The 71,496-nt window shown below is 47.2% G+C and overlaps 2 protein-coding genes across 3 annotated transcripts; one reads left to right on the top strand and one right to left on the bottom strand.

The window, feature by feature from the left end:
- The first annotated feature begins 3,334 nt into the window (after positions 1–3,334).
- LOC140898222 (zinc finger protein RFP) lies at positions 3,335–21,157 on the top strand. 2 transcript variants are annotated; one of them, XM_073311749.1, is made up of 7 exons: positions 3,335–3,824; positions 6,061–6,156; positions 7,174–7,404; positions 7,721–7,743; positions 8,976–9,091; positions 19,198–19,257; positions 19,618–21,157. In XM_073311749.1, exons 1-7 carry the CDS (start codon positions 3,372–3,374, stop codon positions 20,133–20,135), a joined length of 1,497 nt encoding a protein of 498 aa, XP_073167850.1. In that variant the 5' UTR covers positions 3,335–3,371; the 3' UTR covers positions 20,136–21,157. The 2 variants fall into 2 exon arrangements, with proteins under 2 accessions (XP_073167850.1, XP_073167849.1); XM_073311748.1 differs by having other exon boundaries at positions 3,363–3,824; positions 6,064–6,156.
- Positions 21,158–34,371: 13,214 nt separating this feature from the next.
- LOC140898111 (E3 ubiquitin-protein ligase TRIM39-like) lies at positions 34,372–55,865 on the bottom strand. Its single transcript, XM_078848695.1, is given in 6 exon segments — positions 34,372–36,544; positions 36,547–36,663; positions 43,416–43,519; positions 43,608–43,630; positions 44,554–44,661; positions 55,440–55,865. Coding segments are annotated over 6 exon segments (1,218 nt in total). The 3' UTR covers positions 34,372–36,104.
- Between the last annotated feature and the right edge of the window lie 15,631 nt (positions 55,866–71,496).

Genomic DNA, 71,496 nt, shown 5'->3' with positions numbered 1-71,496 from the left:
CATGGGGAGGAGGTGGCCAGCCCTCTGTGAAGGAAGTAGTGGTTCGGGACTATTCAGAAAAACTGGACGTGCACAAGTCCATGGGGCTGGATGCGTTGCATCCGAGAGTGCTAAAGGAATTGGCGGATGTGATTGCAGATCCATTGGCCATTATCTTTGAAAAGTCATGGCGATTGCGGGAAGTCCCGGAAGACTGGAAAAAGGCTAATGTAGTGCCAATCTTTAAAAAAGGGAAGAAGGAGGATCCTGGGAACTACAGGCCGGTCAGCCTCACCTCAGTCCCCGGAAAAATCATGGAGCATGTCCTCAAGGAATCAATTCTGAAGCACTTAGAGGAGAGGAAAGTGATCAGGAACAGTCAGCATGGATTCACCAAGGGCAAGTCATGCCTGACTAATCTAATTGCCTTCTATGATGAGATAACTGGTTCTGTGGATGAAGGGAAAGCAGTGGATGTGTTATTCCTTGACTTTAGCAAAGCTTTTGACACGGTCTCCCACAGTATTCTTGTCAGCAAGTTAAAGAAGTATGGGCTGGATGGATGGACTACAAGGTGGGTAGAAAGTTGGCTAGATTGTCGGGCTCAATGGGTAGTGATCAATGGCTCCATATCTAGTTGGCAGCCGGTATCTAGCAGAGTGCCCCAAGGGTCGGTCCTGGGGCCGGTTTTGTTCAATATCTTCATTAATGATCTGGAGGATGGTGTGGATTGCACTCTCAGCAAGTTTGCGGATGACACTAAACTGGGAGGAGTGGTAGGTACGCTGGAGGATAGGGATAGGATACAGAGGGACCTAGACAAATTGGAGGATTGGGCCAAAAGAAATCTGATGAGGTTCAACAAGGACAAGTGCAGAGTCCTGCACTTAGGACGGAAGAATCCAATTCACCGCTACTGACTAGGGATCGAATGGCTCGGCAGCAGTTCTGCAGAGAAGGACCTAGGGGTGACAGTGGACGAGAAGCTGGATATGAGTCAACAGTGTGCCCTTGTTGCCAAGAAGGCCAATGGCATGTTGGGGTGTATAAGTAGGAGCATGGCCAGCAGACCGAGGGACGTGATCGTTCCCCTCTATTAGACATTGGTGAGGCCTCATCTGGAGTACTGTGTCCAGTTTTGGGCCCCACACTACAAGAAGGATGTGGAGAAATTGGAGAGAGTCCAGCGAAGGGCAACAAAAATGATTAGGGGTCTGGAACACATGACTTATGAGGAGAGGCTGAGGGAACTGGGATTGTTTAGTCTACGGAAGAGAATAATGAGGGGGGATTTGATAGCTTCTTTTAACTACCTGAAAGGTGGATCCAAAGAGGATGGATCTAGACTATTCTCAGTGATAGCAGATGACAGGACAAGGAGTAATGGTCTCAAGTTGCAGTGGGGGAGATTTAGGTTGGATATTAGGAAAAACTCTTTCACTAGGAGGGTGGTGAAATACTGGAATGCGTTACCTAGGGAGGTGGTGGAATCCCCTTTCTTGGAAGTTTTTAAGGTCAGGCTTGACAAAGCCCTGGCTGGGATGATTTAGTTGGAATTGGTCCTGCTCTGGGCAGGGGGTTGGACTAGATGGCCTCCAGAGGTCCCTTCCAACTCTGTTATTCTATGATTCTATGATTCTTGCCTCCACTCCACCCCTTCCTTCCCCCCGCCCCCTGAGCCTGTCATGCCCTCGCTCCTTCCCCAAGCCTCCTGCATGCTATAAAACAGCTGATTGGGAGGTGTGGGGAGGAAGGGGGAGGCGCTGATTGGCATGGCTGACGGTAGGTGGGAGGAGCTGGGATGGGGGGAAGATGATAGGGGGCTGCTTATGTATTACTGTGGCTCTTTGGCAATGTACTTTGGTAAATTCTGGCTCCTTCTCAGGCTCAGGTTGGCCACCTCTACCTTAGACAAACAAACCCTGGTCCTGCAAGCTCAGCATCCCGGCTGGGTACTGATGCTTGTGTGAAGCCCCAGTGACCACATCAGCTCAGGGGCTTGCAGATGTAAGCGGGGGAATGGTCCCGCTATTGTGGGGAACTTTCCTGGCTTATACACTACCCCGGTGACGTGGGCTAGCGAAAGGATCTGAGTCCTCACTCCCACTCCCTTTACCCAGAACCCTGACTGTCCTAGAGGACTCCCCTTCCACTCTTCTGTCTGGCAGAGTCCTTGTAACCCTAACAAGGCTGGGCCCAGGATTCCTGGGGGACTCAACCCCCAACCTTGTTGTGGTCACTTAGGGCAGGGTCTAGGGTGTCCCCACTCCGGGGTGCTCTCTCTGCACTGGATGCTTCCCTGACCCACTGATCATTACATACAGTCAAAGCAAATACAATTTATTAAACAGCAATCGATTTTAAAAAATAAGGGAAAAATGGGAAAGGTTAAAGGAAAACACATCACCCTGCTCTGTGGCAAGGGGACATCACAACGAGCATCTCTGGAAGGTAAGGGCAGTTCAGTCTGTTCTTCACAAGTCCCAGGCCTCCTGCCCAGGCCCTGGCTGTGCTGCAGGGATGCGGAGGGTCAGACACTTGCTCTGGCGGTGGCCACACGCTCTCAGGCTCCAGGTGACAGGATCCTTCTTCCCAGTGTCAGCCCCGCCCCATCAGGGTTACGATCCCCCCTCCAAGTCTGGCCTGCAAGGCCTCTTGGCTGGGGGTGTCTCCCTGCACTGGGCCCACTGCCCAGGGTCCCCCTCACTCTCCCCAGCTGCTCACCGCACCAGGCTCCGCAATGCTCCAGCCCCAGCTCCAGCTCCAGCTCCACTCTCCCTCAACACTGCTGCTGCTCTGCCTCCAGCTCCCTGGGCTGCTTCTCTGGCCCCCCTGGCTCTGGTTGCTGCAGCTCTCCCCCCAGCACAGGTCTGCTCTGGGGGCTGCTTCTGTGACTCTGCTCCCAGCTCTGACCTGCTTCCTGGGCTGCTTTTCTGGCCCCTCTGGATCTGGCACCGCTCTGCTCCCCAGCTCAGCCTGGGCCCTTGCTTTCTCCTTAGCTCAGCCCTACTCTGCCTGACCCAGGCAATTCCAGCTCACACGCAGGAGGGGACCCCCCTGACTCCCTGATTAGCCTGCCCGCCCTGTCAGTCAGGCTGACCTGGAGCATTGGCCTCTCCCCATTTCCCCTGGGGACTGTCAGTCTCAGGGTCCTGATTTCCCATCGACCCTTCCCCTTTCTTTTGGCACTGGGAGTAAGCCAACCAAAATACCCTCACTGAGTTTTAGTAAGGGGACAGTCAGAGCTTTATTGGCACATTTTCCACAAAGGCCTCCTGGGCTGTAATGTCATCAACTGGCTCCATCCAGCTCAGCAAACAGCAAAAGTCAGTGACAGGAAGAGAAACGCCCAGTTGCTGCTGTAGGCGGGGTGAGTCTCTGAGCTCAGGAAAATGAAACTTACCCAGTTACACTGTCCAGAGGGAGCCATGGCTGCAGAGAAATCCGTGGAAAGTCTCCAGGAAGAAGTGACTTGTCCCATCTGTCTGGAGTATTTCACAGAACCTGTCACTCTGGAGTGTGGGGACAATTTCTGCCGAGCCTGTGTCACCCAGTGCTGGCAGGGATCTGACACAGACTTCTCCTGCCCTCAGTGCAGAGAAACTGTGCAACAGAGAAACCTTAAGCTGAACAGGCAGCTGGCAAATGTCCTAGAAATAGTCAAACAGCTGAATTTACACAAAGCAAAAGGAGCAGGAAGGGATGGTGTGTGTGAGGAACACAAGGAGCCTCTCAAACTGTTCTGTGAAGAGGATCAAACCCTCATCTGTGTGGTGTGTGACAGATCCCAGGCTCACAGAGCTCACACTGTGGTTCTCATAGAGGAGGCTGCCCAGGAGTACAAGGTAGGGAATCATTGCCTCATGTGAATCATTCTAACTGAATTTTAATTACAGGTTAACTTAATCATAACTTGCTGGTTTTATTTGATTGCTCCCTCCTACAGCTACTGATGTACTGCAGCATTCACTGTATGAAAAATGATATAAAAGGAAATGCTTAGGGGAATGTGGAAAAAGGCAAAAATGAAGGCATGAAAGATAAATGGTGAGATAAGGGACCTCTCAACTCATCTGAAGCTGTTAAACGACCAGTGAGGTTTAAGTCACAAGAGCTGCAGGCCAGTCTATGTGCGAGTGCAGCCTTCAGACTGGAGAAGGGGATGTTACAAGCTGTTGTTATTACTGATTTATATCACAATATTTATTTTTATTATTATTTTCATCCCAAACTCACCTGGCAGCTCAGTGACAGGGCTGGGAGTAAAATTCACATCTCCCCAGTCTCAGGCCAGGGCACTAACCACTGGTCCATGCTGCCTCCCCAGCAGCGCTATGCAGTGATGAAGAGTGGCCATTATGTGGGAAAGACTCCTTTGTAAGGGTCCCAGGCCCAGCAGGGAGATGGGGTTTCTCACTGGGATTCGGAATTCCTGTGTTACTCCATGAGGAGTTAAACTCAGATGCCGGCCTGCACTAGACAAAGTCACTGAGCTAAACACTGTGTGGACCCCAAGCACTTTGAGGACTTCAGACAGCGCGGGTCAATGCCAAATACCATTGGGATTTGTCAGGGTTCCCTCCCCACTCTGAATTCTAGGGTACAGATGTGGCGACCCGCATGAAAGACCCCCTAAGCTTATTTCTACCAGCTTAGATTAAAGCTTCCCCAAGGCACAAATTCTTTGCCCTTGGAGGATACGCTGCCACCAAGTGATTTAACAAAGAATCAGGGAAAGGACCACTTGGAGTTCCTATTCCCCCAAAATATCCTCCCAAGTCCTTACACCCCCTTTCCTGGGGAGGCTTGAGAATAACATCCTAACCAATTGGTTACAACGTGATCACAGACCCAAACCGCTTGGGTCTTAGGACAATAGAGAAATTAGTCAGGTTCTTAAAAGAAGGATTTTATTTAAAAAAGAAGGTAAAAATCACCTCTGTAAAATCAGGATGGAAAATAACTTTACAGGGTAACAAAAGATTCAAAAACACAGCAGAACTTCCTCTAGGCTTAGTTTCAAAGTTACACAAAACAGGAATAAACCTCCCTCTAGCAAAGGGAAAATTCACAAGTTGAAAACAAAAGGTAATCTAACGCATCTTGCCTTATTTACTTACTCTTTTTGTAATATCAGAGACTTGTACAGGATGGTTTATAGGAGAAGGAGTTTTCTGACCTGACGCTTCTCTGCTTCCCAAGAGAACACACAAAACAAAGCCTTCCCCTCTCCCCAAGTTTTGGAAGTATCTTCTTTCCCCATTGGTCCTTTTGGCCAGGTGCCAACCAGGTTATTTGAGCTTCTTAATGCCTTACAGGTAAGGAGGAATTCTAGGCTACCCTTAGCTGTATGGTTATAACAGGATTAGACTGGATTGCAGCAAAACTAACCCCTGGGCAGTGCTGACCTGTGTCAGTCTGTTCTATTGTGTATGTGGGCAAGGACCAGCCAAAGTGGTTCCATTAGTCCCACAATGCAGCCTTTCCAAATATCCAACAATCCGCTGTTTCTGGGCTCTTTGCTAGGAACTAAGGGGTAGCTACCCAGAGGGCATTCCCACCAAAAGGGTTCAGGACAGCACTAAGGCAAAACTCAACCGTTCTTAACACAAATCAGCACCTCTAATGGGGTTTGCACTTGCCCTTAGACCAGTTCTGTCCAGTCAGCGCCATCCCCAGGAGTTCAGGGCTGAAGCTGAATGGGATTTGGGAATCCAGCCCATATTTCTGGCTCTGATAGCTTCTGGGATTTATATCACTTTGTTAGTGAAAACTCAAAAAATAGGTTATTTCACATGGTGAAAGAAAAATCCAAGGATGTGACCCCAGTTTCATGCTGGTTTAATTCAATAGAGAAACTGGGCCAAATTATTCCCAAAAGTACAAATATAAGCTACTCCCATGGTCTATTAAGGAGGTTTCATTTCCTTGGTATCTCTGATATCACAAACCTACTAGGTTCTCCAGTCATCAGTAGAGTGTTTTATTGTTTATTTATTCATTTATATTTGTTTGGCGGGGAAAGATCACCCCACTCTCACCTGTAAAATCAAACCAACCAAAACATTTCTGTTTCTTCAGAAGAAATTTCAGACCCATTTGAAGACTCTGAGGAAAGAGAGAGGAAAGCTCCTGAAACTGAATGTGATTGGAAAGAAGAGAATCCAGGAATATCTGGTAGGTTCCCATTGTTATTAACCTGCAGGGACATGTTCTGGGAGGTCTCCGTGGTTCTGGTGAATGTGGGATTTTGTGTGTTGTTCCATGATCACAGGATAGTATGTGTGGGTGGGTGTGCGCACACGCATTTAGACAGAGGATCTGAAAACTCTCCCTAGAGAAAGCCATCATCATCTTCTTCAGAATGGAAACTTTATTTCAATGAATGAATGAATTACTAGCCTTTGTGCCTTGGATGAAAAGCTTCCCAAGGTGAACTGAATGTGCCCAATTCAGTGCTATCTGTCTGAGCCTGCAGTTCCTTGTTGAATTATTTAATTGTTTGGCTCTTTTTTTTCTCCCCATCATCTCTGTCAATGTAGTTCTCAATACAGTTGTTTGAACAACAAATTTTTTCATTCACTGGACATTTAAGGAAAAGTAGCACTTTGGGGGATACCAAATACAATTTTTTTTTCTAAATTTTCAGTAAATCAAAGGCTATTTGTGTCAATGAAATGTTTCATTTCAACAAAATCCAAATGCTTTTTTTTGATTATATGCATTTTTAAAAAAATTGTTTAATTGTATTAAAAACAAGGAGATTTCACTTTCTTCTGAAAATGTGGAAATGAAATGTTCTGATTTTTTTCAGGTTTTTTAAATAAAAACATTTGGTGAAATTGGCATAATCCATGAATGTTTGTGTCACCAAATCTGCATTTGACCTAAAAAATTTTTAGTGTGAAAAATTTTGCCCAGGTACAGTGCTGAGTCCTGCCTCCTGCTGCCCTGGATCTGGATACTCAGAGAACAATGATAGCTCAATATCCTGACCTTGCCAAACAGAGAAATGGCCCTTTAAGAGAGATTGGGGCCAAATGGGAAGGTGTTAGAAAATCCTCTGCCTAGTAACTACAGGATATAGTCAAATGTCAGAAGTCTTAGAGATTGCAAAGACAGTCTCTCTCCTGCACACTCAGGACCTCAGACTCTCCATGTACCTGCCCTGCCTTTTATTTTTTTTTTAAACAGAAACAAACACAAACCAAGAGGCAGAAGATTGTGTCTGAATTTCAGCAACTGTGGCAGTTCCTGGAGGAACAAGAGCGACTCCTACTGGCCCAGCTAGAAAAGCTGGACAAGGAGGTTGTAAAGATACAGAATGAAAGTATCACCAAATGCTCTGAGGAGATTTCCCGTCTCAGTGAGTTGATCATTGAGGTGGAGGGGAAGTGTCAGAAGCAAGGGAGTGAATTCCTGCAGGTGAGACTGAGTTAAATATATCTCAGATCCCAATACTGGGACAGGACAGCTCTTGAATCATGGGTACTAGAGTCCAGCAATTAGAGATCTCAGTATAACTCAGTGCATGCAGTGCAGAAACGTCAGTATTTATTGCTCTTTGAAGAGTTACAGATTCAGATATAAGAGATGTAAAAGCCCCATTAGCGCAGCCAATGAATGGCTCTGAGGCCAGGGCAGGGGTCTCCTTTTCCCATGTTTACAAAATCCTATTCCTGGGATCCCCAGCATCTGCCATGTGGATCTAAGATTCTTTTTCTCGTTCTCTCCCCTCTAGGATGTCAGAAGCACCTTGAGCAGGTACTGCGGCTCCTTCTCACTTACCTTCACACTTCACAATGTTGGGAATGTGCTGGGAGACCATGTTAAAATGTCATCTTGACAGGGCTCCAGTGCAAAATGTGTGGGGCAGGTCACATTTTGGATACAAATCTCTCTGATTAATTTAATCCTGAGGTTCTCATCATTTAATAGATGAATCTGGCATTGTCCACTCTATGGAAAAGATAATTAACCTAAAATATTTCCTAGAGATGTCACCTCCCTGGAGGGCTGGCTATCTCTGGATTCTGGGGTGGAATCTGGGCCTTTCACCTCTAGAGCATTGGCAACAATCCTACCCAGGTCAGCAGTGATCAAGGGTCTTTCCTACCTGAAGGCCCCTGTGGCTTGTCATGTGCCATGAGATAGGGTGGGGGGAGTTGGTGAGTCCATCTAGTTTTCACTTGACAGATGTCTACAATACTACGCCTACCAGGCTGGATGCCAAGGAGTGAATTGGCCATGGAGATTTAACTCTCATAGATTCATAGATACTAAGGTCAGAAGGGACCATTATGATCATCTAGTCTGACCTTCTGCACAACGCAGGCCACAGAATTTCACCCACCCACTCCTGCGAAAAACCTCTCACCTATGTCTGAGCTACTGAAGTCCTGAAATCATGGTTTAAAGACTTCAAGGTGCAGAGAATCCTCCAGCAAGTGACCCATGTCCCATGCTGCAGAGGAAGGTGAAAAACCCCCAGAGCCTCTTCCAATCTGCCCTGGAGGAAAATTCCTTCCCGACCCCAAATATGGCGATCAGCTAAACCCTGAGCATATGGGCAAGATTCACCAGCCAGATACTACAGAAAATTCTTTCCTGGATAACTCAGATCCCACCCCATCTAACATCCCATCACAGGCCATTAGGCCTATTTACCATGAATAATTAAAGACCAAAATCATGTTATCCCATTATACCATCTCCTCCATAAACTTATCGAGTTTAATCTTAAAGCCAGATAGATCTTTTGCCCCCACTGCTTCTCTCCTTTTAACCCTAAAGCTGGTGTCTCCAGGCCAGAGTTGGACAACATTCATAGGACTTTTGGGGAGAAGGTTGCACTGCCATGGTCTATCCTGCACCTGCTCTGTGGCTGGCAGAAGTAGAGGAATTTTAATGCCAGGCCCATTAGAGCAGCATCTTTTACAAGCCAAAATTATAATAAGTTACTAAATGAAATAGAACAAGAGATTGTTTTTCTCCAGGTGTGAGAAGGGGAAGTTCCAGCAGCCAGTGGAGATTTCTCCTGAATTGGAAAAGAACCTGAGTGATTTCTCCCAGAAAACTATTGCTCTAATGGAGACGCTGAGGAAGTTCAAAGGTACTGAGATGAGATCAAGGAGAGGAAATCAGGATGAGTCTTTGAGCATGTGGGAAGAGATGTGCTCTGTCCGAATGGTTCATAATTAGTTTATGTAGCTATTTAATACATATTGGAAAGTAGACATATACTAGGAATTAATTTGTAAACACCTAGAGAATAATAGGTTATAAGGAATAGTCAGCATGGATTTGTCAAGAACAAACTATGCCAAACCAACCTAGTTTCCTTCTTTGACAGTATAGCCCAGTTCTTTAGTGGTAACTGCTTATATTTTCTATTAATTCTAATTTAAAGAGCTGGGGGATTGCAGTAGGATTCTAGTCCCAGAATCAGGCACAACAGAATTAAGGTTATTAAGTCTGATTGGGAACCCTGGTGTGCACAATGGAGACACTCACACTGAGGGCAAAGCAAAGCTTTAACTACTTCTATTAGCACAATTAGTGAAGACAAAAGAGATCTATACCACATACAAAGACAGCAAAATACAGAGATAAGATGAAATATTGTATGATTCCTCACACAAATGCTCATTTACTCACATACTCTCATCCGTGGGAATCTAGTGGTAAGGTTATAGGCCTCAAAGCCTCACGCTAACTTAGTTATGCCACATGCTAACTGCTTAAGCCAATATATTACAGGATACAGGCCTCTAGGTTCCCTGCATTACTGCAAAGTAAAAATAAAATGCTAAAGCTGGCCATGGGCTATAAGTCCTCCTTTTGATGGGGTGATTGCACATGAACCCTATCACATATATTATGATGTAGATGGTTGATTACCTGAGGGGGAGGTTCTGGTGCCAGTCTGTCTCCTGTTACTGAGGTTAAAGGACCTGAAGGATTGATTCTGGCTGTGTAGTTATAAATGCAGCATATGGATGCTCTGGTACCAGATATGTCCCTGTTGTAGGTCCCATGCTTACACTTTGGCTTGATTCATCCTCTTTAATCCCCCTAGGTTGTTGTTGGGTCACTTGACCCTTTGTACTTAATCTCCTGATTTTACACTGCATGCACCCGAATGCAATGAATATAATCCTATTGCAATGCCTCGGATGATAACCCATCCTTTTAACTCAATTTTTGTTTGTAATGGTGCTGCTAGGACTTCATCACCTCTATTAATCAAGTGGATAAAAGATTGCTCAGCCTCATTGACATTATTGATCATTTGTATGAGGTGTGTGTCTTTTTGATCCACTAAATGTTTCAAGTGTAAATTCAGTGGGGGAATATAAACAAGAAATGTTGGTGTGCTTTGGACTATTAGGTCTTGATAGGTTGGGTCAGATATAATAATAGTGGTGCTTTCAAGTGCAGGGACAGGAGAAATCACTATGTGCCCTATTAAAGTATGTTGTTTTTGGGTAAAACAGAAATTTGGCTCTGTGACCTGACACTCCAATTGAGATACTTTCGTTGGCTGGTTACTACACAATACTGGTCATTTCCATCATAGATCACCCTCTCCATCCATGTCTTCCATTTGGTCAGTCTGACCTGGCACAAAGATGTGATAGGTTCTATAGATGATCTTCTCCCTGCAGTCCACACAGGACAGTATCCACCTCAAACACATCCCATCTACAAATGTAGTGATGGCCCTTTTCTGAGCAACAGGCCATCTGTGGGATCTTCCAGGTTTGGCTTTCTGTGTGATTGCTCACCAAAGGAGGAATGTTGATGTGTTCCCTATAGATGTTGCTTTGAGATGTTGCCAGGATAGGCAGGGATGGTGTCCCTGGTTTCTGTTTGCCAGAAGCTGGGAATGGGCGACATGGGATGGTCACTTGATGATTGCCTGTTCTGTTCATTCTCTCTGAGGCACCTGCCATTAGCCACTGTCGGAAGACAGGATACTGGGCTAGATGGGCCTTTGGTCTGACCCAGTATGGCTGCTCTTATGTTCTCTTATGTTCTTATGAAATGACTTAAGGGATGGACAACAGCCAAATGGCTGTACACATCCTTATCTAGGTCGAGCACAGGCAAGGAGACTGTGAATGAGATGTACAAGGACTCTGCTATGGAACAATACTAGTTAAATAATGAGTGTCTTGACTGGTGTGTGGTGTCACAGATCCCATATGCCACATTGCTAAAGCTGGCTGTATGGGCTACAACAGTGTTACTGGTCCAGGGGCTGGGGGAAAGCTTTAGATATGTTGTATCATGCTTTTAGTCAGCTTTTTGACACAGTCCCACATTATGTTCTCATAAGCAAACTAGGGAAATGGGATCTAGATGAAATTACTATAAAATGGGTGCAAACCTGGTTTGAAATCCATAATCAACTAGTAGTTATTAGTGATTCACTGCCAAGCTGTAAGGGTGTGTCTAGTGGGGTACCACAGGGATCAGAACTGTGTGTGGTACTAATCAATATTTTCATTAATTATTTGGATAATGGAGTAGAGAGTATGTTGGGCTTAGGGATAAATGGTCATTTAGGGTTTGTCTACACTACACGGTTTTGTCAACCAATTTATGCCAACAATCAAAAACTGGTATAATTACATTGCTTCTGCATATTCACACAATGCTCCTTCTGTCAGCGGAGCGTATCCACACTTGGTGCTCTAGCATCAACAGTGGGAGCAGTGCACTGTGGGTAGCTCTCCCACTGTGCTACTCGCCACTTCCTGCAGCTAGATGTTGTGGGAAGGTGGAGTGGATCACAGTGCATCATGGGTGCAGGATCAACGTTCCATGACGTGGTTTTTTCCTTCCCATCATTCCATGGGATTCCGGCTGTGTTTCACTCCACTTTTTAGTGGCCCCTGTTTACTGTGTGCCTGCCATCTCTGTCGGAAAAGATGGATCCTGCCCTGCTGTGTATTGTTGCAGTCACTGTTATGGACATATCGCGGATGGTCATGCAGTATATCATGAACTCCCAATCTGAACAGGAATCAGAACTGCTTGACCTGCTGTGTGCCATGGAAGGAAACAACACCAGGTTACTTTTGGCATTCATGGAATAGCTGCACATGGTGGACCATCACATTTGAGCTTGGGAAACAAACACAGAGTGGTGGGGTTGCATCATTATGTAGGTCTGGGATGACGAGCAGCGGCTGCAGAACTTTCAGATGTGGAAAGCCACCTTCATGGAACTGTGTGTGGAGCTCACCCCGGTACTGCAGTGCAAGGACACCAAAATGAGAGTTGCCATCTTGGTGGAGAAGCGCATGGCGGTTGCTGTGTGGAAGCTGACAACTCCAGACTGCTACCGGTCAGTCACAAATCAGTTTGGAGCTGGGAAGTCCACCATTGGGGCTGCGTTAACGCAAGTGTGCAGGGCCATTAGTCACATCCTGGTTCAAAGGACTGTGACTGTAGGCAACGCGAGTGAAATAGTGAATGGCTTTGCGGCAATGGGATTCCCTAACTGTGGTGGGGTGATAGATGGCACACATATTCCAATTTTGGCACTGGACCAACTTGTGACAGAATACATCAATAGAATGGGGTATTTCTTTATAGTTTTGCATCCTTGTCTGGTGGAGGCACTCTGCTGGTGTGTAGGGGGTTTCCGTGAAGGCCACATCTTCAGGAGCACAACAAACAATAAACAGAAGCATGATTGTTTGTTCACACATAGCATTGAATCATTATAGTAAAGTACACCACTTTTTACATACAAATCACTTTCTCACTGTCCCCAGGCAAGCACACATCTATGTGAGCACCCTAATCATGGTGAGTTTGGCCAGAGGAGAGGTGCTCAAGATGGGGCAAAGGGTCTAGGTGACTTTTTAGGGGATCACTGCAGCTGACTAGGAAGAATATTGTAAATTCTGCCACCATTTTCCACAGGCAGGGGTCATTGAAACCGATATCTCATTCCTGAGGGTAAGGAAGGATGCAAGGGAGCATCTCCTGCATGCATGCAACTTCAGACTGGGTCCCTATGCTGCTCTCCTGTGTGCTGCTTTGGTTCCTGCACAAGTGATTGTCGATTGGCATGGGAAAGTTTCCTACAATGGGGGAAGGAATAAAGCAGCTCTGCCAAGGAACCTTGGGGAGAAGATTGGCAAGTACCTCCACGAGAGTTCCTAGAGATCTCTGTGGAGGATTCTCATGAAATCTCGATGTGCATAAACATAGTTCTGCTGCAGTGCTTAGCTGCACAGGGGAAAGTGGAGCACATGCAAACACAGCTAGTCTTGTACATTTCTATCCCTTCACCCACTTCTAGACTATACAGACCAAAGGACAGCTCTACCTCATATAACCGAGCAGTATCAACTCAAAAAGATCACTTACCAAAGCTCTCCTCTCCTGTATCATGCATGCCAGAGCCAGACTGCTGGGACTTGCTAGACCCCTCCTGAGTGGAAAAGAGGTCCTGACTCGCTGCACCACTGAACGACCCTGCTGTGTGCTCCACATTGTCTTCCAATTCAAACTCCTTGTCCACAACTTCGTCCTTGGGGTTGAGTCTACTGTCCGCTGCCTGCAGCCCCGCTAAAGTATCCACGAGGCTCTTGACGGTGGAGATGGGGTCACTGCCAAAGATGGCGGCCAGCTCCTTATAGAAGCAGCAGGTCTTTGGTGTAGCACCAGAGCAACGGTTTGCCTCCCGTGCCTTCTAGTACGCCTGCCTCAGCTCCTTTATCTTCACTCAGCACTGATGAGTGTCCTGTTCGTACCCCTTTTCCAGTAAGCCATGAGAAATCTGCCCATAGGTATTGAAGTTCCTACAGCTGGAGTGCAGCTGGGACTGCACAGCCTCCTCTCACCATAGTACCAGCAGATCCAACAACTGCGGGGTACTCTGCGTGGGAGAATGTTTGCTGCGTGGAGCCACCATGGTCAGCTGGGGAGATGATATGTGAGCTCTCCATGCCGAGGAAACCGGAAGTGGAATTTCAAAAATTCCCTGGCCTTTAAAGGGTGTGTACCTGGGTACAGGGCGGCGGAGTTCAAACTGCTGACCAGATCAGTCAGGATGGGCATTTTGGGACACCTCCTAGAGGCCATTTCCAGCAACATAACCAAGCGCGGTGTATACATTAACACTTTCTTGATATAACTTTGTTGCAGAAAGCTCTATGCCTTTTGTCGAGGTGGTTTTATTTTGTCGGCTAATCAGGAGAGTTTTGTTGGCAGAAAGAACATTGCAGTGTGTACACCTCCACTGTTTTGTCAATGAAACCTGACTTTTGCCGACAAAATTATGTAGTGTAGACAAGGCTTTACACTAAAAATCACAATATATTCAGGTTGCTTCTAGTCCCAAGAGATCAATCATTTCCCCCAGATCAGCTGGTACCCTTGATCTTACACCAAAGACAATTCCTGTAGCCAATCCTATAATAAACTATCTAAAGGTTTATTAACTACAAAAAAGAAATACGAGAGTTATTTACAGGTTAAAGCAAGCAAATATACACACAAATGAATTACCAGCTAAAATTCCTAAACATGACAGAGATGTAATAATCTGTCAATTCAAAATGTCTTTTAGGGCAGACGCAGGGGTAGCCCCTGGCCATCTCTGTCTTCATTTAATGTCTCTGGCCTGTGAGAGTCCAAAGAGCAAAGAGATGACAAATCTTCTTGTGACCCTGTTTTTTCTTTTACATTTGGCTTACCAGTCCATGAGAAGAGCTTCCTTGCATGGGGCATTTCCAAGGTGTGATAGGGCCATTCACCAATCCTTTGTATTGTGATGTTTCTTAATGTCAAATTTAATCTTGATAGGTCTCCTTAAAGGGGCGGGGGGAAGGGGGGAGGGGAGGGGGGAAGTTCCCATGCTTGGGTTTACAAGTTCAGAGCAAACATTTTCAAAGTTATAAAGCAAAACTGACATATTTCCTTATAGCATGGAATACAAGCATTACAAGGGAGATTAATGCATGCTGCAATTTATAAGCATTTCATAGAGTCTAAGTATTAAATAATTCATATAAGACTAATATGTATTTTGAACAAAACTAATGTACATGTGAGCTGGTTTGTTTCCAGCTATGAGTTTGTCAGTGCTTAGCTAATGCCTACAGCCTTGGTCAGAGCTGGCACTTGGTCTGCCAATGTCATAAAAGGTGGATGACCTTGTTAAAGATGTGTCTCTCATACTCTGCACCTTTGCAAAGATGAATAGGGGTGTAAACCAGGGACCTCTTGGTGCCAACTGGCAGATGGCACAGGGGGTGCAGAGGGTTTTGCAGAGATCCTCTGGGTCAGATATAGGAATTGTAGTTAACCGAAGGGTGGCATGTGAGGTCTCTACCAAGAGCCCATTGGTTGCCATAATCATTGCAAAATATATGTCCAGACACTAGTAGTTAAGTTAAGTAGTTATATGTCTCTTCTGAAAATTGTGTTCTTAAGGATTTGGGATTAGGGTGGGTCACTAGGAGGTGATTTAGCTCAAGAATATTCCTTTCAAACAAGAGGTTACAGATACTTATTTCTCTGTCTGGTCATGGGTGCTTTGGGTATTGTATGTTTCACAATGGAGCCTGTTTGCCTACTCTGCCAAATGATCATCAAAAGAAATCTTCAAGAGCAAAATTTTACAGAAAGGAATAAAGAGCAGGCAGGGGTCCTGTTTACAAGTAAAGACAATGAATTGTTGGGATATATCTGGGCGTGACCTACAATGGAAATGTTCCTTCCACTGGGGGAGTAACAGATACACATCTCTATCCAGATATTTGGGTATTCTATATTGTGTGCTCACACTATACGCCTATTTGCATAGTGAGCCAGATGTTTTTAAGAGATTTTGAAATCTACAAGAAAGGAAAATACAGAAAAAAACAACCAGTAGGAGGGTGTCTTCTTTAGGAAAAAGGACAATGGATTGTCCTAATATATCTGTGTGTGGAAGCAGACTGGCAGCATGTTTGCCTCAGGAATGAAGGATCACAGTCAGCCTGGCTGTAAATTGCTGCATGGATTTTTGGGTGAGCAATACTTAATTAGATAGGAGAGTACCTTGTTAATTGAGCCTGGGCTCTAGAGTGTGTGTTATGATTTTGTTTTAAATTAGGGCTCTCAATTGTAGTTAACTCAAGCAATTAATGCAAAACAAATTAACTAAATTAAAAAAATTAGTCACAATTAATGGCAGTTTTAATTGCACTGTTAAACAATAATAGAATACCAATTTAAATTTATCATAAATTGGATGTTTTCTATGTTTTAAAGTATATTGATTTAAATTACAACACAGAATTCAAAGTGTACCGTGCTCACTTTATATTATTTTTATTACAAATATTTGCACTGTAACAAAGATAAACAAAAGAAATAGTATTTTTCAATTCCTTTCAAGTACTGGAGTGCAATCTCTTTATTGTCAAAATGCAACTTATAAATGTAGAATATTTTGTTACATAACTGCACTCAAAAACAAAACAATGTAAAACTTTAGAGCCTACAAGTGCACTCAGTCCTACTTCTTGTTCAGCCAATTGCTGAATGCTGCCCACTTCTTATTTACAATGTCACCTGAAAGTGAGAACAGGCATTTTCATGGCACTGTTGTAGCGGGCATTGCAAGGTATTTTTGTGCCAGATATGTTAAATATTTGTATGCCCCTTCATGCTTCGACTTGTAGATTGCAAATTGTACAGTGCAAATATTGGTAATAAAAATAATAATTAGGGCTGCCTAATAATAACAGTTAATGCATGTGATTAACTCAAAAGAACTCAACACTTTTTTTAATGTGCATTAATTGCATACTAGGGTGCCGTGCTCAGGGGGTGCTGCTGCATGCCTCCAGGGCAGGGGTGCCCCTCCCCGCATCACCCTTCTCCACTGCTGCTCCTCCATCGCACCCATGGAGCCATGCCAGACCAAGCTACTCCAGACTAGGAACCTGGCCTCACTCTTCTTCACAGAGTGGAAGGGGTGGGGTGGGGGGCTGATGTCGGGGTTCCCCCTGCCCCCACCCATGTACCTGGTTACTGCTGAGCTGGGGTCAGGGAACAGGGGGAGCCTGTCTGCTGCTGCTGCCAGCTCAGGAATGAGTGCGGTCGACAGGAGCTGCTGTTGGCTGAAAAAGTGCTCAGGCTTCTGAGTGCTCTGCTTAAAGAGACAACGCTTCCCCAGCACGCACGCACACACACTCTTCCCCCAAAGAGCAAAACTATTTAAATAAATGGTAATGATTTAACTGGGAATTGGTCCTGCTTCGAGCAGGGGGTTGGAATAGATGACCTTCTGGGGTCCCTTCCAACCCTGATATTCTATGATTCTATGATTCTATTCTGTTATTGTTTAACAGTGCAATTAAAACTGCGATTAATCACAACTTTTTAAAATCTCGTGATTAATCACGATTAATGCTTTTTAGTCATTTGACAGCCCTATTTTAAATGTAACCATTTGTTTCCAATACTACTTGCTATGACTTGAATCTTGATTCTTTGTTAAATAAAAGTATACGGTGCTTGTTTTCAATATAAAAATAGCTAAGTGCCTTGTGTCAAGCAGCACAGTGACCTGAAGTGTAACGGCTAAACTGGTGTGCACTGTTTCTTTAGAAGCAGCGAATCCGTGAACACTACGAGTGTCCGGTGAACCAGGGGATGGACGCTCCAGGGAGATGCTTGCAGGGTTTGAGGGTTGGAATGAGACAATCAGTAACGTGAAGTGAGACTGCAGGGCCTGCGGGGCCTAGAGGGCAGTGCTTGTGTTGCCTATGGCCAATGGAGTTGGGAGCTGGCCCAAGGCAGGCGCAGATATGGCTTCTCATGGTAAGGCACGTGGCAGTGAAGTGCTCACAACCCTGGGTACACCTGGCAAATATCACAGGAGGCCAGTGGCACAAGGGTGCAACTGTGCCAGGACCTAGGACTTCTCTATCATGTGCCAGGCCTGTACTGGCCTCTGTAACCGTTGAATAGGGGCATTGCCAGCAGATCAAGGGACATGATTGTTCCCCTCTATTTGACATTGGTGAGGCCTCATCTGGAGTACTGTGTCCAGTTTTGGGCCCCACACTACAAGAAGGATGTGGAAAAATTGGAAAACATCCAGCGGAGGGCAAGAAAAATGATTAGGGGACTGGAACACATGACTTATGAGGAGACGCTGAGGGAACTGGGATTGTTTAGTTTGCGGAAGAGGAGAATGAGGGGGGATTTGATAGCAGCCTTCAACTACCTGAAAGGGGGTTCCAAAGAGGATGGCTTTAGACTGTTCTCAGTGATAGCAGATGACAGAACGAGGAGTAATGGTCTCAAGTTGCAGTGGGGGAGGTTTACGTTGGATATTAGGAAAAACTTTTTCACTAGGAGGGTGGTGAAACATTGGAATGCGTTACCTAGGGAGGTGGTGGAATCTCCTTCCTTAGAAGTTTTTAAGGTCAGGCTTGACAAAGCCCTGGCTGGGATGATTTAGTTGGGGATTGGTCCTGCTCTGGGCAGGGGGTTGGACTAGATGACCTCCTGAGGTCCCTTCCAACCCTGATATTCTATGATTCGATGATACTATGAATAGGGAGATCAAAAACTGCCCCCTTCTATCCCTTTGCCAGTGCAGGCATGAGTCTGGCCCATTGAGCCAAACCTCTTCCAGCCTTAATTTCCAAATCTATACAATGTTTTTGTTGTTGTTTGTATTTCAGTCAATGGACAACAAGGACCACATTGTTCTGAGCTCTGTACAGATGCTGAGCAAACAGACCCAAAGAGCTTACAGCTCAGGGCCCTGATCCTGCAAGCCCTTAACATTCTATTAATGGCAAAGGGCCCAAAGTAGAGAAAATTATAGTCACGCTAAAGTCCTTGCAGGATCTGGGTCTAGGTCATGACAAAATGCAATAGGAGAATGAGACAAATCAACCAAGGGTTGGAGAGGGAGGATGAGAGAACAGTAAACAACTCTTAGAGATTGTACCTCCTAGGATGGTTGAGAGACTTAATGGATATTGATTCCATTGCTGTGAGATGCCTGAATGAAAGAGAAAATGGAAGGTTTCAGACTCGTTTGTATTAAAGACCTGTGTGTGTCTCTGTCCCTCTCTGTCTGTTTCTCTGTCACAATTAAAACACAGTTATGTGAATTAAGAGTGGGGATGTTGTTATAAATATCACAACATAAAATCTCACTGATTTTATCTTTTTTCCCTGTAGACACTCTGCCAGTTGAACTGGAGGAAAAAAAAGAGAATACTCTAGGATCACACAGACAGGGTGAGATTTCAAGGTGGAGATTATTTTTCAGTTATGAGAAAATTCCCATGAAAATGTTTTCTTGAACTTGTAGCTAAGCCAATGCTGACCATGATACAACCAGTCCTAAAAATAAAAACATTACTAAGACGTGCCCAAGTTGAAGTCAGACAAACAATCCAACACCAACCTTAACGCTGAGTTCATGCCCACAGCAATGCCCAGAAACATTCTATCATCCAAACACCCTTAACTCTGACCCTGGGATTTTCATAGATATCCATACACATTATATATATTAAATTCATAGGAATGAGTGGACAGGCCACTCACCTCAGGGCTGATCTCTGGCTCTAATACTCTGCTTCCCTCTCTCCTCAGTGAATGTGACTCTGGATCCAGACACGGCTCATCCCCAACTCCTCCTCTCTGAGGGTCAGAAAAGTGTCAGACGGGGAGACAAATGGCACAGACTGCCCAACAATCCCAAGAGATTTGATACCCTGGAGTGCGTGCTGGGCTGTGAGGGATTCACATCTGGGAGATACTACTGGGAGGTGGAGGTGGGAGGTGAAATAATCTGGGCTGTGGGGGTTGCCAGAGAGTCTGTGAGGAGGAAGGGATTGTTCTGCTTTAACCCTGAGTGGGGGATCTGGGCTATGGAGCAGTGGTGGGGTGAGTTCCAGGCTCTCACCTCCCCTAAAACTCCTCTGCCCCTGAGCTGGGTCCCCAGGAGGATCCGGGTTTGTCTGGACTATGAACAGGGGCTGGTGACATTTCTGGATGCTGATAATGATGCCCCAATCTTCACTTTCCCACCGGCTTCCTTCAGTGGGGAGAGAATCCACCCCTGGCTTTGGGTTCAGAGTGAACAATCACAGCTCAGACTGTGTCCCTGACACTTGGGGAAAACATCCCTTCTAAAGACCCTGAAATCAACTTCTCTAGCCTCAGACACCCTAATTTCTATGACCCTGGAGAACGCTTGTCTTCCTGAAAGCCTTCTACCATACAATCAGTTTGTATGACCATAAGGCTTGATGGGGCCTCTGAATTGTTAAAGTATAAAGACCAAGATGCTACTGAAATGGAGAAACCAACCGCATTGCTCCAAGAATTGTGCAACCTGTTTGTCACTGGCCTGTGTGATCCTTGAGGAGTGTAGCTGACTGTAGGGATCAGAGACTGTCAGATAGGAGCTCAGAGAGTGGGAGAATGAAAGTGAAAGAAAGTGACAAGGAGAGACATGAGCCAGGGTGACAGAGGGACTGGGAGATGCTACTGAACGTGATGGTGTCATTCATTACGTAATCCATCTTATTTAATTCACTGGTTCATGAAAAGTGGAGCCATTTTAATGCCTTGGAAAAGTGATTTCTGCAAATGTTGCACTTTTTCTCTGTTCTGACCTTACATAATCACTCCCTAAGTGATTGAAGCCCTCATTTTTTTGTTAACTGAACCTTTTTAATAAATATAAAGCTTTTTTCTGCTTGGTGTTTTCCACTCTTTTGAGGGAGCGAGGAGGTGCAGAGGATTTGATTCGCCACTGACCAAAAGACAAGTTAAGAGTAAGGTGGGGTACACTCTATGGGGGGGCAAGTTGACTGGTTTAATCAAGGGGCTGTAGAGCTGCCACCCTCCATAAAATGACCTGCTTATGAACTTGGAAGTGCATTGAAACCCATGTGGATATATATCTTCCTTCTAAACATGGTACTCTTTAAAAGAGTCTGAAATAGAGCTTGTGAGGCTATTTTGGAGTTATTTGGTCAAGGGGTTCCCAAAACATACCCCCAAATACTCTGCTTTTATCATTTTCAGATTTTTATAACACTTTGTTTTAGAATTAGGAATAGCAGATTTAAATTAAAGCTCAGGAAAAACTTGCTAACTGTAAGAACAGTAGGACAATGGAACAGTGTCTAGGAAAGTTGTTTCAGAGTAACAGCCGTGTTAGTCTGTATTCGCAAAAAGAAAAGGAGGACTTGTGGCACCTTAGAGACTACAATGTGTATGAAAATCAAGGTGGGCCATTTCCAGCACAAATCCAGGTTTTCTCACCCACCGGGGTGTGTGTGTGTGTGTGTGTGTGTGAGAAAACCTGGATTTGTGCTGGAAATGGCCCACCTTGATTATCATGCACATTGTAGGGAGAGTGGTCACTTTGGATGAGCTATTACCAGCAGGAGAGTGAGTTTGTGTGTGTATGGGGGTGGGGGTGGGGGGTGAGAAAACCTGGATTTGTGCTGGAAATGGCCCACCTTGATTATCATACACATTGTAAGGAGAAAGAAAAGGAGTACTTGTGGCACCTTAGAGACTAACCAATTTATGCTTATGCTCTAATAAATTGGTTAGTCTCTAAGGTGCCACAAGTCCTCCTTTTCTTTTTGCGAATACAGACTAACACGGCTGTTACTCTGAAACCTGTCATTGTAAGGAGAGTGGTCACTTTGGATAAGCTATTACCAGCAGGAGAGTGAGTTTGTGGGGGGTGGGGGGGGAGGCTGAGAAAACCTGGATTTGTGCTGGAAATGGCCCAACTTGATTATCATACACATTGTAAGGAGAGTGATCACTTTAAATAAGCTATTACCAGCAGGAGAGTGGGGTGGGAGGAGGTATTGTTTCATGGTCTCTGTGTATATAATGCAAAAAGAAAAGGAGTACTTGTGGCACCTTAGAGACTAACCAATTTATTTGAGCATGAGCTTTCGTGAGCTACAGCTCACTTCATCAGATGTTTACCGTGGAAACTGCAGCAGACTTTATATACACACAGAAATCATGAAACAATACCTCCTCCCACCCCACTGTCCTGCTGGTAATAGCTTATCTAAAGTGATCAACAGGTGGGACATTTCCAGCACAAATCCAGGTTTTCTCACCCTCCACCCCCCCACACAAATTCACTCTCCTGCTGGTGCTAGCCCATCCAAAGTGACAACTCTTTACATAATCAAGTCGGGCTATTTCCTGCATAGATCAAGGTTTTCTCACATCCCCCCCACCCCCATACACACACAAACTCACTCTCCTGCTGGTAATAGCTCATCTAAACTGACCATTCTCCAGGTTTAAATCCAAGTTAAACCAGAACATCTGGGGGGGGGGGGTAGGAAAAAACAAGAGGAAACAGGCTACCTTGCATAATGACTTAGCCACTCCCAGTCTCTATTTAAGCCTAAATTAATAGTATCCAATTTGCAAATGAATTCCAATTCAGCAGTTTCTCGCTGGAGTCTGGATTTGAAGTTTTTTTGTTTTAAGATAGCGACCTTCATGTCTGTGATTGCGTGACCAGAGAGATTGAAGTGTTCTCCGACTGGTTTATGAATGTTATAATTCTTGACATCTGATTTGTGTCCATTTATTCTTTTACGTAGAGACTGTCCAGTTTGACCAATGTACATGGCAGAGGGGCATTGCTGGCACATGATGGCATAGATCACATTGGTGATCACATTGGTGTGATCTATGCCATCATGTGCCAGCAATGCCCCTCTGCCATGTACATTGGTCAAACTGGACAGTCTCTACGTAAAAGAATAAATGGACACAAATCAGATGTCAAGAATTATAACATTCATAAACCAGTCGGAGAACACTTCAATCTCTCTGGTCACGCAATCACAGACATGAAGGTCGCTATCTTAAAACAAAAAAACTTCAAATCCAGACTCCAGCGAGAAACTGCTGAATTGGAATTCATTTGCAAATTGGATACTATTAATTTAGGCTTAAATAGAGACTGGGAGTGGCTAAGTCATTATGCAAGGTAGCCTGTTTCCTCTTGTTTTTTCCTACCCCCCCCCCCAGATGTTCTGGTTTAACTTGGATTTAAACCTGGAGAATGGTCAGTTTAGATGAGCTATTACCAGCAGGAGAGTGAGTTTGTGTGTGTATGGGGGTGGGGGGGATGTGAGAAAACCTTGATCTATGCAGGAAATAGCCCGACTTGATTATGTAAAGAGTTGTCACTTTGGATGGGCTAGCACCAGCAGGAGAGTGAATTTGTGTGGGGGGGTGGAGGGTGAGAAAACCTGGATTTGTGCTGGAAATGTCCCACCTGTTGATCACTTTAGATAAGCTATTACCAGCAGGACAGTGGGGTGGGAGGAGGTATTGTTTCATGATTTCTGTGTGTATATAAAGTCTGCTGCAGTTTCCACGGTAAACATCTGATGAAGTGAGCTGTAGCTCACGAAAGCTCATGCTCAAATAAATTGGTTAGTCTCTAAGGTGCCACAAGTACTCCTTTTCTTTTTGCGAATACAGACTAACACGGCTGTTCCTCTGAAACCTGTGTATATAATGTCTTCTGCAGTTTCCACAGTATGCATCTGATGAAGTGAGCTGTAGCTCACGAAAGCTTATGCTCAAATAAATTGGTTAGTCTCTGAGGTGCCACAAGTCCTCCTTTTCTTTTTAGGAAAGTTGTGGAAGCTCCTTCACTAGAGGTTTTCAAAAGGAGGCTGGATAGCTGTCTGTTTTGGATGATTTAGACACAACAAATCCTGAATCTTGGCAGGGAGTTAGCGTGGATGACCCTTTTGGTCCCTCCTAACCCTGTGATTCCCTGAAACAAATCTAGGCTTCTGACCGTCCAAAAATGTGTCCCATTGGACTGCCCCTGAGATCAGCTTTTCAATGGCATGAAAGACCAGTTTAGGAATATCTCAGAACGTAGTGAGCTGCCAAAGTTTTAGTATCTATGTGAGCAAATGTTTCCTCAGAAACTCCTTTGTCAAGAACACCCATGGCACCATGTACTGATTTGAGGGAATAGGCAGTGTTCTTTGAGCTCAGGGACAAGGAGTTCATTCCTCTGCTCAGGTGATTTGCATGCTGTGCATATTGGCACTCTCAGGTTGCCTTTCTGCTTGGTGTGCGGGTGGTACAGATGACAGTGAGCCACCCCATAGGATAGCTGGGAGGGGAATCTGCTGCTCTGGCTTGTGGGGTATTTCACGGTTACAGAGCCTGAACAGAGTCCAGCCTGTACTCTAATCTCCTAGCACACTCTTGGGGTGAAGACCTATTGTCTAATACCTCCTCTTGAGAATGGGGACCCAGTGTCTGACTGCCTAGACTCTCTGGGTGCAGTGCTGACACCTCAGCCTGCCTCATGCTTAAACGCGCCCTTTCCCAGACCCCACCCAAAAGGTTTGAGGCTCCTGGGTTACAGTTTAACTCTCAGGGGCACACCGTAGTGGTGTTCCTGCAACAGATCAAGATTCCTGGGTCACCCAGTGGTGCCCTGCTCTCACTCTGGGCTGTGCAGTGCATACAGAGAAAGGCCAACAAATACTTTATTTATTTAATGGTTATGGGTAGACAGCTTAGAAAGATGAAGTCCGACAGAGGAGCAAGAAGGTCAGAGGTGCTGGGATCTTACAGAGAAATCGACAACAGCTAGGAAATGTTACACTGGACAATGCTTTCCTACCACATTACTCTGGGCAGCCTCCTCTATGGGAAATGTAATGTGAGCTCTGTGCTGCTTGGATTTGTCACAAATCTCACAGTTGGGATCTGATTCTTTTCACAGAGCAGTTTGAAATCTCGCCCTTGACTCACACACTCTCCCTTCTGGCTCTTCTTGCTTTTGTAAACATGAGTTCTTCCCTCAGGGCTCCTATTACTCCAGGCCCTGCCTGGAGCTGGTAGCAGGGGCATGGTCAGATAAAGGGCATGGCTCAGATGCCACACTGTGCCAGCTCCTGGTGCTGGTTTGGCCAGAAGTTCCTTTGCCCAGCAGTGTCATTGCAATGAGGATGGGAGAAGTCTCGTTCTGATTCCTCTCCCCAGGACTTGGTGATTCAGGCTCAGCTCAAATGGAGCTCACAGTCTGTAGACACCAGATCCTTGGAAGCAGCTTCCACTTGGAGATTTTTGACTGAGCTTAGAGACATCCTGGGATCTCTCTGCAGAGTGGAAAGAATTTCACTCTCCAGAGCCAGTAATGGAGCAGCAATTAGGCACGTCCCCTCCTGCCACAGGCTTGTTGTTACTCAGCTGGAATCCCCAGACAGCTGTCCTGAGAACCTGGTCCCTCTGGCATTGTGCAGGAGCAGATTTAAAGAGACAAATCCTGGGAGCCAAAGATCCAGGATGGTGCAGCCTGGACTTTGTGCAGTAACAGGATGGGAATCATAGAATATCAGGGTTGGAAGGGACCTCAGGAGGTCATCTAGTCCAACCCCCTGCTCAAAGCAGGACCTATCCCCAATTAAATCATCCCAGCCAGGGCTTTGTCAAGCCTGACCTTAAAAACTTCTAAGGAAGGAGATTCTACCACCTCCCTAGGCAACGCATTCCAGTGTTTCACCACCCTTCTAGTGAAAAAGTTTTTCCTAATATCCAACGTAAACCTCCCCCACTGCAACTTGAGACCATTACTCCTTGTCCTGTCATCTTCTACCACTGAGAATAGTCTAGAACCAGTATATAAAAACTGTAAAGTTTCTAACCTGAAGGTTTCTGCCTTTTCTTTTCTCCTTCCAGCTATTCCTTTTCTTTCCTCTCACTTGATTTCACCTTCACCCTTTGTCTTGCTTCTTTCTTTCTACTGTATCCCCTTCCCTTATTATTTCAAATCTTCCATTCTCCTCCTCTTTCCTCTCCCCAGCTGCCCCGCCTATCTTCCTCTTCTTGGAGCACAAGAAAAAAAGATTGCCTCCAGCTATAAGGAAACAAAGGACACCTCATCAACCAGCAGTGAGGAAAAACTGTCTCTGACCCTAAGAAAATGGAATGAGATGGCATTGCAGTACAGAGCTGAGCAATCAAAGCAAAAGTGGATGGGAATCTGGGAGGCAGTGACCATGAGTTGGTTGAGTTCAGGATCCTGACGCAGGGAAGAAAGGTAAGCAGCAGGATACGGACCCTGGACTTCAGGAAAGCAGACTTCAACTCCCTCAGGGAACGGATGGCCAGGATCCCCTGGGGGACTAACTTGAAGGGGAAAGGAGTCCAGGAGAGCTGGCTGTATTTCAAGGAATCCCTGTTGAGGTTACAGGGACAAACCATCCCGATGAGTCGAAAGAATAGTAAATATGGCAGGCGACAAGCTTGGCTTAATGGTGAAATCCTAGCGGATCTTAAACACAAAAAAGAAGCTTACAAGAAGTGGAAAGTTGGACATATGACCAGGGAAGAGTATAAAAATATTGCTCGGGCACGTAGGAATGATATCAGGAGGGCCAAATCGCACCTGGAGCTGCAGCTAGCAAGAGATGTCAAGAGTAACAAGAAGGGTTTCTTCAGGTATGTTGGCAACAAGAAGAAAGCCAAGGGAAGTGTGGGCCCCTTACTGAATGAGGGAGGCAACCTAGTAACAGAGGATGTGGAAAAAGCTAATGTACTCAATGCTTTTTTTGCCTCTGTCTTCACTAACAAGGTCAGCTCCCAGACTGCTGCGCTGGGCATCACAAAATGGGGAAGAGATGGCCAGCCCTCTGTGGAGATAGAGGTGGTTAGGGACTATTTAGAAAAGCTGGATGTGCACAAGTCCATGGGGCCGGACGAGTTGCATCCGAGAGTGCTGAAGGAATTGGCGGCTGTGATTGCAGAGCCATTGGCCATTATCTTTGAAAACTCGTGACGAACCGGGGAAGTCCTGGATGACTGGAAAAAGGCTAATGTAGTGCCAATCTTTAAAAAAGGGAAGAAGGAGGATCCTGGGAACTACAGGCCAGTCAGCCTCACCTCTGTCCCTGGAAAAATCATGGAGCAGGTCCTCAAAGAATCAATCCTGATGCACTTGCATGAGAGGAAAGTGATCAGGAACAGCCAGCATGGATTTACCAAGGGAAGGTCATGCCTGACTAATCTAATCGCCTTTTATGATGAGATTACTGGTTCTGTGGATGAAGGGAAAGCAGTGGATGTATTGTTTCTTGACTTTAGCAAAGCTTTTGACACGGTCTCCCACAGTATTCTTGTCAGCAAGTTAAGGAAGTATGGGCTGGATGAATGCACTATAAGGTGGGTAGAAAGCTGGCTAGATTGTCGGGCTCAACGGGTAGTGATCAATGGCTCCATGTCTAGTTGGCAGCCGGTATCAAGTGGAGTGCCCCAGGGGTCGGTCCTGGGGCCGGTTTTGTTCAATATCTTCATAAATGATCTGGAGGATGGTGTGGATTGCACTCTCAGCAAATTTGCGGATGATACTAAACTGGGAGGAGTGGTAGATACGCTGGAGGGGAGGGATAGGATACAGAAGGACCTAGACAAATTGGAGGATTGGGCCAAGAGAAATCTGATGAGGTTCAATAAGGATAAGTGCAGGGTCCTGCACTTAGGATGGAAGAATCCAATGCTCCAGACTAGGGACCGAATGGCTAGGCAGCAGTTCTGCGGAAAAGGACCTAGGGGTGACAGTGGACGAGAAGCTGGATATGAGTCAGCAGTGTGCCCTTGTTGCCAAGAAGGCCAATGGCATTTTGGGATGTATAAGTAGGGGCATAGCGAGCAGATCGAGGGACGTGATCGTTCCCCTCTATTCGACATTGGTGAGGCCTCATCTGGAGTACTGTGTCCAGTTTTGGGCCCCACACTTCAAGAAGGATGTGGATAAATTGAGAGAGTCCAGCGAAGGGCAACAAAAATGATTAGGGGTCTAGAACACATGACTTATGAGGAGAGGCTGAGGGAGCTGGGATTGTTTAGCCTGCAGAAGAGAAGAATGAGGGGGGATTTGATAGCTGCTTTCAACTACCTGAAAGGGGGTTCCAAAGAGGATGGCTCTAGACTGTTCTCAATGGTAGCAGATGACAGAATGAGGAGTAATGGTCTCAAGTTGCAGTGGGGGAGGTTTAGATTGGATATTAGGAAAAACTTTTTCACTAAGAGGGTGGTGAAACACTGGAATGCGTTACCTAGGGAGGTGGTAGAATCTCCTTCCTTAGAGGTTTTTAAGGTCAGGCTTGACAAAGCCCTGGCTGGGATGATTTAACTGGGAATTGGTCCTGCTTCGAGCAGGGGGTTGGACTAGATGACCTTCAGGGGTCCCTTCCAACCCTGAGATTCTATGATTCTATGATTCTATAATCAGCCGGTAGGTCAGGAACTGACAACAGTGACAAAGGAACACAAAGGATCAAATGCTAAACCCCTCTCAGTGGCTGAAAGTTCATCTGGTGGCAGGTCACGGGCCACTGTGGAAGGTGCTGGAATCTCAGCCTGGTCCCTAGTGGGGCAGGTGTCACCATCATACACAGATATAACTAGCAGGGCCTGCACTGACTGGTTCCCTTTGTCATCGGTCTCAGCAACAGAGGCCAACGACTCAATGGCTAGTGGAATCAGAACTTTCATCTCAGCTTTAGAGAGAGATTTTCCCCAGGTCGGGATTGAAGTCCAATGGCTGTGGGCAGCGTGCATGAGGGGAGCTGGTTACAGGGCTCCTGCACTGCACAGTGTGTGGGATAAACAGATACGTCCAATCCCCTAGGCTCGCAGAACACTTGTCTGTTCCAGCTGCAAGATGGTGATCTGGGAACAGACTGAGGAGACCTGATAGTGTCTGGGGAGCAGCCACCTGGGACTAGGAATGGAAACTCAACTGTGGTGGGAAAGGAGCAATGACTAGACATGCTACTGCAGATATACTTAGTTCAACTGGGTACAATGCTGTTGACTGAAGTTATGCCAACAATCAAAAACTAGCATAATTACATCACTTGTGCATGTTCACAGAATGCTTCTTCCGTCGGCAGAGCGCGTCCACACTTAGTGCTCAACAGTAAGAGCAGTGCACTGTGCATAGCTATCCCACTGTGCTATTCAGCACCTTCTGCAGCTAGGAGTTGTGGGAACACAGAGTGGATCGCAGCGTGTCATGAGTGCAGGCTCAACGTCCCATGATGCAGTTTTTCCCATCCTATCATTTCATGGGCTTCCAACTGTGTTTCATGGCATTTTTCAATGGTCCCTGTTTACTGTGTGCCTGCCATCTCTCTCTGAAAGGATGGATCCTGCACTGCTCTCTACCGTTGTGGTCACTGTTATAAACACATCATGGATGGTCATGTAGCATATCATGGACTCCCAATCTGGACAGGAATCAGAGTTCCCTGACCTGCTGTGTGCCATGGAAAGGAACAACACAAGATTACTTTTAGCATTCATGGAGCATCTGCATATGGTGGATCGTCGCTTCTGGGCTTGGGAAACAAGCACTGAGTGGTGGGATCATATTATGTAGGTTTGGGATGATAGGCAGTGGCTGCAGAACTTTTGGATGTGGAAATATGGCCAGTTGGTGAAGCTTCCCCTAGCGGAATCTATCCCCCTGTCCCGCCCCTTCCTCTGGTGGCCCTGCCCAAGCTCTGCCCTGCCCCACCCCCACTCCCTGCCCCTCTCCATGCCTTGCCCATGCTCCACCCCATGGCCTGCTACCACTTGGCCTCCTCGCCTGCCCCTCACCATCACTCTTTATCTGTTGAGGAGGAGAGGAGCAAGCAGAGGGCAGAGGAGGCCTAGGGGGAATGGGTGGAGCTGTTCGGCCACCTCCCCACTGAAACCCTCTTCCCACTGCTTGCTGTCACCATTCACTCCTCTCCTCCTACTCAGTGAGCAGTATGTGGTGGGGACCTCAGGGCAAAGGGCAGAGCAGAGACAGGAAGGGGTGGAGTGAGGGCAGGCCTCAGAGGGAAGAGTGGGGCCTCAGGATGGAGTGCAGGCGTGGCCAGGGCCCAGGTGTCGCTGTTCACGTGTGGTGGATCAGCAGTTTTGGGAGGTTTAGCCTCTCCTGGCCTATGATCCCTGCCGCCCTTGTGTGGAAAGTCATCTTCATGGAACTGTGTGCAGAGCTTGCCCCAGCACTGAAGCACAAGGACACCAAAATGAAAGGTTTCAGAGTAACAGCCATGTTAGTCTGTATTCGCAAAAAGAAAAGGAGTACTTGTGGCACCTTAGAGACTAACCAATTTATTTGAGCATGAGCTTTCGTGAGCTACAGCTCACTTCATCGGACGCATACCGTAGCTCACAAAAGCTCATGCTCAAATAAATTGATTAGTCGCTAAGGTGCCACAAGTACTCCTTTTCTTTTTACCAAAATGAAAGTTGCCCTCTGGGTGGAGAAGCACATGGTGATCACTCTGTGGAAGATGGAGACTCCAGACTGTTACTGGTTGGGCATGAATTAGTTGGGAGCTGGGAAGTCCACCACTGGGTGTTGCGGTTTAAAGATAAGACAGAACAAAGCTTTAGGCAAGCAAGCAGGCTGGTCTGCCGACAGGCTTCTGCCTGTCAGCTTTTCCACCCTCTTTTTTATTTTTTTTCCCCTTGCGCATTACATACTCCAACCGCAAAAGCAAACAACAAAGGAAATAATATGACTTTGATTAATATTTTTATTTACTAGCCTCTATCTACTACAGTCCTTGTTCTCAGGCCTTGAGCCCAGTCCAAGGAAGCTTCCCACGGTTCATGTCCTTTGGGCGACTTCCCATGGTCCATGTCCTTGGACGGAGCAGTGTGTGCCCTGAATGTTTTCAGGTGCATGAACTCTATATGAACCCTTCAACTGGGGCCACATGAATGCAAGTTTGCAGGGCCATTAATCGCATCCTGCTATGAAGGACTCTGACTCTTGGCAATGTGCATGAAATAGTGGATGGCTTTGTAGCATTGGGATTCCCTAACAGCAGCAGGGTGATAGATGGCACACTGTAATGGTCCCTCACTTTCCCATGGTGAGGGAGGCCACTCAGTCCGGTCCCGTCTGGCCAGGACCAGAGTCCGCAGGACAGTCAAGAGCTCACAATAGCGCTGAGCGACCAACAGTCACAGGCCAGCTTTAGCCTGGGCTTGGGAGGCTCAAGCTGCCAGTCCTTAAACAGAGTCTATAACTGAACTGGGCCCCGGGCTTGAGGAGGCTCAGGCAGCCAGCAAACAAACAGTCTGCAAGGGTGACTGGTAAAGGAGGCTCCTTCTCCAGAGCAGGAGCTTCTCAGGAAAGTGTAGGGAGTTAGCCAGCCAGGGTGGGGTGGCAGTGGGACGCGGTCCCACCCTACTCCACCATGTCCCACCCCGGGGCCCTGGCAAGGGCACGATCGGCTGCCCCTGCGTCGGTGGGGATCCAGCCGCAACACGCCGACTGAGCCACAGCCCCTGGGGCTGCCCCGGGCTACTTCCTGCCTCCTCGGGGGTTGGTACCTGTGGCCTTCAGGCCTCTTCCAGCTCCTCAGGGTACACAGCAGCAGGCTTTCTGGGCCAGTTGGTGTAACAATCAGTGAACCCAAGTTCCCGGGTTCCCTGAAGACGTTCAATGAGTGCTACTTTTCACCATCACTCCCAGGATCTATTTTCCATCCAACTCCACACTCACCCCCACTCTCCCACTGTGGACCTGTATACAAAATCAAACTGCCTGCCCAGGTATCCGGTTACTGAACAGAACCGCCCCAGCACAGCTAACACCATGGCATGGTTTGCAGTAAATAAAGTTCTGATAAACGTTCCCCTTCCCCCCAAGTCTTGCAGGGTCCCACAGATGCCCTGTGAGGCAGTGCAGCTAAGGGCACAGATGGGACCTTGATCAGTTCTGTCTGTACTGAGGATTCTGAGAGCCACATGTGCTTAGTGGCTCCCCAAAAACAGAGAGTGCAGGGGGCACCCACACCCAGGGATCGGCACCACCATGTTATGCGATGGACTCTTTGCAAAATTACTGTACTTAGTGATGGACACTGGGGGGGTGGGGGTTATGTCATTCAGTCATTCAACGTTTTTTGAAAAATTATCACGGACCTCAAAATTTTTACCATGGACACTTGGGTCTGTGAATGGACACATTGCCTACCCCTGTTCACACCTCTCCTAACACCATTCCTCCCTTCCCTGACTTCAGCTTTCTCCGTTCCTGGATCCCTCCCTTCTGCCCACTCAACCCTTCCCTGGGATCTCCCCATCCACTTCTCAGAGCTCCACCTCCATATACTGGGGTCTCTTCTCTTTCATTTCTGCAAGGGGCTCTTCCTACTTGTGGCCTTCCCCCCCTCCATTATATACCCCTCCCCCAAGTCTTCCTCTTGTGATCTGGGCTTGTCACTTCCTACTGCTGCAGCCCCCATCCCACTCCACCCTAGTGTAAGCAGGGGAATGGTCCCACTATTGTGGGGAACTTTCCTGGCTTATACACTACCCCGATGGAATTGACTTGAGAAAGGATATGAGTCCTCACTCCTAGTCCCTTTACACAGAAGCCTGCCTAACCTCAAGGGCTCCCCTTCCACTCTCCTGTGTGGCAGAGTCCTCATAACCCCCAACATCACTGGGCCAAGGATTCCTGGGGGGCTTGACCCACAATCTTGTCTTTGTCACTTAGGACAAAGGCTAGAGTGTCCCCACTCTGAGGTATTCTCTCCATTCTGGACACTTCTCTGACCCACTGATCATTATATACATTTCATAGCAAATACAATTTACTGGACAGCAACAAATTTAAAAATATAAGGTGTAACGATGCTGCCTTTGGTGGGACACTTCTGAGAGTATCAGTTCAGGACAAATTGCTTCAAGCAGGGGAATTACAGCCCAAGGTTGGGGTTTCTCCACTTCTAAGGCACACCAAACCAGCCAGACAAAGAGGACTTTGGTTTCACCCCACTGGCTAACCATAAGTCATACAAGTGTAAGCAGTGTCAGGATGAGCTCCACCCTGACATCTGGTGGTGAGGTGTGGCAAGTTGTGGAAAAGAACTTCAGGGGCTGATCTCATTTGCATAGGCACATCCACCACGCCTAGAATGAGACCATAGCTGCCCAAATGGTCACTTTGGCTGCCGTGGGATCCCCAGTGTCTCTGTTATTGGGGCAGGAAGAATAAATTGTTATTACCCTGATTATGGGAACTGTGCTTGGAACTGTACGTGGCCTTTTGTTATGATGGAGGGATTCACCATCAACTAAGTAGCACTCGCTAGGCAAGGGCCATGGGTTCCAAAACTGTGTGAATGGAGAGAGGCTGGGGACAAGTATTAATACTTGGTGGCATGGGCCCCTTGGTGAGGGCCTTACATGCTGATTGCACTTCCTCCTCTCTCCACTGTGGAATATCAGAGCTAATTTTGATTTCATTAGAAGTCTAGTTATAGGCTGCTGAGCTCACTTTGGGCTGACAGTGCACCAGCACTGGGGCTCCCCTACTATAAGCTGAATTCACCGAAGAGCTGAAATCACTGAGTGTTGTGTTAAGTAGTGGGGGAGCCTGAAGATATATTGTGGAGCAGTTTGCGGGATGGCTGGTGAAGCAGTTTGACACGGAGCAGTGTGTGGATGGCAGGAGCTGCTTGTGGGCCGTGGAGCTGAGCGAAGGAGTTCGTGGGGCGGCTGGCGGAGTGGAGCGCCGCTATGGAGCTATGGGGCGGTCAGCTTCAGATCACGTAAGGTGCCTCTTACCCCCGTCCCATTTCCACCCAGGTTGGGAGGTAAAGCTCCGCTGATAAACTTTCGAACTCTGGGGCTGCCCTGACCAGGGACAGAGACTTTTGGGGCATTGGACTTTTGGGACTTTGGGTGATTTGGGGTTGCTGGACTCAAGAACCAAAGGGAAAAGGGCATGCCCCAATTTGCCTGGGGTGGGATTGTTTTTGCTCATGGGTTGTGTTATGAATCCTGTTGGTGGTGTTTCCCCAACATAATGCCACATTGTTTCTCTCTGTTATTAAAAGACTTTTGCTACACTCAGACTATGTGCTTGCGAGAGGGGAAGTATTGCCTCTTGGAGGCGCCCAGCGGGGGTGGTATATATTTGTCCCAGGTCACTGGGTGGGGGCTCGAGCCGGTTTGCATTGTGTTATTGGAATGGAACCCCTAGATATTGAACCCGGCCCTTGTTGCTGCCAACTCTGACGGGCAGAAGGGTTACACAAGCAATTCCCTTAGACACTCCAGTTTCCCAGTATCACCACCAGTGCCACTCATTATGGGGACGAATGGTTATGAAAACCAATACCCCAATAAAAGAAAAAAGGTTCTCTCGATCCCAAAGGACCAAGCCCCAGACCCAGGTCAATATACAAGTTAGATCTTACCCACAAATCACGCTGTTGCCAATCCTTTAGAATCTAAAATCTAAATCTTTTATTCACAAAAGAAAGAAATATATATGAGAGCTAAAATTGGTTAAATGGAATCAGTTACATACAGTAATGGCAAAGCTCTGGTTCAGGCTTGTAGCAGTGATGGAATAAACTGCAGGTTTAAATTAAGTCTCTGAGTACATCCACATCTGGGATGGGTCATACAGTTCTTTGTTCAGAGCTTCAGTGTAGCATAGTTCCTCCAGAGGTCAGAAGCAGGACTGAAGATAAAATGGAAGGGTTTTCAGGGCCTTTTATATTCTCTGCCTGTGGAAGGACCCCTTTTGTTCTTACTGCGGAAAATGACAGCAGCAAGATGGAGTCTGGAGTCACATGGGCAAGTCACATGTCCATGCATGACTCAGTTTGCAGGCCAACGCCATTGTTTACGTGTTAGTTTGAACATTCCCAGGAAAGCTCAGATGTGGATTGGCGTCTCCCAGAGTCATTGTCAGTTACGTGTTTCTTGATTGGGCACTTACTGAGAACAGTCCTTTCTCAAGAAGCTGACCAAAAGCTTCACTAAGGCTACTTAAAATCAAAACACACTGAGATACAAGTACATAGCCAATATTCATAACTTCAACTACAAAAATGTTACACACATACAGACAGCATAACCATAACCAGAAAATCATAACCTTTTCATAGACATCTCACACAACAACCTTTGTACAATATTTGCTGCAAATATATAATAGTGGTTGCAACAATGATCTATGTGGTCATAGTTTATGTCAATAATGTCACATAAGGAAAAAATGGAAAAGCTTAAAGGAAACAAGTAACCCCACTCTGTGGCACGGGGACGTCACAACCAGCGTCTCTGGAATTTACGGGCAGTTCACAGTCTGTTCCTCACACGTCCCAGGCCTCCTGCCCAGGCCCTGGCTGTGCTGCAGGGATGCTGCGGGTCGGACACTTGCTCTGGCGGTGACCGGTGCTGGGGAGAAGGTGGCAGGACCCATCTCCCCAGCATCGGCCCCCACATCAGGGTTATGGTTTGCTGCCAACTCTGGCCTGCAATGCCTTTTGGCTGGTGGGGTCTTACTGCACTGGGCCCGCTGCCCAGGGTCCTCCTCGCTCTCCCCAGCTGCTCTCCGGACTGCTCCAGCCCCAGTCCCAGCCCCAGCTTCACTCTGCCTCAGCCCCAGCTTCACTCTGCCTCAGCGCAGCTGCTGTTCTGCCTCTGGCGCAGCTCTCTGGGCTGCTCCTCTGGCTCTGGCTGCCGTGGCTCTGCTCCCAGCACAGCGCTGAACCCTGGCCTGCTTCTCTCGCTCTGGCTGTTGTGGCTCTAGCTCGGCCCCTATGGGCAGACAGAGGATGGGACCCCGCTCTCCTTACTCCCTCATTGGCCTGCCTGCTTTGTCAATCAGGCAGATCTGGAGCATTTGCCTCTCCCCATTGGTCCTGGGGACTGTCAGTCCAAGGTCTTGGTTTCTCATCTGCAATTCCCCTTTCCTTTGTTACTGGGAGGGCCAACCAAAAATCCTCATTGAGTTTCAGTAAGGGGACAACAGTCCCCCTTACATCAGCAACAGCAGCCACCCCTGACATTGTGTCTACACACATCTCTGCCTCTGCATGCCCACAACCCAGCAGCCTACATCCCCCCTCTGCCCCTCTCCTCTCCCCTAGCTCACAGGCTTGGTGCTGGGAACTGAGGGGGAGGCGGTGGCAGGCAGATGATTCCCCAGGCCATCCTTATAGGAACACACCTGGGGGCTGGTCAGCGCTGGGAGGGGACAGGCTCCTCCATGGGTGTCACTGTCAGGAACAGAGATTCCCTCCAGCCTGAGCTGGGACTGGGCAGATTATCAAGGGAGATGTGTTTCTAAATCCCTCTTTGTAACCAGTATAAAAATAAGGGTGGAGCGTTCCGGAGAAAGTGTCAGTGAAAGTGAAGAGATGGGACTTGTCAGTCACATTGTAAAATGAGACCTCTCCTGCCTCATAGTCCAGGAAAATCCCTACCCGGCTGGGCCTGACGCTCATGGACAGTGGCGTTAAATGGGAGGTGAGGGCCTTATATTCCTTATATCTCAGACACACTGTCCAGAATCCATTCTCAGGTGATAGGTAAATCTTCCCCTTCCTTGTCACAGATTCTGTACAAACCCCCAGAGTCCAGTTTGTTTTGTCTCCCACCTCCACCTCCCAGTAATGCCTCCCTCCTGTCAATTTGTTAAAGCCCAGAAAACAGGATAAGTATCAAATCTCTTAATATTGTCAGGCAGATCCTGTTGTTTGTCTTCGTATGTCACAGTTTTCTGATCCTCAGACAGGATGAGGCTGGGATGAGCCGTGTCTGGATCCAGAGTCACATCCACTGGGGAGAGAGTCCACAGAGTCAGTGCTGGAGGCAGGGGCTGGTCACTGGGATCAAAGGGAAATTAACCTGTGTCCCCATTAATTGCTGTGACACAAGGTTGCTGGCCATTTAAGGGGAGTCAGGGCCCCATCTAAGGCCAAGGGGGCAGGGGAAGGAGAGGAGATGGAAAGAGGGGCAGGTTCTTGTGAGGGACATAGGAGAGGGGAGGGACAAGCATCAGGGAAGGGGAGCGGATGGGAAGGGAAGGGGGAGATCTCCATGGAGTAGTGGGGCAGGCATCAAGGAATCAGAAAGGATAGGAGGGGAGTAGTGGGGATTGCAGAGAAGAGAGGGATAAAGGCTGGCAGAGGAAGGGGACAGATGTCAGGGAGGCAGAGGGGGGAAGGGCAGGCTGCAGGAACAAGGGTGGTGGTGGTGAGGGAAGAGGAAAGACAGGTGCCAGGGGGCAGAGGGAAGGTGCTCAGGGGTGGGGCAGGAGGTAGGAATTTGGGGCAGTAGCAAGGGACCTGGAGGGGCAGGTGCTGTGGGAGTTGCAGAGAGGGGTGGATGCCAGGGGGACATGGAGGACATTGAAGTGGGGTCTAGAGGCCACTCAGGCTAGTTCCCTGTTGTGCCAGGCACTGCACAGAGGTGGATCTTTGCTTATGTCTGAGTGACTGAGGAGCACAGACCCCAGTGACTGCACAAAAAGAGCTTGGGCCTAAGTCCCTGGTTTCAGCTCCACTGGGATGTGATCTTTTAAAAGTCATGGAAGACAGAAGAGATTCCAGAAGACTGGAAAAGGGCAAATATAGTGTCAATCTATGAAAAGGGGAATAAGGACAACCTGGGGAATTACAGACCATTTAGCTTTCAGAGTAGCAGCCATGTTAGTCTGTATCCGCAAAAAGAAAAGGAGTACTGTGGCACCTTAGAGACTAACAAATTTATTTGAGCATAAGCTTTCGTGAGCTACAGTTCACTTCATGGGATGCATGATGGAGCAAATAATTAAACAATCAATTTGCAAACATCTAGAAGATAATTAGGTGATAAGTAACAGTCAGCATGGATTTGCCAAGAACAAATTTTGTTAAACCAACCGGATAGCTTTCTTTGACATAGTAACATGCCTTTGGATAGGGGGAAGCGGTAGATGTGGTATATCTTGATTTTAGTTAGGGTTTTGAAACTGTCTTGCACAACCTTCTCATAAACAAACTAGGGCAATACAACCTAGATGGAGTTACTATAAGTTGGGTGTGTAACTGGTTGAAAAACAATTCCCAAAAAGTAGTTATTGTTGGTTCACAGTCAGGCTGGAAGGGCATAATGAGTGGGGTCCTGCAGGGATCAGTTCTGGGTCCGGTTCTGTTCAATATCTTCATCAATGATTTAGATAATGGCATAGAAAGCACACTTATAAAGTTTGCAGATGATACGAAGATGGGAGGGGTTGCAAGTGCTTTGGAGAATAGGATTATAATTCAAAATGATCTGGACAAACTGGAGAAATGGTCTGAAGTAAATAGGATGAAATTCAATAAGGAAAAATACAAACTACTCTACTTAGGAAGGAACAATCAGTTGCACACATACAAAATGGGAAATGACTACCTAGGAAGGAGTACTGCAGAAAGGGATCTGGGGGTCATAGTAGATCACAAACTAAATATGAGATACCAGAAAAAGAAAAGAAGAACAGTGTTACTCTGTTATCTCATGTTTCAGCCTAGCAGCCGTGTTAGTCTGTATTCGCAAAAAGAAAAGGAGTACTAGTGGCACATTAGAGACTAACCAATTTATTTGAGCATAAACTTTCGTGAGCTACAGCTCACTTCATCGGAATACAGACCTCTCTGGGTGGAGACACTTTCACACTGGCTCAGGAATCGGTGCTGGGAGATCCCACTGACCAGGAGGCCGAGGGCTCTCACTCCCCTGCCCTGGGGAATGAAGGGAGGGACTCTGGGGCTGCTGTTCTTTATCCCAGAACGTGCTTTGTGTGTATAAAAAGATCTTCTACACTTTCCACAGTATGCATCCGATGAAGTGAGCTGTAGCTCACGAAAGCTTATGCTCAAATAAATTGGTTAGTCTCTAATGTGCCACTAGTACTCCTTTTCTTTTTGCGAATACAGACTAACACGGCTGCTAGGCTGAAACATGAGATAACAGAGTAACACTGTTGCAAAAAAAGCAAACATCATTCTGGAATACATTATCAGGAGTGTTGTAAGCAAGACTTAAGAAGAAATTCTTCCGCTCTACTCCATGCTGATTAGGCCTCAACTGGAGTATCGTATCCAGTTCTGCACACCACACTTCAGGAAAGATGTGGACAAATTGGAAAAAGTCCAGAGAAAAGCAATAAAAGCGATTAAAGGTCTAGAAAACATGACCTATGAGGGAAGATTGAAAAAACTGGGTTTGTTTAGTCTGGAAAAGAGAAGACTGACAAGGGAGATGATAACAGTTTTCATGTACTGTACATAAAAGGTTGTTACAAGGAAGCGGGAGAAAATTGTTGTTCTTAACCTCTGAGGCTAGGACAAGAAGCAATGGGTTTAAATTGCAACAAGGTCGGTTTAGGTTGGACATTAGGAAAAACTTCCTGACTCTCAGGGTGGTTGAGCACTGGAATCACTTGCCTAGGGAGGTTGTAGCATCTCCATCACTGGAGATTAAGAGCAGATTAGACAAACACCTGTCAGGGATGTTCCAGATAATACTGAGTCCTGCCATGAGTGCAGGGGACTGGGCTGGATGACCTCTCGAAGTCCCTTCCAGCCCTAGGATTCTATTGGTCTATTCTATTATTCTAAAACTCCTGCTGACCCTGTTGGCACTGAAACTCACTCAGAGCCTAAGTTTGTGCAGTAAAAGTTCCCTCAGTGCCTGTGTTTCTCCCATCTCACCATGCACACAGCTAGCTCCTTCTAGGCATGTGGACGCCTATCCCCTGCCTGAGCCCCACCATGATCAACGGACTGGAGAAGACACATTTTCAGCCACCTCACTCGTGTGCCAGGCCCAGTTTGGTAGGTGTGCTCAGGGGCTGTCTATCAGATCGGGTCCCTCAGGCGAGGTCACAGAGAACAGCCGGTGGGGAAGGGCTTGCCTCATAAATTTTAGCCTAGTGGTTAGGATGTGGGGGACTCTTGGTTTAACTCCACCTCTGCCAGAGGGTGAGAAGGGATTTGAATAGGGCTTAGGACAGTGCTCTACTCACTGGGCTATGCTGATGAGGGGTGTGCCTCAGTCTCTCCTGTTGACGATGTTCCAAGGTGGATAAATAATTAAAGAGTCATTGGAGCAGGGGCACTAGCTTCTTGCTCTCCTACCTCACAGATGGGTGCCCAAACCACCAAGCTGTAGACTCATTCTCAAATTCACTCTCTGGTCCAATGACCTTTAATTATTTAATCCACAGTGCAACAGCTTCAACAAGGGAGAGTGTGGAAGGCCCAAAACAGCCTCTCTCATACCCAGAGGGTTAAGGTAACTCACCTGAGAGGTAGGTGATCCCTGTTCAAATCCTTATCTCCCCCCAAGCAGATGGGGGAATTGAACCAGGACCACCCACATCCCAGGTAAGTGCTTTAAGCACAGGGCTAAAAGTTATAAGGGAGGCAGCACCAACTGAAGCTCTTCTGGCTGTTTTGTGCGGCGTGAAGAAGGCATCCAATTCATTCCCACAAGAAGTGGTGTAGGTGTCTAAGCCGCCTGACTCCAGTCGAGGTGTTCCCTTTTGTGGCTGACTAAGCAGAGGTAGATACCCGTCTCCGTGAGAGTGACAGGTCTTAGCAGACCCCCTTGTCATCAGTATCTCCCATTGGTTAGCTAATGTAATAACTAGCCTAGTGTGCTGGCATTTGTGAATCACAGCCTGAGACGCCAGTCTCTTACCATTCGTTCTGCAGGGAGCCTGGACACCTAACTAAGGCTTTGTGAGATGCAGTGTTGTTCCTGTGATTAAATATTAGGCACTGGAAGTGCTCAGCATCAGAACACCTGTGTCTCTTTGGGGATCCGGGCCTTTGGGTTTAAAATACAAGACATTTCACAAAGCCAAACACTCTATTTTCTCCCTGTGCCCGGCCAGATTGGCCTGCAATGTCCAAAGTTTTCTTCCCAGGCTGGAGCGCACTAAGGAAAAATTGCAGGTGGGAAGCAGTTTAATTTCACAGTCAGAGGGGGTCAAGATCAGAGTTAATATGGGAAGCATCTCCATAGTTCTGAAGTCACAACCACAATCAAAAAACCCTTGGGATCTAGACTCCCCAGCTTTACCAGCAGAGTGTGTGAGTCCCCTCCATGGAGATCTCTGGGTCGTGGCACTGACATGCTGCCCGGTGAGTCTGTAGGGCTCGTGTGCTCCTCAAACAGCTGCTCCTGGATGGGGCTGCCCAGACACTCCCCACAGAGTTTACAGGCTCCGCGGGCCCCGACGGGAAGAGGTTTCTCTGAGACCCTGAGCTCTGACAGGTTTCAGAGTAACAGCCGTGTTAGTCTGTATTCGCAAAAAGAAAAGGAGTACTTGTGGCACCTTAGAGACTAACCAATTTATTTGAGCATAAGCTTTCGTGAGCTACAGCTCACTTCATCGGATGCATACTGTGGAAAGTGTAGAAGATCTTTTTATACACACAAAGCACGTTCTGGGATGAAGAACAGCAGCCCCAGAGTCCCTCCCTTCACTCCCCAGGGCAGGGGAGTGAGAGCCTTCGGCCTCCTGGTCAGTGGGATCTCCCAGCACCGATTCCTGAGCCAGTGTGAAAGTGTCTCCACCCAGAGAGGTCTGCACACCTGGCAAATACACAGATGTTCCCTGCTCCACTCATGGCGCCCCAGGGCTTGGCCACAGGAGAAAGCATCACAGGGTTAATTTAAATCACTTTGAACACTGCTGTAGTGATCCCAGAGAAAACCCCTGTGTGACTGTCTCAGCGTCATGCGGACGTGACTCATTGGGTTTAACTTTGTGGCGGAGTGCTCTCCATAGACTCCGGTACTCCACTTCTCGGAGAAGAGTAAGAGAAGTCGATGGGATGCCACAGTGCAGTGAAGACACCGTGGTAAGTCGACCTAAGCTATGTCGACTCCAGTTACGTTATTCACTTAACTGGAGCAGTGTAACTTGGGTCAACTCAAGTTGCAGTGGGGGAGGTTTAGGATGGATATTAGGAAAAACTTTTTCACTAGGTGGGTGGTGAAACACTGGAATGCGTTGCCTAGGGAGGTGGTGGAATCTCCTTCCTTAGAAGTTTTTAAGGTCAGGCTTGACAAAGCCCTGGCTGGGATGATTTAACTGGAGATGGGTCCTGCTTTTGATCAGGGGGTTGGACTAGATGACCTCCTGAGGTCCCTTCCAACCTTGATATTCTATGATTCTATGATTCTATGGTTGGGATAGTGTAGGCAAGGCCCTAGATGTGACACCCATGGCAGCAGCAGGGCAGAAGCCTGGGTGACTGCACCTGGCTGGAGAAAGCAACTGCTGGTGAGAGAGAACAAAGGTACAGTCTGACCCGACCCAGATCCAGGAAGGAGGGCTGAGGACTCCTGACTCAAGGAGAGGGAGGAGTTAGAGTAAGAGCTGGGGCTGAAACCCAGCAAAGAGTAAGAGCTGGGGCTGAAACCGAGCAAAGAAATTATCTTATTTTGACGTTTATTTGGACTCAAAGTAGATGCCAGCAGGGGACTTTTGTCTCAGACCTTTTGGATTGTAATTTAAGGAGCACTGAAGAGGGGAAGCTGAGGGAAGGCACTTGTTGCAGGGTCACCATGAGCCAGCTTGGGGGGCGCGGTTCATGGTCCTACCCCATAACGAGTGCAAAAGTGGCACCTGTTTAACTGAACTGTTACCACTTCCCCATGCAGACAGAGCCTCACTCTCTGCAGTCTGTCTGTGTGGGCCCCTCACTACAGTGTCTGACCCCAGCGGAGCCTGTGTCACTGAGTGAGAACCTGGAGTGAACACTGAGCACAGGGTGCTGTGCCTCCCGCCTGGTTCCCAGAGTCCCTGTTCCAGCTCTCAGGCTGCTCCTGCTCCCCAGCAGCCTCCAGCTCCCCCTGATCTCAGGCTGCATCTGCCCTGCACCATGCCCTGGGGGTACAGAGTCCCCTGCTGGCTGGATGCTGAACTGAGGGTGATGCAGGGCCCAGTATGGAGCCAACACGGTCACTACAGTACTCTCTGTCAGACCCAGAAAGGCAAAGGACAGGCCCAGGGACTGGGCGGCCCCACACTGGGACCCTCACACCAGCTCCCCCTAGGATTTGCTGCTCCCCATGATGAGCCTTGTCTGCATTCAGACTAGGAGCCCATCCAGGGCCGGCAGCCCCTTGTTCTGTCTCTGCAGTGCCTGGCTCACTCGTGGGCACTATATCAATAATGATTCCTACTGCCCAGCCCCTAAGGGCTGCATGACAGCGAGGGGCCTTACCCATTGCAGATGGGGACCCTGGGGCATAGGGAGTGTGGGGTGCTTGGGAGAGGAGCAAGTAGGGGGCACTCGGGAGAGGGACGAGCAGGGGGCGCTCGGGAGAGGGGGCAGAGAGGGGCAAACAGGGAGGCTCAGAAGAGGGGGTGGGTGGTGGAGCCTCGGTGGGGTAGGGCCGCAGTCTGGGCACTGTTGCCCCCACTTCTAGGAAGCTTCTAGTGCTTGTGCGTAAGCCACCCCAAATGGAAGACTTACACATTGCCTGTGTCAATTCTCCTCCCCACCCACATGTAAAGGAAACCCAGAACAGTAACTTTCACTGACCAGTGAATCTCTCCAGCATTTCCTTCATGTCAAGGCAGATTTTATACACATTCTTCAGGGCAGGAGAAACAGCTTCTGGATCCTGGAGTGTCACATTCTCACTCCTGTGAAGAAAACGTCTCATCATCACTTGGCTGCTCTGCGCACACATTGCTCACAGGAATAGAAGGAGAAATGGAAATGGGAACACACCTGATCAATGTGCTTTTCACATCCTGAAAGGAGACAGAGAGTCAGAGAGCTGGGTTAACACCACATGCAAAAATCCTGAGTGACTTTCCACACTTGATCAGAATTAATTCACAACATTTAACACATCAGGGCCAGACTCTTTTGTGTAGGATATTCAGCAGTGATCGCTGATTTCAGGTGCCCCGTTTACCCTGGTTCTGATTCTCAAAGGAGCTGCGTGTCATGTGACAATGGCGAAGAATGTGATGTTTTGTGAACACTGAACAAGCAGCTTTGTTGGAACAAAAGCAGCAACATCCCTAACGTGCCTCTGTCTGTCCCTCCACTTCCCTGTAGAGCTTCCACCCAAACTGTCTCCAGTCTCCCTCCTGTCCAGCTTCCTGCTGCAAATCTAAGGAGACAGTGCACAGATCCTCACCCTGAGCAGCTGCAGCTCTCATCGCTTCAGCTGGCGTGTGAGTGCTCAGCTCTTCCCAGTATCAGGCCCCAGGTGTCTCAGGTTGGCACCCATTGATGGAGGCCCCCAGCATGAATGGCCAGTGATGAGAGTCTCGACCCTTTCATTTCATTAGTTTGAGAGCTCACTCTGGGTTGTGGCTCCCCCTTCTGCCCCGCCCCCCACCCCCCTTCCCCGCATGGCTCAGAATCTCTGCTCATCAGCCACATTGGGCCAAGATCCAGCAATCACAGAAGGAACCACATCAGCCCCCTGCTCCTTCCGTTCCATCCCTTTGACCGGCAAAGCCCCCATTGCATCTCTCTTTCCCTCTAACACAGACTGTGCGTGTCAACGCTGACAGGGCCTCGTGCCTGGGCCTTTGTTTGTGTTGGGAAACTGTCAGACCAGGCACTGGAAATAGGATTTGTCACTAATTCCTGGGATCTAGTCACTGACTGGAGAGTTTAATGCTGCAGGGGTGGATGGGGAGAATGTTAACAGTCCCACTTTCAGCAGCTCAGCAGCCGGTTGCTGGCATTTCTCTTTTACTTCTGTGATCAGCTGCTGCAAAGCGGCACTCTGCTCTGAGAGCTTTGTTATATTGGAAGAATTTCTCTGTGGCAGAAAAGGTCATCCAGGAGGCTTGAAGAGCAGGAGAGCAGAGAAATGGCACCTTTTGTGGGCAATGATGATGAATTTGTTGAAAACTAAAATCATAGGTGGTGTGCCTCAAATTTTTTGAGCAATTTGTAGCTTGCAGGGTAATTTGTAGTTTCCCAACAGACAACGAATTTCAATCTTGCTGACAGTGACTGGTCTGAAGCCATATGGACTGCCACATGATTTATTGTCTCCAACTGTGCCAAGAACTGCCAAGTATGCCACAATTACTGCCACAATGTGGGAACACTTTTCTCCTACATCATCAGTGATAGCAGAACAATTTCAGTTCCATCAGCAAGATCAGGGAACTGGAAAATCAGTAGCACAGTTTGTTGCTTCTCTAAGGATGTTGTCAGAGCACTGTCAGTTCAGACAAACATTAAGTGATGCCTTGTATGACCAATTTATCTCTGAATTATGCAATGACCAGGTTCAGAAGACGTTACTGACTATGTCACTGTTTACATTCAAGAAGGCTGTTGAGGTGACTGTTGCCATGGAAACCGCAAAGAAGGATTTTCTGGACATTAGTATGAACTGAGGAGTTCATATTCTGAATTAGTGAGACAGAGGACCATGGGAACATGAAGAATTTCCATGGGGCTATAGTGCACAAACTACACTTGCGGAGAAGGATTACTGGGCATGCCAGGCCATTTGTTAGAACTGCCAGAAGAGAGGACACATCGCTGTGACCTGTCACACAGTTCAGAGACCAGCAACACATAGTAACTGTACATCCAAGAAGACACCTATGAAGACTGAACCTAAGAAATGATGGAAGTTGGGAATTCATAATGTGGAAAAAGACAAGAGCTGTAGGGACACTGATCAAGATTTCAGAGTGGTAGCCGTGTTAGTCTGTATCAACAACAAAAAAAACCAAGGAGTACTTGTGGCACCTTAGAGACTAACAAATTTATTTGGGCATAAGCTTTCGTGCATGCATCCGATGCAGTGGGTTTTAGCCCACGAAAGCTTATGCCCAAATAAATTTGTTAGTCTCTAAGGTGCCACAAGTAATCCTGGGTTTTTTAAATCAAGATTTAGCACTTCATGTTTTATCAGAAGCTGGAGTCAAGGATGGCATCTGACTGAAGCAGTTCCTACAAGAATGGAGCTTGATACTGTTTCATTGATTTCTGTATCTGCCTATCACTAGATATTGCCACAAGTTCCTCTGGAAGAAACGTCCACTTTGTTATACTGGGGAAAAATTAGTCCAAAAAAGGGATATGCCAGGTAAAAGTTCAACTAGATGACCAATCAGTTATTTTACCTTTTTATGTGATTGAAGGAAAGTATCCACCATTATTTGGAAGATCTTGACTTGAGAAGCTCAAGATGAATTGGATCAAGATCAAAGTGATCACAAAAGTACCTCAAAATCTTCAGGAAATACTGGACAGACATTCTAAAGTTTTTGAAAGAACTTAGACAGATAAACGTCTCAGGGAAGCTCACTGACAGCCAGCCAAAATATTGCAAGCCCAGAGCTGTGCCTTATACTCTGAAGCATCTGGTGGAAGCTGATTTCATAGATTCATAGATTCATAGATATTTAGGCCAGAAGGGACCATTATGATCATCTAGTCTGACCTCCTGCACAATGCAGGCCACAGAATTTCACCCACCACTCCTAAAAAAGACCTCACACCTATATCTGTGCTATTGAAGTCCTCAAATTGTAGTTTGAAGACCTCAAGGAGCAGAGAATCCTCCAGCAAGTGACCCGTGCCCCATGCTACAGAGCAAGGCGAAAAACCTCCAGGGCCTTCCAATCTGCCCTGGAGGAAAATTCCTTCCCGACCCCAAATATGGCGATCAGCTAAACCCTGAGCATATGGGCAAGATTCATCAGCCAGATACTACAGAAAATTCTTTCCCAGGTAACTTGGATCTTACCCCATCTAAAAACCCATCACAGGCCATTGGGCCTATTTACCATGAATATTTAATTACCAAAACCATGTTATCCCATCATACCATCTCCTCCATAAACTTATCGAGTTTAATCTTAAAGCAAGATAGATCTTTTGCCCCCACTACTTCCCTCGGAAGGCTATTCCAAAACTTCACTCCTCTGATGGTTAGAAACCTTCGTCTAATTTCTAATCTAAATTTCCTAGTGGCCAGTTTATATCCATTTGTTCTTGTGTCCACATTGGTACTGAGTTTAAATAATTCCTCTCCCTCTCTGGTATTTATCCCTCTGATATATTTATAGAGAGCAATCATATCTCCCCTCAACCTTCTTTTAGTTAGGCTAAACAAGCCAAGCTCCCTAAGTCTCCTTTCATAAGACAAGTTTTCCATTCCTCGGATCATCCTAGTAGCCCTTCTCTGTACCTGTTCCAGTTTGAATTCATCCTTCTTAAACATGGGAGACCAGAACTGCACACAGTATTCCAGGTGAGGTCTCACCAGTGCCTTATATAACGGTACTAAAACCTCCTTATCCCTACTGGAAATACCTCTCCTGATGCATCCCAAGATGACATTAGCTTTTTTCACAGCCATATCACATTGGCAGCTCATAGTCATCCTATGATCAACCAATACTCCAAGGTCCTTTTCCTCCTCCGTTACTTCTAGTTGATGCGTCCCTAGCTTATAACTAAAATTCTTGTTATTAATCCCTAAATGCATGACCTTACACTTCTCACTATTAAATTTCATCCTATTCCTATTACTCCAGTTTACAAGGTCATCCAGATCCTCCTGTAGGGTATCCCTGTCCTTCTCTAAATTAGCAATACCTCCCAGCTTTGTATCATCTGCAAACTTTATTAGCACACTCCCACTTTTTGTGCCCAGGTCAGTAATAAAAAGATTAAATAAGATTGGTCCCAAAACTGATCCTTGAGGAACTCCACTGGTAACCTCCCTCCAACTTGACAGTTCACCTTTCAGTAGGACCCGTTGTAGTTTCCCCTTTAACCAATTCCCTATCCACCTTTCAATTTTCCTATTGATGCCCATCTTATCCAATTTAACTAATAATTCCCCATGTGGCACAGTATCAAACGCCTTACTAAAATCTAAGTAAATTAGATCCACTGCGTTTCCTTTATCTAAAAAATCTGTTACTCTCTCAAAGAAGGAGATCAGGTTGGTTTGGCACTATCTACCTTTTGTAAAACCATGTTGTATTTTGTCCCATTTACCATTGACTTCAATGTCCTTAACTACCTTCTCCTTCAAAATTTTTTTGGACCATTCAGTGAACATTGGAATCCTGTCACCAGTTTCACACAGTGAGTGGTCTACACCCATTGTACCAGTGATCAGGAAAGACTCAGTCTTAATATGTGGAGATTTCAAAGTGATGCTTAATCCAGTTTTATGTGCAGATTAGTAACCACTACCTCACACTGAAGATTTATTAACTACTTTTAGTGGTAGACAGTGTTTCAGTAAATTGGATTTGCTCAATGCATTCCTACAAATGGAGATTGTGAGATATTTGCAAGATGCTGGCTCAGTCAACACACAAAAAGTCTTATTTTGTTATAAAAGGTTGCCTTTTAGTATCACATCAGCACCTGCCCTGATCTAGAAAGCCATGGATGAGATTCTGAAGGGACTGAATGGAGTTCAGTGTTACTTGGGTGACATCTTTGTTACACGAAAGGATCAAGGGAATTATCTGTGAAATTTGGGTTCTGCTTTGACACATTTGGAAGACCATGGACTAAGGATTTTTCAAGACAATTGTGAGTTTTTCAAATCTTCAGATGAATACCTTGGATATGTAATTGATGCCCTGGGCTTAAGGAAATCACCAGAGAAGAGGAGATGGTTCTTGAAGCACCACTGGCAGAGAACATGTCACAGTTATGTTCATTCTTAGGACTGCTTAACTGCTGCAGTAAATTTCTTCCTAATCTGGTGACAGTTTTGGCATCTTTAAGAGTGTGTGCATGCATTTAATGAAGTAAAGAAACTGTTGACGTTCTAATGCACATTGATGTTTTGATTCCATTGTAAGTGGTTTGTGATGCTTCACCATATGGAGTGGGCACAGTTCTCGCCAACATTTTTCCTAATGGTATAGAGAAACCAATTACCTTTGCACCACAAACACTCATCACTTCTGAGAAGAGCTATATGCAAATAGAGCTAAGAGCTCTCAGCATTATCTTTGGTATTTGGCTGTTCCATACCTACCTATATGGTAGACTAGTGGGTTAGCAGGGGTCCCTCTCCTTCTGGGTCAGTGGGAGGCCACTCCGCCTCACTACATAACTGAGCGTCACCCACAATCAGGGAATTAGCAGAGCACTACAGACTATATGGCTCTGGCCTGCAGTCTGGGCAGATCCACAAATGAGTCTCGGGGTCCCAGACCCCCAAGTAGGGCGGGTCAAGAAACTGTCTATGCCTCTGGCCTGCAGTCAGGGCAGAGCAGCAAACAGTTATGAGCCCAAGCCCTCCGTCAGGGTGGGGCAGCAAGGAGTCTGTGGCTCTGTGTAGAACGGCAAGAGGGTTGGGTATCCGAGCTCCAGCAGATGGCCAACAAATGCAGGCCTCTTGGCCTAGCAAGGGGAGACTGCCACCTCAGGGGTGAAGTGGCAGCGGGGCCCAGGCCCACCCGACTCCATCAAGCCCCGACCCAGGGCCCTAACAGTGGTGGAGTATTCCACCACTGGGTCAGCAGGGAATCCAGCTGCAACTCGCTGAGCAGGTCTCCGGCAGCAATACAGCCAGACTGGGGTCGGCTGCCTCTGAGCCACTTCCTACACTCCCCGTAGATCCCCGTTGGATCCGCGGGTGGTCCTCCAGTTTGTTGGGGTAGAAGTCCAGTGCCAGTCCCAGCGACTCCTCAATGCCTTGGTCAGTGCATGGCTCCAGAAGCTCTGGTCACTCCTCAGCTCAGCAGCGGTCCGCTGAAGTCTCCCAGCTCAGGAGAGGTCAAGAGGCATCTATCTCCTTCAGCAGCTGCAGCCCAACTGAGCTCCACGACCAGCCCTATATACTTCTTGTCCCACCCCCTGACTTCCAGTGGGAGGGGTGAGCATGGTCTGGCTCTGCCCACCTGAGTTTGGAGAGTGGTCCCTCTGCCTCTGGCTCAGTGAGAGGCCACTTCGCCTCACTACACACACACACCCCTTAAGTCCATCTCCTGGTCTTCATGGCTGCCATCCTGACTCCCCCCAGGTCAGACAGAAAATCTGTGTTAGTGTTATCCTTACCTGCTGAGCGTCAGACAGTAAAGGCAAATTGCTGGAGGATGCGATACCATCTCATCAATCTGGCATTGGTACTTTTCGTGGTATTTAGCCATTTTAAGGCTTTGTGGTTGGTGATCAGTATGAAAGGGAAGATAGTATCTGAGGGTGTCAATAGCCCATTTAACAGCCAGGGCCTCCTTCTGTATAACTGAATAGTTACATTCTCGGGGCGGGGAGAGCTTCCCACAGACATAGAGGGTGGGATGCTCTTCTCTATCCAACTCCTGGGAGAGGGCTGCCCTGAGCCCCACCTCTGAAGCATCGATTTGGACCAGGAACTCACAGTTGAAATAGCCCAACTTGATTGTCATGCACATTGTGTAAAGAGTTGTCACTTTGGATGGGCTATCACCAGCAGGAGAGTGAATTTGTGTGGGGGGGTGGAGGGTGAGAAAACCTGGATTTGTGCTGGAAATGGCCCACCTGATGATCACTTTAGATAAGCTATTACCAGCAGGACAGTGGGGTGGGAGTAGGTATTGTTTCATGTTCTCTGTGTATATATAAAGCCTGCTGCAGTTTCCACGATATGCATCTGAGGAAGTGAGCTGTAGCTCACGAAAGCTTATGCTCTAATAAATTGGTTAGTCTCTAAGGTGCCACAAGTACTCCTTTTCTTTTTACAGTTGAAATCGCGGCTGAAGAGCACGAGTTCCCTACACAGGCTTTCCTTGAGGGCTCAGAACATATCTTCACATTCTGCTGACCAGCGTACCAACATGGGAGGTCCTTGGTTAAGAATGCCATGAGGGGTGCTGCAATGGATTCAAACTGGGGCACAAAGTGTCAGTAATACCCAGCTAAGCCCAGAAACTGTCATACATGTCACAACAAGGTACACACCTGATGGATCAGCCGGGAAGTGAAGTTGGTCTCTTGATCCATGAGAATCTCAGGGGGAAGGCCCACACAAGAGAATACCTTCACCAGTTCTGCTGCAATGGAAGTGTTCCATAGTGGGATGGCCTCGGGAAAGTGAGTGGCATAATCGATCAGTATGAGGCTATCCTGGAACCCCACATTACTCTTCAGGAGAGGGCCCACCAGGTCCATCGCAATTTGCTCAAAGGGATCCCTGACCATGGGTAAAGGGATCAAGGGTGCTTTCGCCACCCTGACGGAGACAGCTAGTTGGCACTCAGGGCATAAGGTGAACTAGACCTTTATCTCCTGATGGACTCCAGGGCAGAAGAAGCATGACAGAACTCAGGCCAGGTTTTTCTCTTGTCCCAGGTGGCCAGCCATGGAAATGTCGTGGGCAAGCTTCAAGATGGCCTTCTTATGATCGTGGGGGACAACCAACTGGGTCCAGACTTCCTGAGTTTGGGAGTTCTGATTAACATGGTAGAAGTGATTGCCTGTCAGCTTGAATTGGGTCAATTGTGCAGCCCTCAGGGGATCAGTCACGGCTCGGTTGACCTGGCCTACCTGTTTGTAGGCCCAGCTCAGTGTGGGTTCATCCCTCTGGTTGCAACAAAAATCTGTAAAGGGAGGTCATCATGGGACTCTCCACAGGGAGGCCCAGCATCATCATTGGGACTGGGGGCTCATCAGGGTGTTCCCCTTGGGGTTCTTCAGCCTCCTCCTCTTCTTCCGAAGAAGGCTGTCAAACCCCAGCCAGTCTCATCCCAGGATGACCAGATAGGTGAGGTGGAAGCCAGCCCCAGGTCAACACCCACATCAGTCTGTTAATGGTCAGAGAGATTTAGGCACTGGGATACGATTTTACATCCCTATGGATACATTGGAGGTGTATCTCTCAACATGCTTGTGTGGGGTCAGGGGCAAATTCCTGCTGGATGAGGTTTTGCCTACGGCCTGAGTCTATGAAGGCTGTGACTCGTTTTCACCCAAACTTCACCATGGTTGTTTGCTGGCCTGAGACTCTCCGGTATAGACTTGGCTGAAGATGCAGTCCATCTCGGGACACTTCCATTGTAAGTGCCCAAGCCAGCTGCAGGAGAAGCAGGGTCCAGGCTCTAGTTGCCCTGGCCAGGGGATCACCTCTGAGGGATTTGGATTGTGGTCTTGTCAGCAACGTTGGAGCATCTCTGCCACATGGGCCCAGTGGTTGTTTGCTGGCCCTATCGTCATGGGTTTGGATTCGACCATGGGCTCCTTCGGCTTGGGCTTCCTTGCTGGGCCAAGGAGCATCAAACTGGGCGTTGAGGCCGGGGCTCAGGCTCCTGGCCCAATAGCGTTCTCAGTGGCCAAGAAGTCCTCCATTAAGGTGACAGCCACACTAAATGTTGTGGGTCAGTGCCGGAGTACCCAAGCCCTCCCCTGGGGCAGGAGGACATGAACAAACTGCTCTAGAGTGATATGCTCAGCGACCTCACCTGCTGACCACTGCTCAGGGTGCAGCCATTGCCAGCAGAGGTCTTTTATCTCCTGGACGATGACCTGCAGCCGTTAGCCCAATTTTGCTCGCGCAAGGTCTCCAGCATGATGTCCAAGGCATCTAAAATGGGCAGCTTCATGCATCCATAATCTTGTGCCTCATCAATTGGGAGGCCCCGATAGGCGATCTGGGTTGCCTCAGTCAGGTAGGGGGCCAAGAGGGCAATGGGAAACGTAGGGGGATTCATTGTGCCCCTGGGAGGTGGCCCACTGGGTCCAGGCAGCAGGGTTGCAAGCTGTTGGAGACACTGTTGCTGCTCCTCACGGTGTTGGGCCCCCAAATCCCAGAACAGTTGCTGTTTGGCCCCCAGCACCTGTACTACTTGCCGTTGTTGCTGGAGTTATGACACCTACTGCTGCTGTTTGCTCTTGGCTTGATACTTAATGAGTTTGTCAGCTCCATCTCTCCCATTAGGGATATCTAAGGCATGGCATATGCAGGACCTCTTACTGCAGGGGTCAGGTTGCTGCCCACATTCTCCACCAAGCAGGTCCTTCCTGCTCTGGGTCAGTGGGAGGCCACTCTGCCTCACTACATAGACATATTACTTTGCAGATGGATCATTGCCCTTACTTTCAATATTTGGACTGAAACATGGAATTCCGTCATTAGCTACTGCTTGCATGCAATGATGGGCATTGCTACTTTTTGCTCATTCCTGTACTATTCAGTTCCATAAAGGGACTCAGCATGGCAATGCTGATAGGCCATCACACAAGCCATATCCAACCTCTCATTTACCCAAAGAAACTTCGGATGAAATGTTCTCTCTCAGCTTGATGAATAGGTTACCTATTACTAGCACAGGCATCAACAAAGAAACTGCTGCAGATGATGTGCTTTCTCTTGTGAAGGGAATGGTACCACAAGGTACAGGGTTCGATTATAAGAATCCCTGGTTTATACAATTCATGTCATGTCAACATGAATTATCTGTGAATTATGGTTGCATCTTATGGGAAATGTGAATGCTCATTCCAAAATCAGTTCAATCTCAGGTTTGGAAGCTCTTCACAAACCATCTTAGAATCGTACAGATGAAGGCCATAGCCTGGAGTCACATCTGTTAGATGGGATTGACAAATTATAGCACTTCATCTTCTTCCAATACCTATGTGCCAGCAAATTCAACATGATCCTGGCCAGGTTGTTCAAACACCTTGGTTGTGGACTCAGACACACTGGACACTTAATCACGTGGACTTTGCCAGATTTTTAGAAGGTTACATGTTTTTGGTCTTAGTCAAAGCCATTTGAAATGACCAGTAGTTTTCAGCATGACTTCTGCTACTACTGCTAAGATCATTGGACATCTTTGCACCTTGTTCAGATAGTTTGGTTTACTGTTACAGTTAGTGAGTGACAATGGACCTCAATTCTGTTCTGCAGAATTTCAGAGATTCCTAGCTTCAAATGGAATTCAGCACATATGCTCATACTATCCGGCTTCAAACTTACTAGCAGAACTCTTTTTGTACAGACACTTAAGCAACCCTTAAAAGCAACAAATCTATTCTGAGTCAGAGACTGGAAAATTCCTTGCTCATCTACAGGCACACACCCCATACTACTACCCAGGAGCCAACGGAAACTCTTTGCTTGAAGCAATCTTTGCGTCCCTGTTGGGACCTGCTACATCCTGATATTGCCGCACTTGTAGCCAAATCCCAATCTATGCAAACTGATTATGTGAGATGCATCATCATTCTTTTCAAGTTCAAGACTTAATGTGGACTCGCAACTACAGTTGTTGAGAGAATGGGTGCCGGGAGAATGTGTAAAATGCACAGGACTTGTATTGTTTTTGGTAAAACTAGCCAATGGTATTTTATGGAGATCACATATGGACCAGTTGCAGCCTCAACAAGTACCGAAGTCCGGGGATGTCCCAATAGGACTTTCTGTTGCTCGATTGAATCTTCTTCCATTACAACTCCTAGTCTTAATGACTTGTTAAGAGAAATGTTGGTACCAGATCCAGGTGATTGCATACCAGATCCAGCTGATTCCTGACCACTGACTGTTCCAGTAGTTCAGGACACGGCCACACCACCGTCACAAGAGAATACAATAACGAGCCGTGTACTTGAACTTATAAATTGTTTAGTTAGAGTGTTGCTATTCAACGGAAGCATGATCCCTTGAGATTTAAAAGTATGCAGTAGTCCACCTGCAATTGTTACTTAGGTTATACAGTGTTTCATGTTAGCCATGTAATTGATAGTGTATATGTGTCTGGAAAGTTTTTTACAGCAGGGTGGACGAATGTGATGTACCGTTCCTTTCAATGTTTGAGCACTCCACCCTTTCCAGTGCAAAGCTTCGCTTTCATGTTAGTTTCAGATTTGCAGCTGAACAATAAAGCCACCAAAGCAGAAGCTATTTGTCAGCTCCCTATGTCTGTCTATTGCCTTCTCTGCTAGTTCAAACATAACATTTCTCTATGTCCCTTCTCCCATTGCCTCAGCTCTCAGGTGATCCGTGTTTGGGGGAAGTCACTAATCTCAGGGCCAAAGCTACCTATTTCCCACACTGACTGGCTCCCCTTCCTTTGTCTGTTCCCCACAGGCTCCACTTCTGCTCCATTTAGCCTCTAATCAAACAACCTCATGGATCTCCACAAGCCACATACACATCCTGCCTAGGCTGGGGAAAGCTGCACTGGGACATGCCTGAGCCTCCCTGGGAGACATCCATGTAATGCAGAATCCATGGTACCACCTTCCTGATGTTGCAAAGGTGCCAACAAGCCCTAAACCCACTGTTTGAGCCAGCCCGTCGGGCCTCACCCACACACTGAAGAGGGAAGGGCACAAGCCCTGGTTTCCCCCACTCAGGTTCTCTAAAGTGTCTGTGGTCACCTGGCACTGGAGGCGCAGCCTGGCAGAGAGATGGACATGGCTGGCTCCACTCTTCACTACCTGTCTGGGGGGCGGGGGAGGCAGCCGGACCCCTCACTGTCCAGCCTGGCAGTGCCTGGCTCCACCTCTCTTAAGCCATGTGAGTCCCCACTCAGCCCCCAGCAGCTGGTTCTGGAGAGAAGCACAATGGGGTCTTTAAGGGATTCCTTCGCCAAGAGCAGCAGTGATTCTCACCTTGTAATCCTGGGCAGCCTCCTGTATGGAGATCACAGCATGAGTGTGGTGAGTCTGGGACTGCCTGCAAACCACACAGATGGCTTCTCTGTTCTCCTCACAGAAGAGTTGGAGCTTCTCCTCATGTCTTTCACAAAGATTCTCCTTTTGCACATTTCCTGACTTTAACCCCAATAGTTTGATGTTCTTTACAATATTGGCGAGCTGCCTGTTGGGCTGGAGTTTCCATTCCTGGAACGGCGCTTGGCACTGGGGACAGGGGATCTTTGTGCCTGATTGAGGCTCCCCATGCTCACTGTACTGGATGATGCAGTCTCGGCAAAAGTTGTGCCCACAGTCTGTGGTCACCGGCTTTGTCAGGTACTCCAGGCAGATGGAGCAAGTGGCTTCTTCTAACACTTTCTGTATGGAAGGTGCTGAGGCCATGGCTGTCTGTGTCTTGTTGATGTCTGGTCCCCTTACTGCTTGGATCAGCTCTTCACATGCACAGAATGAACAGGAGATGGGGGGTCCCCTGGTCCCACATGCAGGTTATACTATAGCAGTCAGTCAGCAGTGAGGTGTTAGCCAGGCTGAGTTAAAGCTGATGGCTAGAAATCCACAAGATGTCAAAAAGACATCTTAGACTCCAGTGTGTCAGGTGTCTCAAATTATAGCAATGTCCTTTTCCCTGCCCTTGATATATTCACTCTTGCCCCACTTACATCCATTCCCACTGCTTCTGCAAAGATCATTTTCCAAGCCAATTGCCCTTACCATGTCACCCCCTCTATGAATCCCTTCACTGGCTCCCCAACCTCTATTGTAGCCACATAAGCTACTTGTCTTCAGTTTCAAAGTCCCGCATGCCCTGTCCCTACCCTTTCATCTCCCATTCAGTATTGAAACGATTCCTGCCTCCAGTCATCCCATGATCCCAGCCTCCATCGACGGCTTGTTAAATATACAGGGAAGACCCTTCCAGTTCCTGCTTTCTCCTGTGCTGCCCCTCATGCCTGGGACAAGCTCCCCATAAACATCTGCAAAACTAACACATTATCCTTCCCCTCCCACACTGCAAATACACTGTGAGCAAACAGACCCATGACTTCACAGCCAGCAAATTCACCCGGCCGTGCCACCAGCATGCAGAATCTGAGCTCTCATTGAAAAAAGAACTAATGGGTGGGATTCTCCCTCTTGGCCCAGCCCACTGTGGCACTGTACAGGGGTCATGTGTGACAGAAACAACCCAGCAAGGTCCTAAATATTGGCTAACTACTTAGGTCAAAGAGGGAGCAGTAACTTATGGTGTGATTTCCTCAGTGCCCCTTGCAGGGGTTCTCCCATTCTGAGCCTTCATTCTCTTCCTGTGGCCCCTGCTTCCCCAAGCCCTTCTGCCCCAAACAGAGCTCCCCACAGCCCCAGTCCCTCAGCTGTCCTTTCTGCACCCCCAAGAACCCCCAATCCTTTCCCATCCCACCGCCCCGTTTGTGACGTTATTGACATAATCTGGGACTGTATAGATCATTGTTGCAACCAAGGTCCTGTAGTGGTACCAGATCTTGTATAAAGGGGATCAAATGAGGTGTCTAAGACAAGGTTATGATTTGCTGGTTATGATTATGCTATCTGTTTGCATGTATCATTTTTGTATTTAAAGATATAAGTATTGGCTCTATACTGTCTGTATTTCAAACTTATGCTATGCTTCTGGGTGACACCCCAGACAAGCTGGTGTCAGCTCTGCCTAGCCTGCTTGTTAGGACCATCAGCTTTACAATTGACCCACTGAGAGAAGGCAGACACACCTTGTGACTCAGCAAGTTATGCAGGGACATGCCTATGGAGAGAACTCTGCGGTTTTTCCATGCCATGTGGTGGACAGCTTGTCTTTGGAACAGAGAAAGAAAGACCACATGGCAAGAGAATATAAAAAGCTGCTGCAGCTCCTCCATCTTGTCTTCAATCCTGCTTCTTACCTCTGGAGGGACTTTGCTACACTGAAGCATTGAACGAAGGACTGATGACCCATCCCAGCTGTGGATGTTCTCCAGAGACTTGATTTGAACCTGCAGTCTATTCTATCACTGCTGCAAGCCTGCCATCAAGAACTTTGCCAATTCTGTATGTAATTGATTCCATTTAACCAGTTCTAGCTCTCATCTATATCTTTTTCCTTTTATGAATAAACCTTCTCTCCCACATCTCTCCCACAGCACCTGCAACAACCCCATACTCCTCCTACAACCCAATAGCCCATAAGCTGCTCAGCCCCTCTGTACCCCCAGCTCTGCTGCTCCCCTAAATTACCCAGAGCCATTCCTCTCCTATCTGGGGGGCTGGGCTCAAAACATCTGACTCTGCAGTAGTGATGGTATAGGAGTTTCTCCAAACAATCCAGCCCAGCAAGGGCAGAGTTATTAATTAACTCTGCATTTACAGGGGGACGATGCAATCTAAGGCAGAGCTGCAATGGCCTTGTTAAACCAGTGACAAGTATATTGAACACACAGTTTGCACTGGGGAGAGCAGCTGATAGACCTGCTCTTATTTAAACAAGAGTGAGCCCTGGAAAGATGGGCTGGGATGACACAAGCTCTAAGATCAAAGTCTGAATGTATTCAAGGGTCCCATCTTGCAGTCCTGGTGCTTTCTACATTTTCACTGAGCTCAGTAGATGATGTGACTCGCATGCAAGGACTGCAGCAGTAGGGCTTGATCCTCCACCCACTGGAGTTAAAGGCAAAGATCCCATCGATCTCAGGGGTGCAGGATCCTGACATTCATACCAGCAAAATTTCTGCATTTGAGCAGCATCTGCTGGTGTTTCCAAGGCCACTGGTCAGGGGTTTTCCCCCTCCTGCCAGCTTAGGAGTAAGTGGATGTTAAGTGAAGAATGTGAAGGGCCTTTAAATAGAAAGGTTTTATGAATACCTGGATCCCGTGTTGCTGGGCATTTCAGAAATACAGATGGACAGAGAATTCCCCTGACAGAAGCAGGAGTAGAACAAAGGTGGTCACTTTACTATTATTACATTGTTCGATTTTTCATTTTTCCCACCTTGGCCGACAGTAGGAGGCAATATAGACACCAACGTGCCCTGGCACATCTCCTGAACCCTACATGTGGAAACTGATTTCCAGTCGTAGTCGAATACAAGCAACAGATGGAATAAATGAGTCCAAAGAGTCAAAAGTGTTAACATGACCCTGTCACTGTCTAACATTAAACAGTGTTAAACAAGGTTTGGGGGTTGGTTTTCAGAGACCTCAGCCAGCGTTGTCTCATGGCAAACACACCATTGAAAAATCCATTTAACCTTTTATTAAAGATACAAAAAAGAAGATTAACAATTGAAATATTTGCAAAAGGAGAGGGATAGGACAGAATAAAAATAAGGTAGGGAAGGAGAGCTGAGAGGGGGGAGGAGTGACTGTCGAGGTCCCAAGTGGGGAGGAGGGGGGAAGGAAAGGAGGGACACCCGCACTGAGCTGGGAAGGGACGGGCAGGGCAACGGGCATAAGAAGCGGGATGGGGGGCTAGCCTCCTCGAGTGGAAGCCTCACCCTTCGCCCATGGTGAACTTTTCAGCCACAAGTTTTGCATGTGTTTGGAGGGTGGGGAATGGGAATGAAGAATATTTCAGGGCACTAGAATAAATTAAGATGGCCACAGAGTCTAGTGGCTGCTGAAGCAGACTTTGGTCCAGTTCTTTACACAGGGTGGAGATAATTACAGTGACTCCTGGAGCACAAGGAAAAAAGTCTGCAGAACTGATTGTGTCACCAGTCAAAAGAGCTGGTTTGCTGGCACCACAGCTGTCTTCTCACTAGCACTGTGGGTGTGTCCGAGGAATTTGAACTTTGTGCCATAACCATGCTGTGAGAAGGATCCAGTTACAGTGACGTTCCAGGCGCTATTGTAGTTGCAGTTTTGAAGCTGATGGATGTTCGAAGAGAGGACGGTGCTTCCATTTAATATAAAATGTATTAACTTAATGAAAACCTTAGGAGCAGGCTGGAGTTAAACCCTGTGGCTCCCTGACCCCTCCAGCAGGATGGATGTTACAGCCTGGGAAAGGGAAGCAGTCACTGGAAGCAGGAGCTCTCTCTAGAGAGAATGGCTCTGGGTGCTAGCAAAGCAGGGAACCCCCTGGAGAGATTGGAATGGCTCAGGAATAACTGCACAGGATTCTGCAGATAGGGGGTTCACTCACTGCAACTCCCACTAAATTGCTCCCCTGAATATTTCCTGGCTTGTTATGCTGATTAGTCAGAGGAGCTGCTGCTATCAACAGGCCTTGCTCCTGGGATTTGGGGGATAAAGTGTCACTTCGCTACCAGGAAATCAGTTGTGATTGTAGAAATGCCCACACAGATTCAGAGACCTGTTCAGTCACTTCTCCACTGCCAGGTTCACATTTATTTGCTGTTCTGCTTTATTTACTGACAGATGTAGGAAACGATCACCATTTCTAATTTTCCCCTGGGGCGTTGTTGAGAGTGTGCAGGTATTTTTATCATCAACTTACTACTGTCATGCTCCAGAGTGAGAGGGTGAAAGATGGAAGGGAAACACCTGGGGCCAGATTGGGTGCAACTGATGGAGGGAGAGGGAGATTTTCTAAAGCTTCTAAGGGATTTAGGAGCACAAGCCCCATTGATCCTAACTCCCCTGTGTTTGTGAAAATCTCCCCCTCTGAGTGTAAATGGCACCTGTATGTGTCCATGAGGCCCCTTGTATACCAGATGGGCTCACTCCATCAACATAACGTGGTGTGAGCCCCGAGTGAAGTCAGCCCTTGTTGGAAGCCCACTACCCTTTAAAACAACATAGCCTCTTGCAGGTGCCAGGGGCCGTAGAGCCATAGGACCATGTTTCCAAAGGAGCTCAGCTCTGAACTGCTACATGTAGGCACCTGTGTGACATGGGCAGGTTTCCAGGGGCTCTGAGCAGCTCCTGTTGTTCTCAATGGGAGGGGAAGGGGAACAGTCTCCATTGGTTTCAGCTGGAGCTGCTGTACGGAGCACTGTGACATTGTTCCCATTGTGAGCGATGACCAAATCCATCCCTGACATCGCCTTGACCCTGGGACACTGAGGCTGGGCCACAGACACAGAAAGGGAGTCCCAGGCCAGGTGTGAGCTGTTGTGGGGGAAAACCATGAAGAACCCTCCCCTGGAATAAGCAGAACTGGGGCATGGGTCACTGTCCCCCACCAATACCTTGGTAGTTATTAGGGACAGGGCTGGAAGGGGAGGGGCTATGTCATGCCCACTCTGAGGTCTGGCCTACACCGGCCTTTCCCCTTGAACATTTCTCAAAGTTGCTGCCAGAGCAACACCTAAACAAATACTTTACCATCGTTTTCAATAAGGGTACTGAGGTGCTATGGGGTAGTGGCAGGGAATGGGAATTAGGACATGGAAATTACCACATCCAAGCTGGAAGCCAAACTCAAGCAGCTTAATGGAACTAAACTGGGGGCCCCGGATAATCTCCATCCAAGAATATTAAAGCAAGCCCAATAGCTAGGATTTTTAATGAATTTGTAAATTAGGGGATTGTATCCTATGGACTGGAGAATGATTAATATAGTTTCTATTTTTAAGAAAAGAGAAAAAGTGATCCAGGAAACTAGAGGCCTGTTAGTGTGACTTCAATTGTATGCAAGGTCTTGGACCAAATTTTGGAAGAAAAAATAGTTCAGGATAAGAAGTAAACAGTAACTGGGATAAAATATAACATGGTTTTTAAAAAGGTATATTGTGCCAAACAACTGGATCTCCTTTTTTGAGAAAATAACTGTTTCTTTAGACAAAGGAAAAGCATTAGATCTAATCTACCTGGATGTCAGTAAGGCATTTGATACAGTTCCACCTGGGAAATTATTAGTTAAATTAGAGAAGATGGGGATTAATATGAAAATTGAAAGGTGCATAATGAACTGCTAAAGGGGCAACTATAAAGGGTCATACTGAGGGCTTGTCTACACTAGAAATGCTACAGTGGTACAGCTGCACTGATGCAGCTGCGCTGCTGTAGTGCATCTGGTGAAGAAACTATGCCAGCAGAAGAGAGCTCTTCCGTTGTCATAATACCTCCACCTCTGGAAGAGGTGGTAGCTATGTCGGCAGGAGAAGCTTTCCCACTGACATAGCGCTGTCCACACCAGCGCTTAGGTTGGTGTAATTTCTGTCACTCAGGGGTGTGAATTATTCACACCCCTGAGTGATGTAAATTATACCAAAGTAAGCTCTAGTGTAGACCAAGCCTGAAAGGTGAATTGTCAGGCTGGAGGGAGGTTACTAGTGGAGTTCATGTATAAGATCTAATGCTTTTCCTTTGTCTATACGTGACATGTATAAAGCTGATACAATGGTCTGTGTATATCCCATGATACAATGGCTCTGTTCACAGGCTGGCAGTCCTGGTTATTCATTCACACTTACCTGACTTTGCCCCATCATTGCATTGCCTGTTCTGTTTCTACAAAGACATTAACCCCTGCACATCTGGCCATTAACAATAAAAGATGAGAGGAGATATCAAGTGAGCTGTAGCTCACGAAAGCTTATGCTCAAATAAATTGGTTAGTCTCTAAGGTGCCACAAGTACTCCTTTTCTTTTTGCGAATACAGACTAACACGGCTGTTACTCTGAAACCTGTCATAAAAATAAACCAGAACTTTCCCAGCTCTCTACAGATGCTGTTATGAGACTTTTGGCACATCTGGGTACTGTAGAATTAACACCTGTTTATTCCATTTTCCTCTAGGTGTGGGCTCTGATCCTGACATCTCTGTGGAAGGTCACCAGGATGGAGGGATCCGGGTTGTGTGTTGATCATTTGGGTGGTACCCAGAGCCTGAGGCTCAATGGAGAGATCTCCAGGGCCAGGTCTTACCATCAGCCTCTCACAACATATTGCAAGAGGCCACTGGTCTGTTTCAAACAAAGATTGCTATTGTTATAACAGAAGAATCCAACCAGAAAGTGTCCTGCTCTGTCAGGAACCCCCGCCTGAACCAGGAGAGAGTGTCAACCCATTTCCATAGCAGGTCAGTGCCCATCCATGCTGTATGTGGAATAGACTGAGCTTCTGCAGTTGTTAGTGTGGAACAATTCTTATTGGGTCTCCTATTTACTGGCCTGAATCTTCAGCATTATGAGCAATTCAGCTACATTCACAAAAACACTTAGGTGTGCTGATGCTCAGCACCACAAACGCTAATTATATAGTAACCAGCGGTGAAAGTAACTTAAGGGACTTACCGGTATGCAGGGAGGCTGGGGTCCTGAACAAGTTTGGTGGGGGGGGAGGTGGCTCTGGGCCCCCGGAAGGGGTGGGCCTTGGGCAAAAGGGGCGGGACTGGGGCCAGACTCCCACAGCCAGCCTTTCAGCACTGCCCAGCCCACGCCACCTGGAGCTCCAGCGGCAATTTAAAGGGTCCGGGGCTCCCGTCTGCTACCTTTTACCACCACCCCCACTCTGCACATTAGCGGCCCTGCCGATATGGTTGGCTGTGTATCGGCTCTTACCGGTATGCCGTACCATACCAGCTTACTTTCACCGAGTGGGGACATGATAACAGTTTTCAAGTACATAAAAGGTTGTTACAAGGAGGAGGGAGAAAAATTGTTCTCCGAAACCTCTGTGGATCGGACAAGAAGCAATGGGCTTAAATTGCAGCAAGGGCGGTTTAGGTTGGACATTAGGAAAATCTTCCCAACTGTCAGAGTGGTTAAACACTGGAATAAATTTCCTAGGGTTGATGGTGGAATCTCCATCACTGGGGATTTTTAAGAGCAGGTTGGACAAACACCTGTGAGGGATGGTTTAGATAATACTTAGTCCTACCTTGAGTGCAGGGGACTAGACTAGATGACCTCTCGAGGTCCCTTCCAGTCCTGTGATTCTCTAATGGAGCTCCGCCATGCCCCATCCCTGATATTCCCCTTTTCAGTAATTAACCATGTTCAGTAACCAGATTATTGCTTGGACTTTCAATGGCTTAATAATAAAGCACAGAGGAATCATAGAATCATAGAATCATAGAATATCAGGGTTGGAAGGGACCCCAGAAGGTCATCTAGTCCAACCCCCTGCTCAAAGCAGGACCAATTCCCAGTTAAATCATCCCAGCCAGGGCTTTGTCAAGCCTGACCTTAAAAACCTCTAAGGAAGGAGATTCTACCACCTCCCTAGGTAACGCATTCCAGTGTTTCACCACCCTCTTAGTGAAAAAGGAGCCACATCTCACCATGTATTTCCCTGTGAGATTCTTTTAACTGGTCACAGTGTCACCATTGTTGCAATGTCCTTCTTTTGACACATGTTTGTTCCTAAGTCAATGACACTTTCTCTTGCAGATCTCTTTTTCACATTCAACTTCAACTCCTTCCCCCCCACAAACAAGCCATGTCTCCACTCCTCTGCCTACGTCCCAGTGCTGTTTGGTGGCACTTAGGACTTTCCAGGAGGGAGCAGGGAGGAGCGGGGATGCGGTGGGCGCAGGGGACAAGGCAGAGAAGAGGGGGGGGCAGGGGTTGGGACTTCGGGGAAGGGGGTGGAATGGGGTGGGCATTTTGGGAAAGAGATGGGATGGGGGTGGGGTGAGGGCTGTGCAGAGGCAGGGCCAAGGGCGGGGGTGGGGTCGACCACCCACCAGGAACAATGAAAGTCGGCGCCTATGATTGTAGGTTCAAATTATTATAAATTTATTGGCTCGTGAGCTCCTACAAGAGTTGCTGCAGAACAAGCCTGGTCAAATGTAGTTAGAAAGTTCTGCTTCCATCCTTCCTTCCATGTAGAAGCGGTTCTATGGTGTAATCCTGTATTTAAAATCAATGGCAAAACTTTGATGTGGAGGGATTGGATGCAGAGAGGAATTATGACTGTGTCTTGGCTAATTGACAGTAATCAGTTTAAACCATTTGTAGACCTACAGTAACAATTTGCCTTGCCCTGCTCTGGAACATTTAAATAACAGTTAAAACATTGAGGTGGGGTGGGAGGAGGTATTGGTTCATATTCTCTCTGTATATATAAAGTCTGCTGCAGTTTCCACGATATGCATCTGATGAAGTGAGCTGTAGCTCACGAAAGCTTATGCTCTAATAAATTGGTTAGTCTCTAAGGTGCCACAAGCACTCCTTTTCTTTTTGCGAATACAGACTAACACGGCTGTTACTCTGAAACCAGTTAAAACATTGGTTTACCAATGTATTTGGACTGGATGTATTGGGAGCTCCAGAACCTCTAGAACTTTTATTATTTTGTAGGAAACTTCCTGGATTTATTCAGCCAGCGATATCCTTTTACGGTTTTCTGGCCTAAAAAGCTCAGTCAAAGACTGATAACTCAAGAGCTGCTTGGAATAGAGATTTGGATACACAGATATCTCCGACCCAATGGAATACAATTGTATCTAATGTTAAAAAAAGCAACTGCAGACCACCTTTCAAATAAACTGGTCCCCACATAGGCTAATGGTAGAGGGCTTCCTAAATGTTGATCACTATTAGAAATTTAACTGTCTTGGTGCTACAATAGCTCATATGCTTTGGGAAATTCTGGGATGAGGTGGGTAAAAGGGCCAAATTGATATTGGATGCTAAGTTGGAGCCCTCCCTCTTATGTTTTATTCTTGGACATAACCTCCATGTATCAGGAATATTTGGTAAGAAGGGGGTGTGGTTCCAGTGTGCAGCTTTGGTTGCTGGAAAATTAGTCCTGCAAAAAAGGACAACTCAGTCCGCACCAAACATTTATGCCTGGCTCAGTGATATGGCTGAGCTCACACCTAATGAATGACCAGCATTCTGTACAAGGGGAAGGCCTGAAAAATTCAAAGCCATTTGGGCTCACTTTTTAGAGGTCTATATTAATGTAGACCCTTAACGTAGGTAAGTTGCTTTTCCTTCCCTCCCTTTAGTCTAACCCTCTTTACTTACTTTGTGTGTTATGATAAATCTGGTATTTTGATATATTTGCACTGTTTAGAAAGAAAGAAAGAAAGAAAGAAAGAAAGAAAGAAAGAAAGAAAGAAAGAAAGAAAGAAAGAAAGAAAGGCCGGAAAACATAAACTGATCAATGCCAATGCAATTTTGCAAGCACCAAGTGTTCAAAAATCATGAGATTAACTAAAGGAAACATGAGATTTATTTTCTAAAAAAATACATTTTGGACTTTTTGGTTTTCTGAGCACTGAGATTTTCTTCTAGTCGTGTTCTCAAGTTTTTCTACTCCACCACAAGAGCAAGAAACTGACTGTTGTTAGAATGAGAGCTGAGATTCTCCTCTCACCATAGGATTGCAAGAGCTGGGGCATTAAGAGAAATGCCAGCTATTGAAAGAGTCAGGGTGAAATCAGGAAAGTTGGAGACAACCCAATGTGATTTGTTAGTGCTTTGATGTGGGAAGGAAATGCCTCCACTTCTAGCTACTGCAGGTGCTTCTCCGGCTCTCATCCCTGCACTATCTGAGCACCTCCCAAGCTTTGATACGTTCAGTCTCACAACACCTCTGGAAGGTGGGGAAGGGTTTTTATTCCTACTTTAGAAGAGGAAAAGTCAGGCACAGGCAGAAGAAATGACTTGTCTGAGTTCACACAGAGCAGGAATTAAGCCTGGGTCTCTCAGGTTAACCAACACCTGAACTACTGGACTATCATTTTCTCTGCAGCAGGAGCCGCGTAAAAGAGGATGCATGCACAGATGCACACGCACACACACACACTAAGTCAGTAAAGTCTTTCTAAGATCATCTCACTGACCCTAGCCCTGCTCACTAGGCCAGTCCTGTGCAGAGTCAGGAGATAATGGTGGACAGGAATTGAGTATATGTCATAGGGGTGAAAATGTGTCATTTTTCAGGCCTGCTCGAAAAGGTTCAGGCTGCCTCTGAATGCACGCTTTCTGTGCTCAGCTTTTTAACCCAGCTGCCCACAGCCCCTCCTTTCTCCAGGTCTGTTTGCATTTCTTAGATAAGCTTCTCCACCTGCATTTCTTAGATAAGCTTCTTCCCCTGCAGGAATTCACTTGCTGGCTGTTGGCTGCTGGCACTTCCCTTCCATCTCACTGATCAGCTTGTTAAGATGGGAAATTTCTTTGGAAAATTTGCTGGCATTTTCACCTCATTTCTTCACGGTCTCCCTTTCCAGTTTCCCCAGTCCGGCCAGCAGAAATTAGAAGCATAGAATCATAGAAATCCTAGAACTGGAAGGGACCTTGAGAGATCATCTAGTCCAGTCCCCTGCATTCAAGGCAGGACTAAGTATTATCTAGACCATCCCTGACAGATGTTTGTCCAACCTGCTCTTAAAAATCCCCAATGATGGAGATTCCACCACCTCCCTAGGCAATTTATTCCAGTGCTTAACCACTGTCATAAATATAAAGGGAAGGGTAACCACCTGTCTGTATACAGTGCTATAAAATCCCTCCTGGCCAGAGGCAAAACCGTTTCACCTGTAAAGGGTTGAGAAGCTAAGGTACCTTCGCTGGCACCTGACCCAAAATGACCAATGAGGGGACAAGATACTTTCAAATCTGGAGCGGGGGACAAAGGGATTGGTCTGTCTGTGTGATGCTTTTGCTGGGAACAGACCAGGAATGCAAGCCTTACAACTCCTGTAAAGTTAGTAAGTAATCTAGCTAGAAAATGCATTAGATTTTCTTTTGTTTAATGGCCTGTAAAATAAGCTATGCTGGAGGGAATGTGTATTCCTGTTTTTGTGTCTTTTTGTAACTTAAGGTTTTGCCTAGAGGCATTCTCTCTGTTTTGAATCTGATAGCCCTGTAAGGTATTTACCATCCTGATTTTACACATGTGATTCTTTTACCTTTTCTTTAATTAAAATTCTTCTTTTAAGAACCTGATTGATTTTTCATTGTTCTTAAGATCCAAGGGTTTGGGTCTGTGTTCACCTGTACCAATTGGTGAGGATTCTTATCAAGCCTTTCCCAGGAAACAGGGTGTAGGGCTTGCGGGGGGAGGGGGGATATTCTGGGGGAAGACAACTCCAAGTGGTCTCTTTCCCTGTTCTTTGTTTAAAACGCTTGGTGGTGGCAGCATACTGTTCAAGGACAAGGCAAATCTTGTACCTTGGGGAAGTTTTTAACCTAAGCTGGTAAGAATAAGCTTAGGGGATCTTTCATGCAGGTCTCCACATCTGTACCCTAGAGTTCAGAGTGGGGGAGGAACCTTGACAACCACTCTGACAGTTAGGAAGTTTTTCCTAATGTCCAACCTAAACCGCCCTTGCTGCAATTTAACCCCATTGCTTCTTGTCCTATCCTCAGAGGTTAAGGAGAACAATTTTTCTTCCTCCTCCTCGTAACAACCTTATATCTTGAAGGCTGTTATCATGCCCCCCCCTCAGTCTTCTCTTCTCCAGACTAAACAAACCCAGTTTTTTTCAGTCCTCCCTCATAGGTCATGTTTTCTAGACCTTTAATCATTTTTGTTGCTCTTCTCTGGACTTTCTCCAATTTGTCCACATCTTTCCTGAAATGTGGCGCTCAAAACTGGACACAATACTCCAGTTGAGGCCTAATCAACACAGAGTAGAGCGGAAGAATTACTTCTCATGTCTGCACATCTACCAATGTGATAGCAATTCCCCTCTGCCATGTACATTGGCCAAACTGGACAGTCTCTATGTAAAAGAATAAATGGACACAAATCAGACGTCAAGAATTATAACATTCAAAAACCAGTCGGAGAACACTTCAGTCTCTTTGGTCACTCGATTACAGACCTAAAAGTGGCAATTCTTCAACAAAAAAACTTCAAAAACAGACTCCAACGAGAGACTGCTGAATTGGAATTAATTTGCAAACTGGATACAATTAACTTAGGCTTGAATAAAGACTGGGAGTGGATGGGTCATTACACAAAGTAAAACCATTTCCCCATGTTTATTCCCCCCGCACCCCCGCAAGGGCTACATCAGGGTTGCGAAACTGTACGGAGGGCCTCCCCAAACAGCCTGGGCCCTGCCCCCTATCCGCCCCCTCCCACTTCCTGCCCCCTGACTGCCCCCCTCAGAATCCCCGACCTATCCAACCCCCCCCGCTCCTTGTCCCCTGACCGCCCCCTGGGACCCCTGCCCCTATCCAATCCCTCCCTCCCCCGCTCCCTGCCCCCTTACCATGCTGCTCAGAGCGGCAGGACTGGCAGCTGTGCCGCCACCATGGCCGGAGTGCCTGCGGGGGAGGGGGCAGCAGGGGAAGGGTCGGGGGCTAGCCTCCCTGGCCGGGAGCTCAAGAGCCGGGCAGGACGGTCCCGTGGGCCGGATGTGGCCCGCAGGTCATAGTTTGTCCACATCTGCCTTAGATGAAAGCCCCAAGCACTGAGCTATAGAATGTTCTGATGAGAGGTTCCCTTAGTCTCTCCTGGTGAAGCTGTTCCACTGTGAATAAATAATGAAAAGTCACTGAGCCAGAGCAAGAAAGTGAAGAAAGCAACAATGACTCTGTACCCTGGTGGTCAGGGCACTGGCAGATAGAAGATGCAGGGTGCAGAACTCTGCTCCAGTGACTATAGGTCTCAGAGTGGCAGCTGTGTTAGTCTGTATCAGCAAAAAGAACGAGGAGTCCTTGTGGCACCTTAGCGACTAACAAATTTATTTGGGCATAAGCTTCCGTGGGCTAAAACCCACTTCATGGGATGCATGCAGTGGAAAATACAGTAGGAAGATATATCTATACACAGAGAACGTGAAACAAGGGGTGTTGCGATGAAGTGGGTTTTAGCCCACAGAAGCTTATGCTCAAATAAATTTGTTAGTCTCTAAGGTGCCACAAGGACTCCTCATTCTTTTTATTTGATTATAGTTCTTTTCCTGCAGAAGTGAGCATTCATTGCTCCCCATATGAATTCATCACTTGACCTTCCCTGGGAACATGCCCTGGGCTCAGGGGATGGACAACCCAGGAACTCAGTCAGCATTGAAGCTATAGGATCATAAAGAATAAACTTGCACTATAGGATGGTGTGGGTGTAAAATCTGTCACTGAATGAGGCCTCCCTTAGAAGCTGACTGCATCATTCCAGACAGAGAAGAGCAGCCTTGTCTAGACATGGGGCTCAACCCTGCCTTTGGGAACTCTGGGGGAAGCGTGGGAGTTCTGAGATGGAGTGCCCCAAGAGTCGGTCCTGGGGCCGGTTTTGTTCAATATCTTCATTAATGATCTGGAGGATGGTGTGGATTGCACCCTCAGCAAGTTTGCAGACGACACTAAACTGGGAGGAGTGGTAGATACGCTGGAGGGTAGGGATAGGATACAGAGGGACCTAGGCAAATTAGAGGATTGGACCGCTTGCAGAGACAATAAAGTCGTTGTTTCAAAATTATGCATTTTTTATTAATTCATCACACAAATAGGGGGATAACTGCCAAGGTAGCCCAGGAGGGGTGGGGGAGAAGGGAAGGACAAGGCCACACTGCACTTCAAAACTTATTGAATGCCAGCCTTCTGTTGCTTGGGCAGTCCTCTGGGGTGGAGTGGTTGGGTGCCCGGAGCCATCCCCCGTGTTCTTGGGCATCTGGGTGAGGAAGCTATGGAACTGGGGAGGAGGGGGGGCAGTTACACAGGGGCTGCAGCAGCCATCTGTGCTCCTGCTGCCTTTCCTGCAGCTCCACCAGACACCGGAGCACACCCAGTAGCCTCTGCATTGCGTCCTGCCTTCTCTCATCACGCTGCCACCACCTCTCATTTTGCTCATCTCTCCTGTCCTCGCATTCATTTTCTGCTTTCCTGGACTCTGCCATTGTTTGCCTCCATGCATTCTGCCTAGCCTTTTCAGTGCGGGAGGACTGCATGAGCTCAGAGAACATTTCATCGCGAGTGCGTTTTTTTCGCCTTCTTATCTGCGCTAGCCTCTGGGACGGAGATGATAGGGGGAGCATTGAAACATTTGCAGCTGTGGGAGGAAAAAAAGGGAGGGTAGTATTTAAAAAGACACATTTTAGAGAACAATGGGTAGACGCTTTCACAGTGAACCAAGCTGTTAACATTACATAGCACATGTGCTTTCAGGACAAGGTCGCATTTTGCCTCTTATATTGAGGGTCTGCCGGTTTGGTGTGAGAGATCACACACGCAGGGCTGGGCAACAGAATTCGGCTTGCAGGTGGCCATGGTAAGCCACAGTCTTTCAGCTTCGTCAGCCTTCATAACATGTGGGAATGGTTTCACGCAGCAGCTCCCTCCTTTCCCATACCAAGCACCTGTTGGGTTGGCCATTTAAAATGAGGGGCTGCGGTTTTTGGGTTGACATGTAGCACAATCCCAACTAAACCCCCGCCCCCCCAATTCTCTGGGATGATTGCTTCACCCCTCCTACCACCGTGTGACTAGTATCAGGGAAGATCCCTGCCAGCCAAATGTGAACAGTTCAGCATGAACGGGTCCCCCCCACCACGTGGCTAAAAGCGGGGATGATTTCTTTTCAGCACAGGCAAACAGCCCAGCAGGAACAGCCACCTCTGAATGTCCCCTTAATAATGTCCCTGGAGGATTTCCGCTCCATCCCCAGACACGTTAATAGACTTTTCCAGTAGCTGTACTGGCCGCAAATGCATCCCAAGTCTTCAAGGCAAATTAATCATTAGACATGCTTGCTTTTAAACCATGTATTATATTTACAAAGGTACACTCACCAGAGGTGCCTTCTCTGGCTTCATGGTCCGGGAGCCCACCTTGGGAGGGTTGGCTCCAGGGTGATAAACAATTCCTGGCTGTCGGGGAGAAGGGATTCTCCGCTTGCCTGCTGTGCGCTATCTTCCTCCTCCTCCTCATCTTCCTCATCCCCAAAATCCTCATCCCTTTTGCGTGAGACTCCCCTCTTGCTGGAGTCCCCAGACAGGGGTGGGGTAGTGGTAGGGGCACCCCCTAGAATTGCATGCAGCTCATCATAGAAGCGGCATGTCTGGGGCTCTGACCCGGAGTGGCCGTTTGCCTCTTTGGTAGGCTTGCCTGAGCTCCTTAATTTTCATGCAGTACTGCTGTGTGTCCCTGTTGTAGCCTCTGTCCATCATGCCCTTGGAGATTTTTTCAAATCTTT

This window comes from Lepidochelys kempii, chromosome 14 (assembly GCF_965140285.1).
Source record: "Lepidochelys kempii isolate rLepKem1 chromosome 14, rLepKem1.hap1, whole genome shotgun sequence".
NCBI classification, from domain to species: Eukaryota; Metazoa; Chordata; order Testudines; family Cheloniidae; genus Lepidochelys; species Lepidochelys kempii.
Note: the sequence above shows the minus strand (reverse complement) of the source record. Positions and strands in the feature narration are given on the sequence as shown.

Excerpts from the sequence above, each read along its gene's own strand:
- LOC140898222 (XM_073311749.1), top strand. The coding sequence starts at position 3,372 with ATGAAACTTACCCAGTTACACTGTCCAGAGGGAGCCATGGCTGCAGAG. Across the intron at positions 3,825-6,060 it reads AGGCTGCCCAGGAGTACAAG|AAGAAATTTCAGACCCATTT; the intron begins GTAGGGAATCAT and ends CTGTTTCTTCAG. Across the intron at positions 6,157-7,173 it reads AGAGAATCCAGGAATATCTG|AAACAAACACAAACCAAGAG; the intron begins GTAGGTTCCCAT and ends TTTTTTAAACAG.